The sequence below is a fragment of the Cajanus cajan genome, chromosome 1 (genome assembly GCF_000230855.2).
Source record: "Cajanus cajan strain Asha chromosome 1, NIPB_CcT2T_4, whole genome shotgun sequence".
In the NCBI taxonomy this organism is placed as follows: domain Eukaryota; kingdom Viridiplantae; phylum Streptophyta; class Magnoliopsida; order Fabales; family Fabaceae; genus Cajanus; species Cajanus cajan.
The window spans coordinates 4,155,961-4,215,588 of NC_138517.1; the positions used below are offsets into that span (position 1 = coordinate 4,155,961).

Consider the following 59,628-nt stretch of genomic DNA (forward strand, 5'->3'; position numbering starts at 1 on the left):
ATTAGTGTATTGATCATCAACTAAAATTGCGATCGAAATGAACCCGTTATGCGATGTATTCCAACTGTGGTAGCCAATTAATATATCCCATTAATTGTATGAACGTTTAATTTTTTGCACAAAAGGGGTTTTAAATTTGAGAATTTTTATGTAAAAGGGGCTTATATAAATTATGAGTCATAAAATGTAATCTAACTTCCTGCCAACTTGTGCTCTTAAATAAAATTTGTGTTTGTTGATCAAAAAAAAAAAAACAAACATGAACGTTTAATTTTTCTGTTCTGCAATCCGAGATAGACACCATTTCCGGAAGAAAAAAAATGTGGACCAAATCTAGAGAAATTACATCACATTTTCCAGTTTTATATATGCATGCCAAAACGAAGAAGATGATGATCAAGAATTAATAAATAAAGTTAGAAAAAAAAAAAAAAAAAACACTTTTCGACCATTTTTCTATTCCTAGGTCCTAGCTGTACGTATAGGTAGGTGTATTAAGATGAACCCTTACGAGGTAGCAAGTTGGGACATCATTTTATAAAGCCAATGGCTGAGGTTTTAAATTATTATTTGTCGTCTATTGGCTTCAAAGCCACAGCATTTCTGTAAATGAAAAAGTCATTTTCAAGAAAGGTTCATGTCATTGCCTTTCATATTCATAATTAATGTTATTACTACGAGTAAAATGGAAACAATGTACTGAAAGGTAACAAACTTGAGAGGTGAAATTTTACATTTGTAGACATAACTAGTTGAGATGTCCATAAGTAATGAAAAGCTTATATTGTTTGTTATCAATAAATTTGAAAAGAAGTTTAAACAAGAAAAAGAAATCAAGAAATTTGAAACAAGAATAAGTTGTATTAATTAACTAACTAATTGAGAATGGTAAAAGTTTTAGTTATATAGATCAAATCATCAAAGAGAAACAAGCTTTTCAATGATGAACAAAATGGTCAATCTATAATACGAAGAAAAAAAATTAGAAATCTATAAGATAAGAAAATTTAGCTTATTCGTATTGGAGAATTTGAATTAAAAAGATAAAATAACCTCATAAAGATGAATAATGATAAAATTGTTGGTTCTGTAATGATATTTAAGTTTGAAAATGTACAGGAAAAGGAATATTAATTATTTAGCCCATTTTTTTAATGAGATTTTTTTAATCTAAAAAATAGTCATAAGTGGAGGACAACGGGAAACAGTTTTTGGTTCCTACATATTGAAAATAATTAAATAATAGATATTCAAAATTGTCTATGCAGAAAAATAATAATAATGAAAATGACTGTGCAATAATGAAAAGAAGAAGAAGATGAAGAAATCTATAACTGTAATAATAATGAAAATAACATGTTAGAATTTTGTTCGAACCTATTATTTTTGTTGAGAATTACCCTAAGGTCGTGATGATATAATATGAAATGGTACAGTCCAAATTATTAGTATTTTATTTTTTGGGATATGCCAAAAAAATATTATTACTTCGAGTACAAGGCGTACTGCAAGTAATAATATTACTATTTGATAGTTCAATATTATTATCATTACTGTTGGCTTCTCATCCTATCACTATCAACTTGCAAGACAGAGGAATGGAGAACGACAATTGTTCTTCTAGGTTCGTGTATGGCAGAGAAGAAATAAGTAAGTGAGAATTAAAGGGAAAAAAAAGTGAATAGAAATAGTAAAAGATAAAATAAAATTTTGGTTAATTAAAGAAAAATTAACAATTAATAAACATAATATATATATATATAAGAAAAAAGAGAAAAATAAATAAATATAAATAAATAAGAAGATAAAATTCATTATCTTTTAATTTTTCATCTTCTTATTTTTTTTAACAATCAATTTCATTTATTTTTATTCTCTCTACTTTATTTCTTATCCATTTTTTTAATCAAACATGACATAAGAGTAACATATTGGACCCCTTTACCTTTACTAATACATTTTTAAAATATCGGCCCTAATAATAAATACTAGTATTAAGAAAGTTATAACATAACATCCATATTCCGTACAACTTTATTATATTGTCGTTAATGATATGGAATAAACATTTTATAATCATGACATAACTAAATTAATTATAATTAACTAATAGTAAAGTCTAAAAAAATGTCAAAGATTTTTAAAAATTTATAAATCTTTTGGAAACATATTTAAATCACGTTCAAGAAGTTTTTTAAATTACAATGCATAAATGTAAAAGTAATTCTATGATGAATTGACATTAGGTTGAATTGGACTCGGGGGACGATCCACAGCAGAATTAAGATGGGCGATTGCTCAAGATTCATTATTAGAGACATACCATTTTTTTAATTTATATAAATATAAAATTAAAATTTACATCATTAAATCATATAAGAAAAATATTATTATAAAAAAATAAATTAATTTAATAATAATTAATCAATTAATATGTGATGTTTCTATTTCTCAATAAAAATATATTTATAATTTTAAAAAAATAAATCGATAATATCAAATATAAAGAGGTAAGTGTAATACATAATATAATGTATAATTGGTTTATTTTCTTTAACTTCTTTTATTCTATAATTTTTTATTGTTAATAAATATGGATTGTCTTAAAATTTCTCTCTTTCCCTATATATACAACATATTGATTCTCTTTATATTCTTTTAATTATGATCTTTTATGCTCTACTAGAATCTTAAAATCAAATTAAAAATATATTTTTGTTAGTCACACCAAATTTCTTGGTAACATGTCACCATTGTTTTTTTTTTCTTCCATTACAACAAATTGAATGTTTTATGTGAATGTTTAAAAATAAGCACTTAAGTAGTATTGTTTTTATTTCATTGTCATTTACTCATTAAAAATTCACAATTTGAATTATGGATTATAATTTAGTTTTGTGTCTATACTTGTTTAATTATTTGAGTTTGAACATATTGCACAAAAACAATCTTTTGGTCATTTAGAACGAAATAGAAATAAATAGATTAAAAATGATATTGATTCTCAAAAGAGTGTTCTAAGAATTTTTTTTTGTTAAATATCCTATAATTTTTCTTTAAAAATGATGCAAATCTAGATTCCAAAGTTAAAAGTTTTGAGAATAAAAAATTATATATGAATAATGAAGAGCATGATGTTTTATTTGAAAATAGTGAAAATGAAGATGATTATCATGATAAAATTAAATATATTAATAATAAAAATTAAAATATTCATACTAGACAATCTAATCAATATAGTTCAATAGATATTTTTGATTTAATCAAATAAAATGATTTTATAAGTGATTTACAGGATGAATTACTAAAAGAATGTACTAAATGAGATATTTATATTACGAATGGCTCTAAGAAAAATCTTGATATCCTAATAATTTTTCAATAAAAAGTACAAGAATAATACTTAAATAATTTAGGACATCATGTTTTGATTCACTTAGGGCCTTAAAAAAACTCAAGGTCGACCCTAACTGGATTGGTTTGAAAACACAACCTAAAATAAGACAAAGTCACATTTTTCATAGACTTAAAAACATATTTAAATATTTTATCTTACCTTAAATATGTTTTTAGTCCATGTAAAATAAGTAAGTCTTGATTTTTTGTTCCTATAAAAAAATCCTTTATTTTTCATCATTCTAAAATTTGTAAACTTTTTTTTATCCTATAAAATGATTAAAAATTAATTTTCATCCCTTTAAAATATTTTTATTTGATTTTCATTCCTATAAAATCTAAAATCTCTATTTTTGTCCCTAATAATTATTTTAAGGCATATAAATGACATGTCTTAAGGATTTATAAAAAATTTAGAGATATCATATACTAACAAAGTACAACAATATTGTAAGTACCACCTAAAATATGGTCACCTGACTTTCTAATAAAAAAAATAAGTAATTAAAAATAATCATATAATAATAGATATTAAAAACATATTTTCAAATTTTAAAAGGATGAAAATTTAAGAAAAAAATTTATAAGAACCAAAATCAAAACTGACTCATCTTACATAAACTAAAACATATTTAAATCATTCATATTTTATGTATTCGTAAACATTATGGATCAATCTATTTAGCAAAAATACTCGTGTTCAATTCTTTCTGTGTGAATTTCTTTCGGATCAATGTCAATCACAATATAACAAATAGAAGTAGTCTTTCCTTTGATTAACTAGAAAATACTTGAGAGTAGTTGTAAGTAATGGGAAATGGGGCAATTGCCCCACAATAATTTTTATTTTTATTTTTTTGGATTTGATTTTGGAGATACACATGACGCGATAATAAAGAAGAAAGAAATTATATTATTCTCTTATAAGAGATAAAGGTATATTAGGTGCAAGAAAGTGGGAGACTCTCTGCCTTAACCATGTCGGACGTGAGCGAGACAAAGAGCCCTCTACCTTAATGGTGTCGGGCATCTAGTGAGTGGCGTTAGACGCTAGTTGCATGATAAAAGTTGATTGCTTAAGTTGTTTTAATAGTTGAATGATGAAGAATAATTAGAATGGAAGATGATGTACAATGATGAATTTATATGTTGTAAGTTGATTTATGAAAATGTTGAATAAGTTGTACACATTGTGAGATGTTATAGATGATCGAGTTGTAAAGCTACATAATGTTTATGTTGCTTAAGTTGTTAAGTTGTTAGGCATATGGCTAAGATATATGTCCTAATTATGATACATAAAATATTAGAGGAGAGTAAGTGATGACTTTGAAATTAAACTAAATATCTCATTATTTGGATATGAGATGTGGTGCTCTGAAAGTCCAAGTGTTGAAAATTTTTCAAAATGTGAGTTGACTTTTGAATGGTAAATTGTATGTTGTCTTCTCTAGGAATTATGTAATATCCATATGTGGGCAAGGTGGAGACATACATATATATATAAAGTGATCAACTGAGTAAAGTACAAAGTTAAGGACTTAATCCATATATGAGTATTGGAAAAATGTAATACTTAGAGGGTAATTGATGAATTAATCTCATAGGTGGCTTAATGATGCAAATTAATGTTGTGATAAACTCATCCAAATTATTCTACCTTAACAATAGTACTATACTTCTTAATTTAAGTGACAAACTTGATAAATCAAATTAAGTTGTTAGATGACCTAGTTGAGATAGGTCACACATTGTGATTCGGTAAAGTACCTAACAACTTAAATTATTTACGTCTATTGTAGAAGATCTTCATAGTTAATATGTGTGACAATGCATTAGATATAATTAAATGTGTTGTTGTGTTGAATGTGCTGAAGTTGATTAAGCTATTTATGTTGAGATTGTTACAGTGTTATGAGTTGTTGTGTTGTGGTTTGGTGATGTTTTTTATAAGTTGATTGTGTTGTATACCTGAGAGATACTTAATTTTGATTATATGTTGAATTCTTTTTGTAAGCTTACCTTGTGTTTTTCTTATGGTTGGAACTACAATGATCATATTTGATATGAGAGTAGGACAATATTAGCAGGATGAATTATGTAGAAGGTGATGAGTCACTACTGTTTGTGGCTAGGTTTTGTTGATGACTACTTTAATGTAGTTAAGTTTTCTTTATATAGATGTGTGACCGACAGCTTAAGGTCTATTTTGCAAACATGATATTTACTCTTTGTGTCTGTAGTGTACATGTACACGTTTGATTTATGCTTCTTTTCTCATTACTTATAATTGTATGCATGAGACTATTTACTTGTTATTGCATGATAATCCTAGACTAGATGTATGTTGTAGTTGTTTTTCATTGTGTTGTGGCTGAACCATGGTAATTGTGCAGTGACTTGTCAGGTCATTACAATAATAAATTAAGACAATTTTGTAATATTAGTAATAACATAATTGATAATGACATATTAAGACAATTTTATAGTATTAATTGATCTAATGAGATATTTTCACTCATAATGACATTAGTAAATTTTATGTAACAGATTAATTAATGACTTGAGCAAAGTGATTAAAATAATAACCTTTTATATTTTGGGGGTTGAAAAAACTTGTTTTAAATTTGAGTGACTAAAAAGATAAATTTTAAATTTGAGGGATCAAAATAATAATTCTTTTATTTAGGGATTAAGAAGATAAGTTTTAAATTTTAAGAATAAAAAAATACATACATCAAATTTGAAGAACTAAAAATATAATTAAGCAATAAATAAAGACAAGTTGTTACACAAACTTAAAACAAAAAATTTAAAAAACAAAAATGTTTTCAACTCAAACATAGCTCTATCAACTAAGTTGGACATGTAGATTTTGGGATTCACAAAAATTAAACTCAACATTAATAATTTACAATAACTCACTCGATCTCGATTGATCGATTTAGAAAGTCTAGTCAAACATCTATGTCAAAGCATCTTAGTAGAATTTTAATATGTTTAGTTATTTGATTTTTATTAGGGGTGTTTATGTATTAGATTTTTGAAAATTTTAAATTGAATTGAATATTTTTTTTATAAAAGTGAATTAATTAATTAATTAATTTTTTTATAAAATGAATCAATTCAAAAAAATTTAAAAAATATATAATTTTTTTAAAATTGAATCGATTTATTTATAGATCAATTTAGATTAGTTTAAAATTTTTACGCATCCCTAATTCTCATCCACTACTTTAGCTCGATCCAATAAGAAAGAAGAAGAAAAGAAATAATACTAGCTTTCAATGCTTATTATAATGCATTTCTTTCGAAAGAAAATAACACAGTTGAAGGAAGATGCTTTTTGACGTTATTTTTTAATTTCAAAGTAATTATACCAATGCTTACCAAAATAGAAAGGAAGCACACATGGGATGAAAAAACGTAACATAAAGTGAAATATGTGGTTGTGGTTATTGTATCTTATTGGATGAACTCAACCAATTAATGTTTCATCAGTTATACATCTTCCCTAAAGTTAATGTCAGTGGGATCCATGTTGATGTTTCTAGCAAGAACATTTTGAAAAAGATCGAATCTCTGTCTAATCTATGGTGACTATACGAAATATTAGGAGACATCTTTTTCATATTAAACTTTGGCCCCAGAACCTTGCTAATCATCGGTGGAAATTAATTATATCATGACTAAAAATCGTTACATTTATTTGAAGATAAAGAAAAAAATATATATAATATTACTTAATAAGGAAAATACTTTTAAAAAAAACGTATTTAAAATATTAAATAAACATCACAAATTAAAAACTAATTAAACTGATATATGCTATCATTATGCATGAATATTTCTAGAGTAATGATATATAACTAAACATCTATATGTAGGATGTGTTTGGTAAATTTAAATTATAAGATAACTTATAAGTTAATTAAAGACTTGTAAATTATAAATTAGAAATTTATAAATTAGTTGATTGAATTGATAAGATTAACTAATAATAAATATAAAATCACGTAAAATAATTTTTATAATGAGAGTGAGAAAATGACACAATAAGTAAAATAATTTCTAAATTAAAAAAGGTAATAATAAAAAGATTTCTGATAACTTAATGAAAAAAGAGATAAAAAAAACTAAAAATTTATAAGTTATAAATTATTAAACTGACTTATAAAAATAAGTTATAAACTTCTAAAATAAATTTATATAAACTCTAACTTATATTAAATAAATTTATTTTAATCAAACAACCTTATAATTAAGGTAATCAAAGGAGATTATAAATTCTTGTCAAATATACTTATAAAATTATTTATTAACATTTATCATTTATTTTTATCTCTTCTTCTTCTTATTTTATATATATATATTCTGTATATATCAATTAGTATCTAAGTATTTATGGATGAATTTTATTTTGCTGTTTGTTTTTATTAAGGTGCTTGTCCTTATTATGTGGCAATATATGAGTTGAGAGTTTATTTGAAAGAATTTGTACCTTTGGGGTGCGAAGTGTGGGTAGCATGCATCATGCATGGTAGGTGGACCATTGGCCATTATCATGTGCATGTGTCTTCAATGGTGGCCAAGTTCAGAAATTAAGTACACACGCCCTTCAAAACTCGTTACCATTTCTGTCATCTTCTTTAATTTTCTCAGAAACATGCATGCATGTACCACTGCTTCATCATCCCCATCATGGACTTCAATATCCCTAAGATCAGCTTTCTTTAATTCTTTCTATCTTTTAATGAATGCTTGTGTTAGCCCTAAATTATTTGTTTGGATTGTCACAGGTTTTTTCAATGTAATGGATCATAGATTAATTAATCTTATTTCTGATATTATGATCACTGTTGGTCCAACAAATTTTTATATTTGGCGAAAATCAATCATTGATCTGTTAAGTAGATCTTCTTCACAACAAATAAACAAAAATATTTAACTATTATGCAAGTCTATCAAGTTAAATTATTTATTTAGACTTAACACCACTAATTATAAAGAAGAAAAACTTATATTAATTTAAAAATAAAAAAGAAAACTTTCTATAACAATTATAAACTCAATATATATGCAAAGATATAAATTAAAAAAAATTAACTTGTTATGTCGTCTAAAGAACTAAAATAAGAAATGATTTTTATGTTTAAGATTTAATAAATCACTTTAAACTCAAAATCTTAAATTTTAAATAAAGCGTAAACCCTATAAACATTTTTTTTTGTTTCTCTCGCAGCCGACATATGTCAGTTTTGGTCATATATAATTAACATAGTTGATTAAACTTTTATGTCGGTTATGAAAGCATTTCTCTTAAATTAAGTTCATCACTTCTAATTTTTAGTCTAATTAAGAACTTTTTTTAGCATGGTTCATCAGTATGTGATGCAACCATATTATTCCCATCACCTTTGAGAAGATTTCCACAACAAAGCAAAGCTTAAGTTATACATATATTAGGAGCCCCTTCACTACATCACTAAATTAATATCCAAATCACTATTTTAGTTTCAAAAAATCGATTAAATAAGCAATGATTTAGAGAACATCTAAAATTAGTCACTAATCTAGTTATTACTATTAAAAAGTTGTCATAATGATTAATGACACATAGACACAATATTTATTATTAAAAATTATTTTTATCTATATTATAAATATAATATATGTTAATATATTGTTAAAAAATATAGATATAGATTATAAAGACATAAATATATATTATTAAATCTTATTTAAAATCAATATTAAAATTATATATAGTCAAATAGATTTATATTTATATATTTTTTTTTACCTATAATAATATATTTTGTATATATATGACTATATTTAACATTTATTCTTTTGTATTAATTAATTTATCAAGTGACCAATTTTATCACTTTAACGGCTGAAATATTAATCTCTTAAAATAGTATTTCTTGCCATGTTACATGCCACATAAACCACGAGCAACATAGGCGCATAATTAAGGGTTTTATTATGTTAAATATTTTATTCCAAATAGAGTGAAGAGTAGCATCAAATCTAACAAAAGAATAGTCAAGGAATTTGGTGTTGAAAATATTAAGGGATGAAACTTAACCTCATGTCTTAAAATTAATTAAGATCACCAATGGTGGAATCTTGACTTACGCCAAAGCACATAGTACGTATTTAGTCTTTAGAATTTTCAATAAAGCTGTTGCAAACAATTACTAAAAATTTATCGATCCCGAGGTATTATTGTTGTTGTTGTATAATATATACGATAATAATTTGCCAAAAATAAATAAAAGATGTGAGTTGAAATTCTCCCTAATATATTTGCTCCGGTGTTTATTATTGGGTACTTATATTCTGCCTATAAAGGGTTTGCCTCTAAAACACAAAAACAAAATGAACAAAATACTAATTTGCATTAAATGTGTCATTGATTAAATATGTATTGTACTCAATTATATCAAAGAAATTCATTCTATTACCTTGTATGGTTTAAATTAATTGATTCAAGTGAAACGATTTAACAACTAAATACAGATTTAAATAGGAACATAACTTTATCTAAAGTAAAATATTTCTGGATAAGGATTTGGGTTTATTTAAAAAAAATAGTGAGAAGATTAGTAGAGAATATACAAAATAATTATATATATATATATATATATATATATATATATATATATATATGTATGTATATATATGAGAGAGATCATTTTACTCCAAGAGTAAGTCTACATCAAATTTTAACGATCCAATCATTTAATTTAAAGTTCTTAATGTATACATCAAATCTGTAAATTTTTAAAAAATTTAAAAATCATTTTATACTTTGTTTCATTAATTCGAATCAATGTATAAAATAATTTTATGATTACCCGTCAATTTGAGTTAATGAAATGAAGTATCAAATAATTTTTAAATTTTCTAAAAATTTGCAGATTTGATCTATGCATTAAAATTTTTAAATTGAACGGTTGGATTGTTGAAATTTGATGTAGACATGAGTTATTGAACAGAGTAAGTCTAAGCAGACTTACTTCTAGAGTAAAAGGATCTCTTCTCTCTCTCTCTCTCTCTCTCTCTCTCTCTCTCTCTCTCTCTCTCTCTCTCTCTCTCTCTCTCTCTCTCTCTCTCTCTCTCTCTCTCTCTCTCTCTCTCTCTCTCTCTCTCTCTCTCTCTCTCTCTCTCTCTCTCTATATAATATATATATATATATATATATATATATATATATATATATATATATATAATAACTAACTTTTCTAGTAGTACTGATTTTGATAAGAAAAATTATTGTTAAATAAACTCTTAAAAAAGTTGTTTGAAATTTAACTCGGTCTTACAAAATCAATTTGTTAGGTGATAGTTGTTCTTCACTTATATACACTATTCTTTTATGACCTTATTTTTAGATGATGTGATATCTCCAACATACCTTTCTCATGTCAAGAACTGGACATCTCAAACATGAAATTTGTAAGATTGAACATTTAAAAGTGATTCAAAAATAGATGACATGATAGATCTAGCAACTACCGATAATTAATAGAATATAAACTTATACTATCTTAAAATAGTAAATTTGGACATAATTTAATTATACAAAAATAACTTGTAAAAAAAAGTTATTTTTCACTTAATTATATAAGTTATTATGATTTTATCTCTAATCAATGAAGAATCAAAGTTTGAAACTTTGGTGCATTTTTCTGGTTTGACATATTTTATGTGTCAACCATATTCTAGGGCAAGAAAAAACTTAAGAGATAAATTGACGTTTGATCAAGTTTCATAACAAGGACACAGAAGTCACTGTGCAATATGGCAAGTTATGATGATATGATGGTAAGGGTATCTAATATTTGGAATATACAATTGGCATATATAGACTTTATTTTCCCTAACAACCATGGAAATTGGCAATGGTACAGGATTCTACTGGTTTAACATCGCTTGGCCCCATTACACATTGACATGGTGATTAATATTGAAGCCAATCAAACAAAAGTAAAAAAGGGTTTTGGCTCTTCTCCAATCAAATTATTACCTCCTCAACCATTCACCCACATATATTATTCTTTATACTATCTTCTAGGGTGCAAAAGAAAATGTTCTGAAATGAAGTGCTTAGTTTCGACACATTAATTAAAAAAAATACTTATAATTTACACTTTTTAATATGCTATTTTAAATGTATTTTTAATTATTACTTAAATTTTATTAAAAATTAAAAATTCATGAGTGAGCCTCGTCAATAAAGTGAATTTTACACTTTTTTTTTATAATTTTTAATCGATAGTAGAGAATATTTCAAAAAATTATATTAACTAGAGAGGGTGTTTTTTTTTATTTTTCAATTAGAGAAACTAAATTAAAATAACTATTCCTACCATTCAATTTTGTTTAACGTATTAGAAAGAAAAAAAGTTATTTATTTTTTATTGTCATTTTACGATAGTAAGAAAATAATAAATATATTTTTTAAATTATCAACTATTTATTGTAGAGTACATGAGAAAATATTAATTATTAAAATAAAATGCTACTGTAGATAACATTTATAAGTTGTTTATGATAAATTGCATTGACTTAAATATTTTTTATTCTTTCAAAAATTTAGGATAAATTTATTTTTGTTCCTCAAATTGAAAATTGTTATTTTTAGTTTTAAAAATTTTGTTTTAGCCTCTCACTAATAATATATTTAAAAGTAATATATTAAGATAGTTATGCACTATTAACTAGGTTTAATGTAATATTTTCATTAATAAAAATATTATTAAGTACATTTTATGTGACAGTATTTAACAAATTTTTTCACAAAATTAGAGTAAAAATTAAAATAAATTTTTAAAATTACAAAAATTAAAAATAAATTTACTTTAAATTTAAGAGATTAAAAACGTATTTAAGTAAATTGCATAAAGATCATGGTTAGAATAATCCTATTGTCTCAATAATCTTTCCATAGCTCCTTTGGCAGCCACCACGACCACCGCCACTCCTCCAGTTGCTGTCGGAGTCAATCTTTCAATTCGTATGGGCAACATTGGTTCTAGCAATTGTTGCGATGCCAATCAACCTAATCTAGAGACCAGATCTCATTCTTAACCACACCAAACAAATCAAACATAACCTAAATGGTACTTGTTATTTATTCATATTTTGGTGAATAAATAGTTGTTATCATCCTCTTCCTTTTTGTTTCATATGACAAACTCATATTTCAGAATTTCACCAAAGGGTTAAGTTGTAGTAGATGTGGCAAATGCCAAGGCACGAAAGCAGGTCCAACTAACCAAAATTTTTATGCCATATAAATTTGCTAGCAAGCTAAATTTTTTTTTCACATAAATTTATATAAATTTCATACGAAAAAAACTTAAAAGAAAATATTGGCCAAAGTTAGGCCTATATGTTTCGGCTGACATTTAATGAGTCTGACTGGCCCATCAAGTCATACCAAATTGGCCCAACATCTTGGACCTAAATTCTAAGAGCCTGACACAAACTTATTTATGGACTATTCGAACCGGGCCATCCTATCGAGCCCAATTGGCTACCTCAAGTAATAGATCACTTCACCAGAGTACAAAGCCTGATGCTAAATTTGAATCGTGTTATTATTTAATTATTTAATAAAATTTAAGTCGAATTATTTGCATAGAAGAGTTCTCATACACATTCCTCACTAATACTATGTTGGCTATTTCTGTAAATTGACTAATGATAAACGGCTAATAATTAGCTTGCGTAGATATTTATAAAAAAAAAAGGTTGAAATGCATTTTTATTTCTATAACTTGCTTCAATTTTGATTTTAATCCCTCACCTAATAATTTTGAAAATAAATTCTAGTTCTGATTATCAACAATATGCCACCACATGTTCTGTCATATAATCATTTGGACTAATTTTTGGTATATTATTGAAACCTAACAAAAATATTACAATGGTCTTGTCTCACTAACACAACATTGATACCTAAATAGAACAAAAATATTAAAACAAAATATACTTGCAAGGATCAAAACCTAAACTAGTAATAAAACTACAAGGACCAAAAGCCGAACTTTAAAAATATATGAACCAATATCAAGGTTGAGACAATCTATATGGACCAAAAATGTATTTAAACATAAGAATAATTGATCAATAATAAATCTTCAGTAAATGCTAATAGTTTAGCTGCTAATATGCAAGAAACATTTCCCTTAACTTTATGTTAACAGACTACACATAACTCATCAAAATCTGGTTTTATTTTGCCGGTGAAACATATTCTCATGTACATATCAATGAAAATTGATGGCTTTTTTAGCTCAGGTTTATTTCTGCATCATAATTATTACATAAATAAACAAGGTACTAGAAATGTCCATTTTACAACCTTGTTATCAGCTAGCTGCGACTCAAGTTTTGAAGTGTCTAAGAACTTTTGTCAGCAGCTTTTCCTAGGGAGGTGAAGTTCAACCTGAAAATAAGGAGTCAACAAACAGAATTAAACACAACCAAAAGTCCAAAATAAGTTTCAAGTACAAGTGGGAATATGGAAACCATGACAAGTACAATATTAATAATTGATATTAAGCCTGTTTGCATACAAACTATAAGCGTTTTAAGAGTTTCTCTACTGAAAATAAATAGTACTTTCCCGTAGAGAAACTCTCAACAGCGTTTATAAGTTTATATCTAATAGACTTATTGTCTACCTGATAAGAGGCTTCTTTAGCGGGACTGGTGCTGGAGTCACACTTAACAATGGTGCTGTCAGCTCAGCAGGCTTTTGCAAAAAAGGAAATAGTTAAAACTGCTTCAATTTCTTCATATATATTGCATGGTAAAACAACTTTGAAATTATATATATATATATATATATATATATATATATAATAATAAAAATAAAATAAAAAAAACCGCTGAAATAAATAGGATTGGTCAAAAAATAAAATAAGTATGCATATTTGGGATGTGAGGAACAAATGCTAATTTGACTGTCTAAAAATTCATAAAGGAACCTGTTAGATTCATGTGATATATCATATAATCTATATGGACTCCAGATAACCTCATCATATATTTGTATATTAACATATTGCTGCTTTCTTACCATGCTTGTACTATACATGTCATTGAAGATAATTGCAACCAAATTCTCATTAAAATATAGTTATAAAAATAAAAAATAAAAAAAAATAAAGCAACCAACAGCAAGACTTTTAGCACAGGCATTGTGCATGCACATGTACTCCAGAAGGCGAAGATGGAAAACAAGTCCAACAAATTGCAGCTCCTATGCATACTGGACTGAGTTTTGAGACTTTAGCACATGCAATAGCAAGCAATTTATGGAAGTCTGATATCTACAATTTACAATTGCTGCAAAACATTTTATTGAAGAATCTAGCAATATTTTTTTTCCAAACCTAAGGTATAAAAAAGAGGCTAACCTCAAGCTCCTCCAAGCCCTCATTCGGGTGTAGATAAGCTGAACAAGTAGTTTCCTTAGACATAACTGGGACTTCTGCCACTGCAGGCTTTGAGTTTGAAGATTCCAGGTTGTTTTTCATGCTCTCTCCAGAATCTTTGACTAGGTTTCTATACTCAGTATCATCTTCAAGCTCTTCAGGTTCTTCCAGAAAGGCTTGATGTGCTTCATAAGGGCCAGACATAATCTTTTCAATGGCTAACTTTTCTTCTTCCTTAGAGTTACTAGTAGCTGCAAGTACGGGGTTCCCTTGTTGATTGTTTGTCACTGATCCATTGGTCCCAATATCGCCAGAAGGAATCTCCCCTGGAGATTTCAGACAAATTTTCTCGCTCTTCTGTCCAACCATACTATTGACTTCGGCTTCATCAAATTTCATAGAACAAGAACTTGAAGCACTAATAGGAGTTCTATCTTCATGAACTTCCCTGCTGGGCAGAGGTAGAGATATAGAGGGCTTGGAATTCTTTGAGTTATTATCCATGTCCTCTGATCTCTTTCTCTTCCTTGCATCATCTGCTTCGACTGCAACTGCTTTACCTCCTTGAGGTTTTTCGGCTTGACCATGGCCGGAGCTCCTAAATTTGGAACTTTGTTTATTCTCGTTAGCTACTTTTGACGGACAGGAAGGCCGCACACCGCCAGGGAATATGTAGTTAGGTATGTTGCGGCGTTTCACATGGGACACATAGATATCCATTCCAGGTTTCCATAGAGTGTAAGCATTGACAGAATGCTTAAACTCTTCGACAGTTAGCCTTATATCAAACTGCTCACCATCATTCACTGGAACTCCTTGCTTACGCTGCAGACCCATAAAGTAACAGTGGTGAAAAGGTCTAGATTTGTCCGAGAACTCACCAGGATGTGGATGACATTGAAGCATACCAAAAGTGTGCCTCTCGATCTAGAAGTTTAAAGGACAACCAAATTAGTTATATATGAATTAGAAACAGATAATACAAGTCGCATGCAACAGCTAAGTAGGAAATGATGAAAATGTGACAACAAACAATAAAAGATTAACTTTAAGTGCTATACCTTCAATGTCAACTGACGGAGTCGAGACTCAACCCAGCCTTTCCATTGTCTAAGGTCATCTGCATTCTCCGCTGTTATGTCTATCTGTAGATAGTTCTTGTAAGATTCAAAAAAGGGATAAGGCTCAAAAAGAGTATCCCAATCAGCCTTGCTAGCTTCCATGGCCTACAAATATAATGAACATAAAATTGAAGCAACCCAAATATCATAATAAAAAATACAAAAGGCAACTACTTAAAAATTTATAACAAACAAGAATTAAATCCAAAACATATCAAAATTCCCACAGGAAACTGTTGCTTCCCCAATAATGTTATTCAATTATTTCAATCTATTGAAAATTCAACCAACCAACATCCAAGCCTTATCTTATCTAACATAGATGAACAATTACACCTATAAAAACTTGCTGGTAAAAGCATATTATTTTGGTAGAAATATAAACCCATCTATTACCTATAATTACCAAAACTTGCTGTCATGGAACACATAAAAAACAGAGGAAGAACAGCGCATGTGAAAGAAGTAACTAAAAGGAAATTATCGTGTTGTCAAAAGATGGGCCAAACTAGCTAAACAAATAAATTTAATTAAACTTAAACATGTAGCATAACTTCAATACACTGCCCCACTTCCAAATCATCTGATCATGGGAAATCTAACTTGAAGGCCCCATGTCAAACTATGTTGGGACAATGATGCAATACCCTACAGTTAATGGGATGAAACAAGAGAAAAGGAGAACCTTGAACAAAAATTATTTCAATTTTCAAACTTCATATACACTGTACTAGACAACTTAAATTTGCCAAAATGAAAACAATTTTGAAATCATCAAATCATACCTCACATATGTCACTTCCCCTCTGAAACTCATCTGACATAACACGCAATGTACTTGCTGTCACATTGTAAGTAGAGTTCATGCAAGGATAAGCAGGAGTAATTATAGGCATTAGATGATATCTATCTTTGGGATTTCTTCTGGGATCCCAAATTGGTAGTCCAAGAGATCCTTCTTCAATAGCACAAAGCATGACCGGATTTGGCCATCGCCATTGAGTATATACCCTAAAGAATCGAGACACTAACATATTAGGTAGTGCATTAGGATATAACTGGCATATTCGAGCAACAAGCAATGCCAGGTTTATACCACCAAGAAAACCAGCAACCTGCCCATGAAATAGCAAGAAGATGCATTAGGAAGATTAGTACAACATATATAGAGTAATGGTGAACGAGTTCAGAACAACAAATAAGCCACATCCTGGCAGTTATGTCATACATTTGAATAAACACCACGGCGCTTTGCCCAAAACCTCATGCATCTCAATGTTGTGCGAAAGGTCTGCACTTCAGAAACAGAATACAATCAATGATCAGAATGCTATAGAAAAGCTAAACACAAAAATCTAACGGAGTATAAATTTCATATGCACATACACCACCTGAATATTTGGAACCAATCGCAGGACCTGATCAGTTACTCTACAACCATTAAGACTAAGAACAGTTTGTTCATCAACATTTTGTAATATAGATTCCTGTGATATATCCAAGTCCTGCCCAAAAAAACCATCATTACTAAATGATAAACAAAAGGTTAGGTACAATTTACACTTTAGATTCATAAAGCCTGAACAAAACACATGGAGGGAGGGAGATGCATGCATATCTGTAGAAGTTTCAATTTCAAAGGAACTAAGGGTCTGTTTATTTCCTGCTTTTGAAAAAAGTTTTCCATTTATCAAAACAAAAGAACATGATAAGAATAGTTTATTCAAAAATGTTCTCAAAACTAATATCACTTTTTCAGTTTTTAAAATTAAAAAACCAGAAGATCTCTAAGTTGTTTTGTTTTTACTTTCAGTTTTCTATAACTCATGTTCCTTGCAACCACACATCTTTTCTACTCTAAAAATTAGAATTTAAAATTTGTTTTATAAATTAATTTTTAAAATCTAAAATAAAAAAACACAATCAAATAGACCCTAAATGTTCTATGATCTAATTCAAAAACTAATGGTTGCTTCTCTAAAATACCAAGCACTGATGGAGAAAATATTAATCATTAATCCAGTAACATTTCAGGAAATAGAATACGATGCTACCAAAATGTCATTTAAAACACCCAAAAACAAATTTATTTTTGCATAAGATAGACAGGAACAAGAGAAACAAGAATTATACCCAAAACAAATTTATTTTTGCATAAAATATAAATCACTTACTTCAGGAATAACCCACAAAGCTAATCTTGCATACAGGAGATCAACAGAAACTCCATTAAACTTGAATTTCATCACAGGGACATGAGCATCAGGCACAGGGTGCAATTCTGTTACTTCCTGCATCTCAGATAGCATCTTCTGTAGCTCACCAAAGAAATCGTCCTGAGGCCAAATTAATAACTTTAGCTGATAGGAGATATGACCTGAAAAACCTATATCTACAATTTTACACAATAAAATCACAAGAATTATCATACATCTCTGGTTGCATGTCTAGGTCCCACACAGAGGGTATCTATATCAGCTCCAGGGCCATGCACCTACAAGATTTGGAGTGAAAACTTCAGAAGAATAATAAACAAAAAAATATTGTGATATATTGGATTGCATAACCAATGATCTCAGTTTTGGTCTTAATTTCATATTGTTTCTCAGCCCTTCACACTGCCTCTGAGAAGAATTGTATTTGTCCCACTCCCACAACCTCAGAAGACTCTCTATACCCAGTACCAAGGTTTTGAGAAACAGACGAAAAACACTCAATGGAACTGTCCAAGTGCAAAAGTGCCTGTTTGCTGGTGTTGGAATCTTTGGCTTGAATGTAATGCTAGAGACTTATTCTTGTTTTCTCACTTCATCATAGGTCAAAGCTAATGGTTTCTCACAGAAGTTTCTATACAACAGATGATCATACTTGTGAAATAAACAAAGGATTAATGAATGTATTGTTTTCTTCAAATCAGTGATTCACCATCCCAGTGCATTTGTAACAATAACAAAAAGAAAAGAAGATAGGCAGATCATCTGAACAAATTAAATTACCAAACTGAAATGGTAAACAGTCTTCACTCTTCAGGAAAAACACACCATAAAAAGACCAACAATTAATGCAACTTATTCTCTGGTCAAGCAACAAACTTAAAACATCAAATTATCAGCCCGTAAATTACATAAAAACCTAAAATGCATACAACCAAGTTCAAATAATACATGATTTGATTATATTACTCAACAGCATGTTCGGGAAAAAAATAATTAAAAAAAATCTATTTTGACATTATGAGGTTCTATCAGATGTAAACACAGCAAAGATGATATCATCTAAGGATGCCATATGAAGACAATGCAATCCTAACTCTCCATGACACATGCTTTCTCCAGCAGGCACTACATGGTCGGATACAATAAAAATAAAAGACAAAGATCCTAGTGTGTATATGCACAAATGAGGAAGATTTGAAGATGAGAATAGCACCATACCCCTAGTCGATAAGAACCAAAGGTGAAAATCTTGGCATTTGCCTCTTGCACCAGTTGTTCATTGAACCCCTTTGCACGGCTAATGTTCTTAACCCAAATCTTCACAATCTGATTCATATCACAACAGCACAATCAAAACAAAAATATTCATTGGGATGTCCGCTACATATCCAAGGGCTTTTTCTTTGGGTGGACAAAATGTTTAGGGTGAAGGGAGGCTCTCCTAGTCTACACTCTACAGCTACATTTCGAAGACCTTATGAAGCAAAATTTACTAAACATAAATAAATTCAACCTGATCCAGCCTGCCAAGCACTTCCTCCCTACCCACAGCCTCCTGCTGACTCTCATACAATCCAACACCTTGCAAATACTGCACAATCAGAATACAGATTCAGCATCAATTAATACTTGGAAAAGCTCCAAAGTATACACATATATGAATTCAAAATAAGTGCAAACAGAACCTTCTCAAGTTCACGAGTCTTGATCACATCATCCTCAGTTGGACCAGCCAATGAAATGGGCTCAGTTATGCCTAATCTTTGTTGCCCATTATTGTGATTGTTCAATCCAGGCATCCCCATGAACAAACAGTTGACACAGTTGTTTTTTCCTTTTTTTTTTTTTATTAAAATTTTTTGTTTCAACAATAGGCAGCAGCTGTGAGAGTTATCAGTTATTGATGATACTTTTCAATTTTTTTCCCAATAAAATCAAATAAAAACAAAATCATAGTCCAGAAAGAGGAAAAAAAAAAAAAAAAAAAAAAAAAAAAGAACACTATAGCAACGCCATGATAATTGTTGATTGTACACTATTTAGGGGAATCGGCCAAAGGTATGAACTTTGACCACAAAAACACAAAACAAGAAAAGGGAAAAATTACAAAGCCACCCAGAAGCATTTCATTGCAAAAGAGAACATAGAGAGAGTACAAAACTTCTATGGGGATTCTAAATATGAAACCCTAAAGTACTATATCAGCATCAAGCAATCACGAGACCCAGATGAATCGGAACTAAAAAAGCTTCAACTTGATGAATTGCTGAGGGTGCACACTCCCACCATAGTTGAATTGAACCTCAAAAGCTTCAATTGCAGAATATATATTCAGTTAATCATACACATATATGTTTAATTAAATAAATAAACATTCCGAAAGATAGAGAAAGAAAGATTACAGAAACGAAGAGAAAGACAGAGAGAGAAGAGTGCTTACGAAGAGAAAGAGAAAGCGGATGTGCTTTTGGTAACAGCTTGGTGAAACGCTCAAGACAACGATGAAGATACAGAGAATTATAAAACAATTTTCTATTGCATGTATTGTATCAGTTACATAATTTATAATGATAAAAAAAATATAAAATAAATTATTACTTTAAATATATATTTTTATATTTAAGATTTATAAAAACTCATGTGAATAAATAATATATTTAAGATTTTATTTAATAAATTTTTATATAATAAAAATTTATGTTTAAGTACTTAAAATTTAATAAAAAATTATTGTATTTAAATATACATATTAACAATTGTATAATTTTTCGTTTTAAAAAAAGTATTTTTACAATTTTAAAATATTTAAATATATCATTATTAAAATTATAAGATGCTATCTCATTTTAAAAATTAAAAAAAAAATTATAAATTAAATTTTGATAAAAAATAAAATAAAATCATAAAAATAAGTAAATAATTCTTAAAAATGAAATTATACATCACAATAATATTAAAAATTAAAAAAAAAGTTACTAATAAATATTTATCTAAATTAGTTAATAAAAAAATTATTAATAAAATATGAGAAATAAATTATATATAACTGTATTAAAAATTAAGAACCATTAATTTAAAAGATTAAAAATCAATTCTATATATTTTATAATCATGATTAAAAAATTATTATATAAATATAAACAACAATTTTTTTCCATGTGTATTAATTTAGAGAGAAAAAAAGTTACAAGATTTTTTTTTTATAATAGTAGAATGTGAAGGGAAGAGATAGAAAAAAAAATGGAATAGAAGAAAAAAATAAAGAAGAAAAAAAAAGGAAAAATTAAAAAAAAAATGAATGAAATAATGAAAAAAAAAACTATAAAATTGGTCTTTAGTGAAAGAATAGAAAAAATAAAAATAAAAATTATTTACGCTAATGATAAGATTCAAACTTAAGTATTTTTTTAATAAGTTTTCGTATAAGTTTAGTAATAAGATATAAGTTTAAAACATCTTATAAGTTAGTAATAAAATATTTTATAAGTTTGTGTAAATACTCTTTTAAACACTTATAAAATAAGATAGGTAAAATTAAGTTATTCATACATTTTTTTAAAATAAGGCCAAAATATAAAAAGAAGTCATATTTGTTTAATTTTTGTTTGACAAAAAAAAAATTAGCGTTCATTCTCTAAAATTTAAAATTATTGTGTTTAATAGTTGTAACATAATAAAATTTTGTTTTACTTTATGTAAAATATTTTTCTTTAATTTTTATCTTTTTTAAATGTGAAATATTATTTTTTTCTTGATATTCATTTTTAAAAAAATAGATAAATGATATTTTGTTTTAAATATTTATAAAAATAAATTAGAGATGTTACGTATTAATGTGAGAGATACTTGTGGGTGTCATCTAGGATGTCCAATTAATATTTTGATAAACACATAAGTAGTTTACAAAGATCACATAACAGTGTGATTAAAAACAATAATTTAAAATTTTAGAGAGATAAAAATAAAAGCAAAAAATATATGATCAAAAAAAAAAATTGTTCATTTTACAAAAATTAAAAATATATTTAAATCTTAATTATTTGTGTTAAAAAATATATTAATTTGTTATCAATAAAAAAAATATAATGATATTGATGATAATCAAACATAAGTCTACATACATCTACCCACCCCAACCATTACATGATCATAAATAATCAATAAGACATATTCACCTAAATCGGTCAAAGGTTGGCAATTAAGAAAATTTATTAATTAATATGAATAAAAAATAATAAAATCAATAAAGCCTTATATCTAGTATTTAAACTTTTTTAGTTATCTTAATAATTAAGATTTTATGATTCACATTTACCTTAGGTTATCACCATACATGTGATTGTACAGGATTATTTAAGTTCTTTTATCATATTTATTGTTTTTTTATCTCTATTTTTCTCTCCTTTTTTTTTTTCTACCGTTTCTTCAATTTAACCCAATCTGTGATGAACATTTATTGATGTTTTATATTTGATACTTTGAAATATATCAAAATCCTCTTTTACTTATTTCCTTTTCATCTTGTGTTGATAAGAATCTTTTTCTTTTTGAGAAAATTGTGTGAATCTTGTTTCTTTTTATAGTTTTTCAACACACAAACAACACTTACCTACTAAAATTGGCGATCACCAATATTTATAGCTCCCTCAATGTCAATTGAACACATCGACAACTCCACTAACATCATCGTAAAATGATGGTGTTAGGAAGCTCTATATGGCTACAAATACATTAATCACATAATTATTATAACCTCATTACTCAATCAATCTTCAAAATTGAAGGTCAATTTTGGGTTTGGGATGAGTTGCACAATGATATGTTTTTTCAAAGGGGGGGAAAGGTCAAGAATTCATGCATGTCACAACTTGACTCGATTAGCGATGAGTAATTTTTCCAAAGTTAAAGTTTGGGTTTGAGATTAGTCACAATACTTTAACAACTTTGATGACATTGACATAGCAACATGACTCTACCAAAGTATTATGTTGTGCACCAAAGGTTCACACATGTCTCCACGTTGATATGATATTATCCATTTTGGCTTAAATCCTTATGAATTTGCTTTTAGTTATCATCCAAAAGGCATCATACCAATGGTGACATTCATGTACTTATAACCTTATGTTCTTCCTCTTATTCTAAGAATGTAGGACTTTACTTATATCCCAACAATCTTCTTCTCAAACAAAGGATCATGGTTGAACCTCTCCTTATAGAGGAAATCATTTATTTTAGTTCACGAGTATTCAATAGTGACCCATAAAGCTTAGTCATGTTCTAGGTATTTGCATCATTGCTCTACCATTAGCTCATGATAAAGGGAAATGTTGCCTAACCTCCATGTTACCAAGAAGACTTTCCATATACATGAACCAACCATCAAGAAAATTTTTGACACTAAGGTTCCTATGTTTGAATCCATTGTTGATTCCATTATACTCTTATTAGTTTGTTACTTAGTTAAACCATCAAATCTGATACCATTTGTAGTGTACTGTGGGTCCATACATATGTCCTGACATTAGTACGATATTATCCATTTTGGACTCAAACCCTTATGAATTTGTTTATCATCACCAAAAGGTCTCATACCAATGGAGACATTTGTGCATTTTTAAACCTATGTTCTTTCTCTTGTTTTAATGATGTGTGACTTTGTTAATACTTCCAATAATCATCCTCTTATGTGTTAAATGTTTATTCTCTCTTCTTTTAGAATTTGATTGCTACTGCAAACATATTACAATTGCCATTTTTATCTCTTTATGATGACATTCTTACTTCTATGTTTACTATGTTGACAAAACCTATGATTATGACCATAGTTTAAAATCCAATTCGAATATGTTCGATTAGGACCTGAGCAATTAAACTTGGTAATGATGTCATTAAATTGGTAAAAACTTGTAAAAAAAATGGTTGGGACCACCATTTTTTGCTTTTGATTTTGAGACCATTGATCCATAGACACTAAGTATTTAATTATATTTTGAAGGAGAAATATAACAAAAGTGTGAATCAAGTGGGAGGCATACCATGGACACAATGTATTACAAGTGCTTTGAAGACTACTACACCAAATCAAACTATTAATTCATATTTGATATATATATATATATATATATATATATATATATATATATATATGTATATATACATATATATAGAAAGAGAGAGAGAGAGAATGAGAGAGACACACATATTTCCCATGTTTCCCAATTTTTGTTTGCCTTTTACACGCCATCAACACCACTCAATTTCAATGAAGTCCTACTAACCACTATGCCAACTTGTTGAATTGGTAAGTAAATAACTTACATTACTTTTATTATATATAAAATATGTTTAAATTTTGGGTTTTTTTCAAGGCAATATAAGATAGCGACCGGATCATGCGGTTCAATTATAGTAACCCATCGATTTAACTTTTGACCACTAACTCGATGTCTTAACTGGTTTGATAAGTGATTCGATTTTTAAAACATTAATTCTAATGACAATTTTAGTTCACGTCACATTCATAATGTCAAAAATGAGGATTTTGCTAGTTCTCGAGTCATTAATCATAATTGAATTGATAAATTTTAATTACGCTGCACATATGTATTAATAATTAATAATTTAATGTTCAAATATAAAAATGGTTTATTTTCTCTTTCAATTATGATAAAGCCTTTAACATTGAATCAATTTATCCATCATCATCATGACACATGTTATTAATATTGTATTATTAAATATTGAATGCAATATGGTCATGAATGGAAAGATAGGTAATAATTTTATTAGACATGTATATTTTGTTGAACATGACCTTCTACCTATTAGTTGTTTAATGAATTTTGATGAAGATAAAAAGTCACTAGAAGTTTAATGAAAACAAAAACAAAATTCAAGACGAAAACAAAATCAAGACAACAGCCTCTACGAAGACAAATAGTCAAAGTCTTAGGCGATTATATAATGTTTATCATTTCTAGCTAACTTTGACTAAAAGGGAAACTTTGAAAATGCATAAATGAATTTATAAGATAAAAAGAAAAGCAATTTCTATGAAAAAAAAACACTTTCAACTAACATTGTCTTAGGAATTAATTGCTCCTTCTTGGAATCAATTTCCATAAAAAGGAATATAGTGTTAACTATGAAAATTGATTTTTGAGTGTAAATTTTTTGCCGATTTCGTCTTTGTAAGAGTCAATTACTTAAGATAAAAATGATTATTGACGACTATTTAATATGCACTATCACTATTTCAATTATAAGAAAATATTTTATATAAAATATAATGGATATCTTTTGTTATCATATGTTATCATTAGGAATTATAAAAATCATTAATTATCTTAACAACTCCTATATAAAGAATGTTTTTCCATTGAACAAATGAAGAGAAATTAACTAAGAATTTGAGGCTATTTTGTGTAGAACAAAAAAAACAATAATGGAGGTTGAATTGAGTTTTAAGGAATTTTTGCAAATATGTTTTCACAAAAAGCTTATTGTCTTATCAAACAAACGATAGTTTCAAAGGTTAATGAAAACACCATCTTATCCTTTTTTTAGAAATCATGTAAAAGCTTTATCAAAACAAACTTGGTTTCAAAAAATATATAATCAAATCATAATGTAAATAAATAAGATATAGAAATACAAATCAAAAACAATTTTTTTTATATTGGTTCATTTCCAACAACTTAAGATTGTGCAATTCTTGACAATGACACTATGTTTCTACTAACTTAAATAAGATACAAGCATTTTTTACACAAATTTTTTCAAGCTCATCATTGAGTATTATTTAGTTTACTTTGTTGGAATTAGTTATAATGGTCAATTCTTGATTTGTATCATCACTTTAATGTGTAGACAACATCTAATTAACTACAAGGCAAACAATATAAGTCAACAACAAAACTCCTATCCGAAATTTTCAAAGGGCATTTAAGACAACATCAAAAATAGAAACTGGTCCACCAATTGACGTTTTCAAATCATCCTAGTTATCGCCTACAAGACAATAACTAAAGTGAAACTGTTCCTCCCTCACTATAGCTTTTCTGATTAACAGAAAAATAACTCAAAACACTCAACATCAAACATACAACTCTAGAATACACATAGAAACATGACAAGCACATAACACATTGGCTAGATGAATCCACCTACTCTAATACCACTAAATTAAATGTGACACCCTTCTACCCTAAATAAATAAATAAATATAATATAGAAATTTTGGAAAATAAATAAAATAATAATAATAATTTTCTCATCAATATTTTTTAAAAGGGTTCAAATACTTTATCCAACACTCTATTAAACAAAGAAAACATATAAAATATTGTTTGAATCAAAACAAAAATGACATCCTAATTCAATAAAGTTTTGATAATTAAATAGAAACTCAACCATTCAACAACTACTAAAACTAAAACTCTGTTCTAATGTTACACTATCATAGCAAAACTCATTTTTATGGTTCTCCCTCATCAAACACATCTTCTTGTACTTAGTATAGTCTTGCGAATGACATTCAGCCGAATCACAAACATACAAACATAGGAAATGAGAATACATCTCATCCATAAACAACATTTATAAGACATAAAGGTAGATACACACATTTACAATATCAATAACATCTCGCATACTCATAACCATTCTCACTTATATTAATAATAATAATTGTTATTCATTCATCCATCATTCATTATCATCCAATCACACAATATAACACAATCATAATTCAAGACTTGTGCAATGCATGTTTCTAACTATATATGCATGTGATATCAATCTCCCCATCATCATCATCGAGAGTACAAAACAGCCTAGGAGTAATGATACAAAACCACTCCATCAAATAGTGTAGGGACCATCTATTAATAGTGATCCCCTCAAACCACCTCAACTAGGAGATGTCTATCAGAATTCTATCAAAGTGCTACAATTGGCCATGCTAGTTTCACATTCCTATTAGAGGTCCCCACCATAACACCCCTCGGTGTAACAACTCATTTTTTAAATAAATAAATAATGAATGAATGAATTAGAATAATTAGAAGATAAAAGAGTAATATTTTATTAATAAATAAATATGAGGGGAGCTAATCAAAAAAATTTGGACTAGACTATAAGCCCAACTCGAAAACTAATTCAAAAGAAGAAAATAGAGAAGGGTTAGGTCATTATACGTATTCTAAAAACCTATAGCACTCACTAGAGGGACCTAGAGAAGAACACCAAGGGAGAGATAGATTTGTGATAGGACCTATTGGAGAAGCATTGTTTCACGAGAATCGTCACTCCAAGTAGGTGGAGTGAAATTATCAAGCCATTAGGCATATATGAGGGATAAGGATAGAGAGGCAATTCCTATACCTCTAGGTTGTTTGTTTGATGGGATTTTCTTGAGTATATGATTGGCTGAAACTATATTGTTGTTTTATACTAAGGTCTTAAGTGTTTTGAATTAATCAAATTCATATTGAGTTTATGCATTTTGAGGGTTAGGGCTATGTATATATGAATTAGGTTTGATTGGGATTAAATGAAATATGATGTATTGATGTTAATATGATGTTTATATAGGGTGATTCGATTAATTGACCAATTGGATTGTATGAATAAGTTGTTGTCGCATTGGTGTGGAATTTGGATGAGATGAAACGCACAAATCGTGAGTCTATGATGTAAGATTTTATGACCATGTTGAACGTGAGGATGGTCACATCGGGTGTAGGACATAGAGAGGTCCCAAACCTCTTGGGGCTGGACATGAGGTATTGCCCCTAATGCCATTTGATGTCATTTTTTATGAACATGATGATGTCGAGTGTGGCCTAGACCACACTAGGGGAGAATGAGACAAAGAGATCCCAAACCTCACCTCGCTTGGTGTAGGTGATCCCACGTCAGGCATGAGTTTGGTAGAGAGGTCATAACCTCTTTGAGTTGAGCATGAATTTGTTCTTACCGGATGCCACACCTTTTTACATTTTTTGATGTTATACTTTACTAATTAATTAATAAATAAGGAACTGTGAGGAAAGATTGAGATTAACAACTAAGAGAATTAATTAATGAGTAGTAATGTGTAAGGTGTGTGAATATTAACGATGTCATTGGTGAAATTACAAATAGATGGATGTAATAAAATGAGTAATAATAAAGGACAATACTATAATGTGTGATGATATTTAAGGTTCGATGATGATGATATTATGATTAAGATATGATGATAATGATGTTATAATGATAAATATTATAATATGTGATAAGAATGTATAATAATGATGATATGTATATGAGAAGGAATTGATGTGTGAGAATTATATTGATATATGATTGTTGAGTTGATATGAGTAATATATTGAGATGTGATGATACATTGAAATGTTAGAGTGTGATGATATGTACATATGATGAGTACTAAAATGAGATATGATAAATAAGTTCAATGTTGCGGACTGATACTCAAGGAGTTGAGAATGTATTTATGTGGTTAAATCGATTATTTTAAGTCCATGCAATTAATGCCTTGTTTGCGAGATAGTGTAAGTCTTTGCAAATGGAATATTATAGGTCATTTACCTGTGTCTCAAGAGATGTTATGGTGGAGAAACCTCTAATAGGAAAAAAAATATTATTTTAATTGTGATAGTTGAAAAAATTATAAAAAGATAAATTATATATATATATATATATTACATAAAATTGAAAACATCGGTTACTTCGGAAAAAAATTAAATGATAAAAATATAATCATTTTGTGAAGAGAAAAAAGTACTTTTGTGTTATTGGGTCTTGGAATTTTAAAAGATTAAAGAAAAAGAAGAGGATAAATTTTTGAAAAAATAACTTATCTAAAAGTCAAGATACAACCTAAATAATAACCAAATGAATTTCAATATTTCCATTCAATTAATTAACATATAACTAAGTGTGATGAAAGAATCTAAATCCATAGCAAACAATTTAGTCCATGTGCTTCAACGAGTCAAAAACATTGGCCAAAGTTGATAACGAAAAGTAATGACTCTGTTAAAGAGATTAATATGGCTCATTCTTCCTTTTCTTTTTGTTTTTTTGTTTCATAGATTGGGGAACAAACACTCTCTCTTTGTGTTGAAAAGAAAACATGCATGGACATACCATGTTTCCGGTAACCTTTCACTTTCAGGGCAATCAAGGATTCCTTCACCGACTTGTTTGCTGATAGTATACAATGTTTTGTTTGTTTATACATATTATAATTTTTTATTTTTGTTGTTTGTTTAATTAAGCAAAAATATAAATTAAAAAATATTGGGAGGGAATATTTGGATTGGGCTTAGACTATCCCTATCTGGAGTAAACCCATCAAGAGTTAAGAGATTAAAAATGATCACAAATATAAGAGTGGAGTGAAAGGTCTATTTGTTAAATTTTAGAGGTGTTAAATTGAGTGGATTCATAACCCTAAGTCCCAAGTGTGTGATTTAGTGGTAGGGATTGATCTACACTTAAGCAAGGTCAGGGATTCGAATCTTGTCTTGTATATGCAGCCGCATTATATCTTGTGACCAGTTATCCCACCCTGCTATCGGTCTTGGATCCTCTAGGGACGAAAATAAAAATAAAAATTGAGTGGGTTCACAATAATTAGTTTTAATTTGATTTCATTTACTTTTTTGTAAGTTAAAAAATATATATTCAGTTAAATTCACTGCATGTTGGTGTATTAAGTAAGTTGACTAACGAATTGACTTGTATAATTTTTATAAAAAATAATTCAAGTATAAGAAAAATATAAATACTACTCTAACAATTGCCAAAAACAATACTATTTTATAACAGAAAATTTAAAGAATAAGAAAATAGAATCAAAATGAAAACATCGAAGAAATTAATTTAAAACTAAAGAAGGAGAAAAATAAATTTTTAAAGAAAAAGGAATTGATACATGTTACACCGACCCACTCCGATTATCTCAGTTGAACTCGCAAGTTAAGTTAGTCAAATCAAATTGTCCCATGTATTGATCTGTTTTAGCATTTTCCACTTTTAGTTTAGTTAATTTATGTTGAGGACATTGATTAAGGCAATAAATAACAAGTTTTTATAAAAATAACTTTTTAGCAATATTAAAAAATGTTGTGAGGAATGAGGATTCACTAATATCATTTTCAATAATTTTATTTCATTCCTTAACTAGTGTAAAGAATGTGATGAAATAATATATAGATTAGCGTTGGTTTATGTTAAATGGCAGAGTCATGTTTTGTAACTTTATTCCTTATTCGAGATCAGATATGTCAGATTTTCAAATAAAGAAAGCGCCAACTTTACATTTGTCTTGGCAAAGATTCTGAGTAACATTGCCAATGTGCTATTTTGGATGGGTATGCATCTTTACCTTATCATCACAAAAAGTCATCCATTCAAACAAACGCATAAAAATGATCACTTCTACTAATCGTTAGATCTTTACCAACATTATGTATTTCCAAAATGGAATGTAATGAATGCTTGATAAACAAGCCAAACCTAACTCCACTCCCTACATCATCAAGATTGAGCAATTTGGAAATTCAACTGCTAGTAGTGCCATTTGGTGGTGGTACACCTTTTAAAAGCCTCATTTGATAGGCTAAATCTTCCAAATTTTTGCCACATATTATCCAAAGAACGATGCTTTATATATGTTTGATTTAAATGTTTTTATTCCTTTAAATTAAATTTCTTTTTTATCTTTCAAATTTAAAATCGATTATTCTATTTCTCGTCATTTATTTTTAAAAAATATTATTTTAATTCTTTAAGTTACTAGTAACATATTTAATATATTATTTAATATGATGCTTTTATTAATATATTTTACACAGAAAATATATGAAGAAAAAAACTATTCTTTCTAATACTATTTAAAACAGTATCAAATAAAAAGGTAAATAAATTTAATATTTTAGAAAGATAAAATATATTCAATATTTTCAGATGAAAACTAATAAAATATTTTGTAATGCGGTGTAAAAAATATATTATCGTCTTAAATAATGGAATTTGAAAAGCATCATAAAAGAAATCAATTCATGATACGTTGAACATGCACTCTCCACTAATGACTCCACCATGAAACTCACGATCAAGAAACTACTCGATCAATAAGCGAAATTTATATCTCTATAATTACACCATAATTACATAAGAAAAAGATAAAATTACAACATTGAGATTGAATGAATCAAATCACTTGTCACTTTTACAATCAATAAATTAAAATCGGATAAATAATTAGTACAATAATAGTACTAAATAAATAAAGTCTTGATGAAATGATGACTCACAAATTGTCACAAGACACATTTCTCTACCGAACCCAACATGTCTTTGTCTTTCCGCAAATTGAGGCAGCCAAACAGTCCCAAAAACGCGTCCATGTCACTGCCCTGTGAGCTGTATCCCCATTTTCAAAAGAACCCATTAATCATAAAATAATCTTTATTTATTTTTTTCTTACAAATAATTCTATTCCATGTGCATTCTTCCACTTCTTCTCTATCCCATGTATGAATCAATCATATGTGCAAGATTTCTTGAGGGAAATAGGAGCATTGAGCTTCTTGGGATCCAAAGTGATGGAACATTGAATGGTTTTGTAGTACTTTGGTTTCACCAATTTCCCAAGAACATAAGCCCTAGATCGTAGCACAAAATTAAGGTTCAATGGCACAGGCACTGTGGGCACACCCGTTGTGCTACTTAGGCTAGCACCACTCCCATATAGAGGGATCTTGTTACCCATCACTGCCACACTCACCAACCTTTGGCTCCTCCTAGATTGATAAAACTTCTTCATCTGCAACAACAACAACCAATTCCAACGTTACAAAAAGTGAAACATCAAACATGTTTGTTTGTGATGTTGATATTGAATCTTACGTTTCCCGAAGCAATTACGATCTCTGAGTAGGAAAGTTCCACGGGTGTGGCGGTGACATGGACCCCGAAAAATGTGCCCGTGTTGCGGTATGTGAATTTCAACGTGGAATTCATTGTGATCATATCAGTGGCCACCCCTGTTGAATCCGAACCAGCTTGGACCCTTACGTGATCGAACTTTATGCTCTGCAAAAGGCATAAAAATCTAAAACATCAAGACCCACTTCAGGTTTCATCCCCCAAAACACCAAATTGTTCAACAAGTTCATGTTTCTTTCTGAAAATGAAAAACCAATCTAGGCCCACTTCAGATTTCGTTTTTAAAACACGAAATTGATCGATACCCACTTCATATTTCACTTGAAAATTAAAGATTACCAAGACCCTGTTCGTATTCCATTGTCAATTAAAAGTACCATCTTGATCGATACCCAGTTCAGATTCCACCCTAAAATCCCCAAATCGATCAAGATCCACTTCACATTTCACTCTCAGAACGAAAAAACCAACCAAAACCCAGTTCACATTCCACGCCAAAAACACAAACTCAAACACGACCCATCTTATAAATTAGAAATAAGATTACTTTTTGAATTTCTCCACTTAAAAAAAAAAAAAGAAAAATCTAAATTTTGGCATGCAAACTCTCTTAAACTTTTATAAATTTATATTCTTAAAAAGAGATCGAGTATAACTTGACATTACAAAACTAATTAGTAAAGTCAAAATATCTTCCTACTTGTATAACTTAATATGATTATGATGTGATCTTCAATTACTCTTCATCTATACAAACTAATAGTATTAGTTAACTTGGATCTCCAATTTTCAGACTTATAGAGGTGAGATTTTGAAGACAAATTAATGATAAAAAGTGGAAAGAAAAGAAAAAAACCTTGATGGAGATCTTGGGTTTCATGGGTCTACTAGCCCCCCAGAGGATAAGAGAGAAGAGGGAGAAGAGAAGCAGAAAGCCAAGAAGGAAGGCGAGAAAGTAACAGCGGCGAGGGAGGGAGTGGCGGCGATCATCCCCTTGGAGAAGGCCTTCTTCTTCGATGACGTCGATTCGCTTCCAGGGCTTGAGGGTGTTGTGAGTGTGGTCCTTCTTGGAGGAGAAGCGCGTGGAGGAGGAGTGGCGAGAGTGCGGGGGAGAACCCACGGGGCTGAGAACGGGCGTGGAGTGAAACGACGTCGTGGCGGTCTTCTCGCCGTCGTGGGAGTCCCTGGAGGGGCTCTGCACGTAGTAGAGAGGCCGCCGCGGAGGGGAGCGCGTGGGGGACGACGCCGCCAGGCTTGTTACCTCGGAGTCTGTCTTGGCGTGCATCCTATTCCTATCACTCTCTGTCTCTGTCTCTGTCTCTGTTTGTGTTTGTGTTTGGTTGGATGCACATGTGTCTCAACTCAACTCTCAAGTGAATTATGAAGATCTTGGATTGGAGTTGGAGTCTCTTTTTATTTAATGATTTCTGGATGGAAGAATCTGAACAAGTGGGGATTTGAGTTTCATTTCTATGATTTAATTAATATTTATGACGCGTTTTCTCTTTTTCTTTCTAAAACTGCACCGCCATCACCTTATCAACCTTTCTTCTCTCATCACTCCTGCTTGCCTTGCATCTATGGAAAACAACATGTCAAAATTGGATTACTTTAACATTTAATTATTATTATTAAATAAATTTGCTCATAACTAATTTTAAGACATTTAATTACATTTAGATGCAATAAAAAATTAATTTTTATATAATAAATTAGTTAAGAAAAATTATTGAAAAATAATCATAAATTTTATATTTCTTGAAAACAGCTTATTTATTTTAAAAAAATATTTATAAATTTAAGTTGTTGTCTCAAATATATATTTCTCTTACAAATAGTTTTTTTTATCTAAAAATACAACAAAGATTTTCATACTAGAGTGGGATTTTAATTGCCACAATGAATAATAAACTCACGTCAAGGAGAACATAAGTTTAAATCATATTCAAGACTATTTATGCCGATTCATAACTACTAGTTTAATATAATTTATGATATGCATTACAATATTTACAAATTTTTGTTTGAATCATATATGAGTGAAAAGTTAATTCTTCAACACAATTGCATATTTTATGACTAGAACTCACCACTACTAATTTAATAGTAAAAAATTGTTTATTTTAGTGAAATTAAGTACAAATTTCTTAAATATCTAGCATTTTAGTATATACATTTTACAAGCTAGATGTTTAGTATATATATATATATAACTAAAATTTATAATAAATAATATATAAAATAAATATTATATTTGAATATATAAATTATATTTAAAATTTATATAAATAAATATTTTTAAACATAAATTATATTTTAAATTAAATAATTTATATTGTCTCATAAGATTATTTTTAATTATTAATAATTTATTTTAAAATATTAAAATTTAGTTCATATATAAATATCATAAATAAAAAAATAGGATAAGAAATTATAAGAATCTTAGAATTGCTTCCCATCAAAGAATAATTCATAAAAATACGTATTTAATAGATAGAAGTTGATTCTCGTGTTTGTGTCTTTATGATGAGAAAACTATAATTAAAAATATATTTTACTAAAGATTATAAGTCAAATTCTTAAATAAAAAAACTAATTATAAATAAAATCAATAATGCTTCATACCAATAACATACTGAAAAAAAAATGAAATAACTCACTTCAAATTGTAACTATATTTGTTATTTAGAAGTTATATAAATTAGCTACCCTAAAAAAAATCACTTTTTTTTATCTTACTCAAATAAATATTGTTTTTAAGGCATGAACAAATCAAAGATCTCATTGTAAATACATAATCGATTATCAAACTAAAGCTATACAGGGTAAACCCAATATACCCACAGCTCAAGCTGTACACCTGGTACCCATGGGAATTGTACTTACCAGTGGTGACCCCTCAGCCTTAAAATAGGTCGAAAACATATCGGACATTTTTATGACCAAAGATTAGTCTGTTATCAAAGATTGGTCCTCCGGCAAGAGAAGAGGCATAGCAAACCAAGTAAGCTTGTGAATGTAACCATTTAAGAACAAGAGCCAAGAAAGAAACAAGTATGGGTATTACTAACATAGTATCAACAATAAAATTCAAGAAAGTGTAAGCTTCAAGCAAATATTGTTTATTTTATAAGTTTAATTTTATGTTACTTGATTATAAAAAAATATACAATTTCAACCGATCAAAAATTATTATTAATATACATTTTAAGATAATTATTATAAAAATCATCAAACTTACTATGTATAATATTTTTTAATTAATAAGAGTGTAAAAGCATTTTATACTATCGATACTTAATTTTATTTTACACAAAATGTTGAAATTATAAATTTTAATATAAAAAGTTTGAATAACACTAAAAAAAATTATGAGTGAGTTTTTAAATTATTAAACAAATAAAGTTATAATAGTAATGTCATTTAAGATAATTATTATAAAATCAATAAATTTAACAAACCTTTTTATTAACAGAAATATATTTAACAAAATCATTTGACAATTGTATTTGAATGACAACATAAAAATATAATGTCGGTGATATATTTCACAATTAAAAAGTTAAATATTTTAGATAATTTAATAATACATTATAACCTAATACTATACCATGAAAGAGTGAAAATAAAAATCAACCAAACTTGAAACCCAGCATTAGTTTATAGTTTTTTTTTTTTACATAATTAGTTTTCAGTTTTAAAATTAAAGAACAATGTCAAAGATGATTCATGAATTTGCTCTTTTTTTTACCAAGTCATGTATCCCACCTTACATCCACGTGTTTGTACATTACACCTAGCTATATAAAGTGGGGGTTGGGGGAGTAATAAAGAAATGTGCGATAGTTATTATTACAAGATTGCATTGGTGGGGCTGAATGTTGGTCTTAAAAAACATTTATGCTTTATTAAATTGGGGGAGGAAATAAAAGACTTAGTAAATCAAAATTTTAACCCTAAGCATGTGGTTCAGCGGATCTGCTGTCGGCGGTAGAGACTCCAGGAATGAAACTAAAAAAAAAAATCAAAATTTGGTACTATTATTTTTAATGTAAAATGAAATAAAGAAAAAGGCACATGGGAAGAATAAAAAACGGAAATGGTTGAGGAGTGAAGAGGAAGAATGCAGGAAGGAAGTAATGAACCGACAGCCACAATACAGATGTTAACAAAAGTTCATTAGTTAATAATTCTACATAATAGTATTTTTTATCATCTTCTATGTAGAAGATAAATATAAATAATAATAATTCAAAAATATTATTAATATACTTTAAAGTTTAAAAACTATAGACTATTTCTCTCATCTCAAACTTCCTAAATCTTTTAATATTAAAAGAAACAAATGTGAAGAAATCTCAATTCATTTTTCCTACCCAACTTTTTAAATTAAGATAACAATAAAAAATTCTACCTCCTTTCCTCTCCTTAAACCAAAGACACGGAAATAAATTATTAAGATTAAGATAATTTTAATTGAGTGAAGAAAGGCTTTCCTCCCGCATATAAGTTTACCTTGCATATAAGTATTATCCTCGCTGAACTATGATAATATCCGAAAACACTCAATTGTTTCAACTTTTTTTTTAAGAAAAATTATTTTAAAGAATTTAGTTTATCTATTTAAACTTTAAAAATAAAAAAATTAAAACAATCGAATTCATAATCATTTTGAAAAAATAACACTTTTTTAGTTTCTAAAAATGCAATTACAATTGTTTTAAAATAAAATGTGTACCGAACAGGTTAAATGATTGATAAGAACCTTACAATTTATCCATGACTCACCCTCTCTCGTAAAAAATAAAAGCAGAAAATGAAGTAGTTACATATTGGAAAGGAGACTAGATGCTACAATAGCCAATGAACCTAAAGATTTCAGCAGATATTAATTACAGTCTAAATCTACATTTCTAGACATAATTATGCCGTTTTATAAACAAAATGGGGGGGGGGGGAATGGCCTATATGAGCATTTAACCAGCCTACATAACACAACCACCTCCCCCCTTCTTCAAAGACAATAAATAGGCATAACCAAGCTTATTCAAAGAAAAATATCTTAATACAGCATATAACTTGTACGGACACCTGGACCAGGAATCATAGGCTACTTGTTGACAAATGATTGCAGATACATCGGATTTTACAATCATCCACTGAGCAAAAACAGATTATGCAGTGGATTCTTCCTTCTTGAACAACTCCTGTTATATCATAAGATCAGAGTTATATTCTGCAACCTTATGCTATGCATTTCTAATTATACTGTGCAAGAACAAACTTAAGTCAAGAAAACTTCTATCAAGTGCATGAATAAAAACATAGAGATCAGAGTACTGCTAATTATTCTTGGGTAACGTGATAACATTTCAAAATAAACCAATTAAAAACCAAACTTTGAATTCATATAATCATATCTATTCATGTACCATAACAGACACATGATAACAGAGATCATGCTTGCATGATTTTGAGTTTATGAATATGAATTTTTATTCAGTTTTTCTTTTACACTCATATTTCAACACAAGTTTTACACAGTTCCTCTGTATTTCAAGTAATTCAAAAAAAATATTATTTCTTTGGTAGCAGGCTGGGAGCAATTTGAAATGTCTATACTGATCACACAAGGTTGGAAGGAAGCCAAGTGAATAAGCATGTGTTTATACAAACAACTTGTAACATCTTCCCAGAAAATTATGCACAAGCACGAAACATTCGGATTACATAAAGACTTACCAATCTGGTAGCAGCAATTGTGGTGCGTTGCCTTTCCTTTTTCTCGCGATTGCACTCGCCACACCAGCCGGAGAAATCTTTTTGGTACCGTTTCATCTCTCTAAAGACAGAACTACAATGACATAATACAAACACTTAATATACCGAGGGAAAAATTAACAGATAATAGTGACATGGGTGTGAATTCTGAAACTAGTGAGTATACCAGAACAATTTAGTATGAAGCAAACGCACAAAATCATTAGACAAACTGAAGTAGCGATGAAAGCAAGCAACAAATGAAATCACCTTCTGCACCACAGAAGCAGGTTGACCCGATGACCAGATGTTGTAGCTCTAGCACCATGGCGATGGCGACCCCGATGAAGCACAGCTCGTCCAGGGACATGACAATAATCAAAGATCTCCTGCTTTCAAATAATGGACTCCATCAAAAAAGTGTACAACCACCTATGAGAAATGGCAAGCACCAATGGTCCATAAATTTGGAACTGAATCCAAACCCATAATAAACAATCATTTGGATTTGCTTTCACTATTAGAAACAAATACATACATCTAAAGCTGTACTGGAAAATAGAAATACATACAGATACACCAATTCTAAGTCTTACTTGTATAAGACGCATGAAGAGCATTATTAATAATTCACAAGTAATTGTTGTAAGGGATCAAATTGTTAAGTAAACCAAGCCCACACTTCATCAGGATCAATATGTAATCTCCCATAAAATTTTAAATGAAATTATTTTTTCTCATGCATATATATAGGCCAATAAACTTATTAGTATTTAGCATACATATTTTAGAATATACATGTAGGCAGTATAGTAAAAGGTGCCAAAAGCTAAAACCTAAAGCACTGTGGTGAGGGAACCTTGTTAATTGAGGCACAGAGGTGTCACTGCTTCTTGTAGATTGAAGCATTACCACTTTAGAGAAAGTAGACCAAACAACATACACTTAACAGTGATTAAAAAAAAAAAGCATTTAATCTTTCCAACACCGATCTAATTTTATGTCATTCCACATCACCATGACTTACCTCTGAATGACTTCCAGTATTTACATGTTTCTCACATCGTACGCCCCGAAAAAACAATTCCCCTCCAGAAAATTGCTTACCCAAGCAAACATTTAAGGTTACTTCTGAGTCATCCACATGGAAACCTACAGATGCAAGACTCATAATTGTAAAATATCTGACATATTAACATCAGGAATGGAGCTATATTAACCAGCACATCATATGAATTCAGCATCATCAAAATATCTGTTACCGAGAATAAAGCATTTATGGCCTCTATCCAAGCTTAGTTTGATTTTGAGACTTCAGAAGTATTACGTTGCCCATTTTTTTATTAACCACAGAACTCTATAGGAATAATTATACCATGATGCAGGTTCACTGATTAAAATATTATGCACAGCCATGGTAGTAAGAATCGCACGATACGCGATACGTATCGTGCGATACGATACGATACGGAGCCTCCGCGATTCGAATCGCATGTGGAATCGTTTTTGATTACGAATCGTATGCGAATCGCTTGTATCGTGTTCGGAATCGGAAAATCGCGATTCATAGGAGAAATCGCACGATTCTGGACATTTGCGGGTCACCTCCGAAACCGGGTCGGGTCATGTATGATCCGGTTCTAAAAACCCTAAAAAAATGATTTTTTTTTTATAAAAAAAAACGAAATGAGACAGAAACTCCCGCTTAGACTCCCTGTACATGACCCACTTAGTGGGTTTCACTTTTTGTGGTCCATTTGCGTGATTCAACTTCTCTGCTTCGTTTGTTTGGGTTGCTTCGTTTGTTTGGGTTGCTGTTTGTGGTCCAAGGTAAGGGCTTCCTTCTTGTTGCTGCTTGGGTTGCTGTTCGTGGTCCAAGGTAAGGGCTTCCTTCTTGTTGCTGCTTGGGTTGCTGTTCGTGGTCCAAAGTAAGGGCTTCCTTCTTGTTGCTGCTTGGGTTGCTGTTCGTGGTCCAAGGTAAGGGCTTCCTTCTTGTTGCTGTTTGGGTTGCTGTTTGTGGTCCATTCCTTCACTTGTTCTCTATTTTTTTCTTTCTTATTCCCTCTACAACTTCCCTCTCTTGCTGCTGTCTAGGTTTCTATTTATTGGTACTTGGTAGGCCATTAAAAAATGGGTCATTCAAAAAGAGAGCCCGATATCACTTGGAATTATTGTGATAGTATCCCTCCAAATAGACTCAAAGTAAAATGTAAGTTTTGTTCTCATGTTTGTTGGGGTGGTATTTCAAGGATGAAACATCATCTTGCTGGAACAAAGGAAAATGTGATTGCTTGCACAAGTGTTCCGGATGATGTGAAGGAAATATTTGTCAAGCTCTTGGAAACTAAAGATAAAAAGAAAGAGGATTGCTTGAATATAGAGAATGGGACAGTAAAAGGAAAAGAGGGAACATCTAAAATTTTCCAACAAAAGACAATGAATGAAGTTTGTAAAGATAGGGAATTTGTGATTCAAGAAATTTGTAAATGCATTTATGGTAATGCATTACCATTTAATTTGGTAAAGAGTCCTCTTTTTATTCAAATGTTGAAGGTTGTTGGAGAATATGGGAGAGGTTTGAAGCCACCAACTTATCATGAGGTGAGGGTTTCTTTTTTGAAGAAAGTTGTTGACAACATCCAAAAAAGCTTAGAGAAATATAGAAGTGATTGGGAGAAATGGGGATGCACCTTGATGTGTGATGGTTGGACGGATGGGAAAGGAAGATCACTCACTAATTTTCTTGTTAACAGTCCAAGTGGGACTGTTTTTTTGAAATCTATTGATACTAGTGATGTGATAAAGGATGGGAAAAAAATGTTTGAATTGTTAGACAACATTGTTGAAGAAATTGGGGAGGAGCATGTAGTCCAAGTTGTGACGGATGGGGCTTCTAATCTTGTGGCTGCTGGACAAATGTTAATGGAGAAGAGAACCAAACTATTTTGGTCCCCATGTGCAGCCCATTGCCTTGATCTAATCCTTGAGGACATTGGAGAGCTTCCGGTATTCTATAATACCATTGCTAATGCAAAGAAGATTACTACCTACATATATAGGCATACATGGGTCCTTAATTTGTATAGACAATATTCCAATGGAGGGGAATTAGCAAGACCAGCTGTGACAAGATTTGCAACTTCTTATCTTACACTAAATTGCATTAAACAACAAAAGAATGCTCTTAGATCAATGTTTGCATCGGAGGAATGGGCTACTAGTCCACATGCTAGTAAAAGTGAGGCTAAGCAAGTCATGAACCTAGTGTTGAGTGATGATAGATTTTGGAGATCAATTACATATTGTCTAAAGTGCGTGATTCCACTTGTGAAAGTGTTAAGGCTTGTAGATGGTGATTCAAAGCCAGCCTCACCATATATTTATGAAGCAATGGATAGGGCTAAAGAGAAAATTGCTCAAAACTTTCAAATGCAAGAGTCAAGGTATAAAAAAGTGTGGAAGATTATTGACACTAGGTGGAATCTGCAGCTTCATAGGCCTCTTCATGCAGCTGCCTATTATCTCAATCCTAGGTAAATTATTTAAAAATAATTATCATTTTAAGAACTACTATTTTCTTTGTGCCTAGTAGCTAAGTTATTTCTTATTTGGTTAGGTATCATTATGACAAGAACTTCAATCCGGATAGTGAAGTGTTAATTGGTTTATATGAAACCTTTCAAAGAATGGTTCCGGATATAAGGACAAGAGTTATAATAGATCAACAACTTGAAAAGTTTAAGGGAGCTAAGGAGATCTTTGGAATGGACATGGCAATAGCTACTAGAGATAAGAAACAACCGGGTATCCCTTTAATTTTTACTCTTTATTAATATCATAAACATAATACATAATAATTAATAACTACATTTGTAAAATAAATACATTTTTTTTTGTAGCTCTTTGGTGGGAGAGTTACGGTGGAAGAGGTAAAGAGTTACAAAAGGTGGCCATGAGAATTTTGAGTCTTACATGTAGTGCCACGGGATGTGAGAGAAATTGGAGTACATTTGACCAAGTGCATACTAAGAGAAGAAATCGATTGCAGCAACAAAGATTAAATGCACTTGTATATGTCAAATATAATCTTCAACTTGAGATGAGGCAAAATAGTAGAGAAGAGAATGGAGATACCTATGATCCCATATGTTTGTCAGATATTGAATCCGATGATGAATGGATCACCGAAAAGGAGAATCCTTGCTTGCCTATTGATGCCCCATGGATGGATGTACATGAGTGCTTTGGTGTTGATGAGGGAGCTCCAAAGAAGAAAAGAAAGAGAGGTAATTATTTATATTTAAAAGTTAGTTTAGAACTTGGAAGTTGGAATTAGAACTAGACCTTATTATTTTCTTATTTCTTTTGATTACATAGGTCCAAGAAACTTGAATGCCAAGATTGGTAAGGGAAAATCAATAATAGAAGATGAGGATGAAATTGAAGATAATGAAGAAGAAGAACTTTTGATATTAGAAGATGAAGATGACTTGAGTGATGTAGATCTTGGGGTTGGGGATGATGAATGATCTTGGATAGGGGCATTTTGTATAGATTTTTTGAGGCTATATGACTGAATTTGTGTGGCAGTAGCACCACTTGTTGCTGAGTTTATGCTGCAACAACACTAATATTTTTTTTGGGTAGCTATATTGCTGAATTAGAGTAGCAAACAGTCCCTGGTATATGCATATATTTAGCAACAACAATGGTTTTTGTTGTAGGCTTTGTTGTTGAACTGTGCAGTCATTTCTTTTGGCTGAGACTGTTTTTATTTGTATAGTTGTATCTTTGTTTGTATTGAAGTTTATATGTTACTAATTACTATATATTTATGTATGACTTCATTTTTATATGTCTTGTATGCATAATATATACACTATGTTTTTATTGATCATGAATCTTACGATTCACGATACGATTCGATTCACGATTCAAAAAATAAGCCTTCCGATACATTATTTGTATCTCGATTCAACTACCATGTGCACAGCCTATGGAATGATAAAACAAGCACTCATAAAGCAGAAGTCGTACCCAAGTCAACATCTCTATCTTTACCATACTCTACAACAAAACCATGATGGGAATCCAGGGTTGACCCACCAACTTCTGCAAAGAAGACTGTATAACAAACAATTAAGTTACTGAATATGTCTTATGAGAATGAAAAAATAGCTAATAATTTCTAAAGAATAAATACATTCAGTCAAATCACCGAGATTATAACGAAATCTTCATTTACCTTTAGATAAGGGACGTATAAATCCTTCCATAAGCTTGTCAAGCATTGTTTCAAGCCCAAAGTCATCAAGTACAGCACCATATTTATTCATTGTATTGGGACGCATGATCCGAAATTTTGTTTCAGTCACCCACTTCTCAAAATTTTCAATCTAGGGAGACCACAAATAAATGTTAACATACACAACATAAAACATGCATCTGTTTACAACTTCTAATTCAAAAGATGAGATACTTCTTTATATCATAGGTAATGATAGTTAGATGATAAAGTACCTCAGATAGCAATAACTCGCAAAAGTCAGGCTGAAATATGTCAAATACAAAAATTCCTGGAGCGGGCTCAGACATGATACTTCTAAAGCTTTGCTCTGTATTATCATTAATTGCTTTCAGAAATGAGGGGACAAAGAATGTAGCAGGATTCACAGAGTACAACTCTCGATGTAGAGGCTGCAAAATTGTGTTAAAAAACCTATAAGTTTTGCAAAAAAAAATACAAGAAAGGAGGAGGGAGAAGAGACAAGGGACAGTGTGATATCATACTTCACATCTGAAAAGTAAACAATTTTTTAAAGATTATTATTCCTTATTTCCTTTCAATGGATATAGAGCACCTTCTCAACAGCAGCAGCATCACAAACAAAGGAGAGATCTAACTACCATTATATTTTTGTTGCATAAATTTGAATAGATCTCAAAAACTGAAGGATCCAACCTTTGTTCCATCAAAGTAGTGGCATGACATAGAAAGTGATAAGTAGTAATTAGATCATTCTGTGCTGACATTTTTGGTTTACTTTATTAGAAAAATCCTTATGTTCAAAAGAATGTATAGCATATCAATGCAAGCATATACAGCAGGACAGAGAAATGTTAACCTCTGAGTAGATAAAAAATAGAGGATTGAAATTTTAGTTGGTTCAGGGCCATGTTATCAATCCAAAATGGCCATGCAGAGCAGCTGGCCCCAAAAATATCATAGGGGATAGAAGAAAGGCCACCATTCCGAGCATTATAAATTCAATATACATAATTTATTTATACTATATACATATAAATAAATTAAATTTTAAAAACAAAATTAAACACATTCTCATAATTTAAAAAAATAATAAATAAATAAATAAACAACATTGGAGCAGAACAGAGGGTAAAACAAAGGAATAAGATTTGCAAGCTGTGACAGAGGGATGTTGACAGGGTAGAGAGTGAATGGTTGAGGTTGAGTAACAGTGATCAATGGCAACTAGTAGGTGACAGAAAAATGCTTGGGATGGCTGGAGATAATCAGTGGCAATCAGGGAGCTCAAGCTCGTGAAAGTGGACAATGCGAGTAAAGGCTTGCTTCAAAGTGAATAACAATTGGAGATGATCAAGGTAGAATTTACAATTTTCTGATGAAAAATATGTTGAGAAAGTGACAACCATTATAATTAGGGTTGGAAAAGGTCAAAAATGGGGGCAAAATGGTGCTTTATCCTTTACAAGGCAATAGTGGGTACACAGCAGTGAATGGACATGATTTTGGCTGTAAATCAAAATGCAATAGGCGTGACTTAAAAACGTTCCATGAACTGAGAACTATAGCAGCCTCCAGCCATGACTCAACACTAATGCACATGATTGATAACTATGGTTCAGGGTTCCATATTTTGTTTATTCAAGAGCTGCTCACATTAAAGGTTGTCTAAATCAGGAAGCAGGATACATCATTAGATTTAGCAATTACGGTTTATTATGTATACTTTTATATTTAAGAATATACTTTATGAGACTCATTCTATCCACCCCTCACGATCTTGCTCAAATTCTTTTAGGCTCAACATCAATTTCAAACCAAAAATGCAGCCAAGATGAACTGTAACCACATACCTGGTAATTTGCTATTATCTTCTGTCTGTATTCTTTATGCTTTTGAGCCTGCCAAAATAACACAGAAACTACCATATAATAATGGAAAATATTATTTTTTCAGAAATAATCATATATTTTTCAAAAGTTCTCTTAGACAGCTGGCAAAAATATGCAATTATTTTTTCAAAATAAGTTGAACCAAATATAAACTTGTTAACATAATTGGAAATTTTTTCAAAGGCACTTCAACATCCTATCCATAAATATAACAAAAGGGAAATTCAATAAACCACTATAGCATGCAAATTTTATTAAAACTTCTAATTCTCAGCATGAGTTGCACTTCCTCCCCATCATCCAAACCTCAATTTTCAGAATTTCACTTTATTTTTCACTAGCATATAAGCATCTAAAACATTGATATCATCCCCACATTGGAAGTTTGGCAGGTTTACACTTTGTAAAGCCATGTCCAGCCGAATAACCAAACAAGGGTCATTCATTGCCACTAAAATTACACACCACACAATCTGAAATTAGGTTAGTTTTTTAGGAGAAAAAATAATCATAATAGAAATAATAAAATATCATCATCTATACACAAATTATAACAAACCCAACTGTATTGGTATAAAAAATTTAAAATATAAAAGTAAAAATGAACTATAAAGCACAGCTACTAGCACTTTATGTGTGTCACAAGCAGTGTTATTAAAACTAGACTGGGTTATTGGATGGACCAACGAGTGACTAATAAAACCATATGAACCAATATAAATTAAAGTAACATAAATAATATTATAGTATATATAAAATAACTGTTTTATGCAAAACAAAACACAAAGCATGTTCAGAGTTGCCTGAGCCTAGTCACCAAGTTAACACTGGTTTTTACCGGTTCAAAGCCAAGTTGACCAGTTACTACCAGGTAACTGCACAGCCAATCTAAATACCAGACCAGACCAGCTATGGTTGGTCAAAACCAGTCCAGTTCATATAACACCGGCCACAACAATAGTTTGTGCTTCTTTGATTTTGTACAACACGGCACCTCTAACAAACATACTTGAAACAGGGATAAATGTGTCATTTTAAGTCAAATCAAATCACCTGCCAAAGAAATCATCTTACTTTTTTTCCCCCACATATATCCTCCTTCAAAAGCAATCCTCGCTCAAGACACTAAACTGGGAGTTGGAACCTCTCCCAGTGAGTATTCAACCCGTGCTAAGTTGCGAGAAATTAGCCCCTTCCACCCAACCTGCTGGGACCTCTCCAGCCAAGGATTCAAACCTCAATTTGATTCGTTGCGAGAGTGTAGCCCCCTTCCACCAGACTCAACCCAGTTGTTAAAAAACCATCCTACTGTTAACATAAACAACAACATTTTACCTATTCATGAAACTAAGCTAACTTGACACACAAGCTACACAATTAATCCATCTAAACCTAAAATCTCAACCCTCCTTTGACACACAAGTTACACAATTCACCCAACTTAAGCAAAAACATAAAATCAAAAATAAAATAATCCCCCTTCTCAATTTAACTCAATTGCCTTCCATTCTCTAAACAAACTAACATTAAAAAAAAAATTAAAAAAAAAAAAAAAAAAGTCAAAAACACAGTGGTAAAAAAATCCATGTTAAGGCAAAAATGAGAAGCATACCCTGTTGCGTTCTCCGAGGGGGAGATACTTGAGGAGAATATCGCGCATGAATTTGGCCTTGTCGACTCGTGCCACATTGAGCATGCTCGGAGGGAGGTACCTCTCCAAGGAGCTGAAAATGTTAGGGCTGAAATCCAGTTCCATGTCCTCGTAACCTTCAGGCTTGTGCTCCTTGTTAGGGTTCAGCCGCAGCCTCAGGCTCGCCGCCGCCACGGTGCCGTTTGCGCCGGCGCTTCCCATAGAAGGCTCGTCGCGACGGTCGTTACCGTGGAGCGACATTCTATGAGCGAGGGGAATTGAACTACGCCGTGGACATATGAGAGTGAAGGAGAATTAGGGTTTTGTGAGAGAACAAGGTGAGTGAAGAAGTTAAGTGAGAGTGATTGGGTTTTATAAATGTTATTGTGGATTTTATGGTAGTTTATGTCATGCCACCAATGTTTTTCAGCAGCACGTGACATGGTCCGAAATGAATAAAGAGAAAAAAACAAATAATGAATGTATTTGTTTATTATCTATTGTTAAGGAGACGCTTATTTTAATTTTTTTTTTAATATTTTATATTAATATAATTATATAATTTTTTTCAAATACTAAATTAAAAAATTATTAATTTAAAAAAATCATTTTAAAATTTGTTTTAGGTTTTATGATTAATTGGACTGACCTTGTTAGTGCAAAGTAAAATAAATAGGTTAATTTTTATAATAATTATTTTTAAAAATTATATTAATAAACTCTAAGAAAAATTTGTCCTCGCACTTTACAATTTATATTTTAGAAGTTTAATTATTTTTAATATGTGGTTATTTATTAGAGTATATTTTGCTTACATTTACATGAAGTTTTATAAAATTGTCTTCATTTTTTTTAAATGACCGTGAATAAAATTTAAAAAAAAATTATAATTTTAGAAACTACACTTTGACAACATCAACATAAAGAAGTAGTTTCAGGTCATTAAGAAGGAACTTTAATTCTGGATATGTAGAAGTAGAATTAAACACAAACTAGTCAAATAATTAACACACTTATTTTCTTATCTTAAAGTATATTACAACCTAGCATTCTAATCTTTTAACTAACAACTCTTGAATGTTCTGAATAATAGCAACACATAGTATCTGTTTATTATCACACTATTTCTACACTAGAGATGGCATATAGAAAGAGTTTGAGAGACACAAAATATTCAAACGATTAAGTCTTCAACCTAACCGTAACTCTTTACTTTTTTTTAATATGTACAATAATCTTTTTAAATTTTTAAAAAATATTACACAAAAATTCCTTAGACATTATATTAACTACTTAATTATTTAAAAAATATTACATGGAGATTCTTTAATATGAAAGTTATTGAAAACAAATTTCATGGAAATTTAGGAGTATCGGTAATATATACTTTAAGTAAAGATATATTAGACTTTAAATATACAGATTGAATCTATGCAATAATATTAAAGTTTAAATCATATATATTATCTATCATATATTTTTTTTATATAGAACTGATCTGATCTTTTTAAAAGTTTGGTTGACCTATTAGTTAATTATGTATTAACAAAGTAACTAGACCAATAAATTTAATTTTAAATAAAGTAACAATTATATTTTTATATACATGTACAAGTCTTTTTTTAATTTGCATGATAAAAAATAATTTATTTTATTATTATTATTATTCAAAATTAGAATTTAAAATAATAAAAAATTAAACTAAAGAACAATTCATGTATACCATGTACACTAACGTACTTTTATATAAAAGAAGATAATCTTATTAAAAAAAACATTTTTTATATTCTATTTGAAGTGTGTAAATAATCATGAGGATGAACGAAAATTCAGCTATTAAAATTTTTATTTTCGATTTATAATTTTGTACAAACAAAAAATGCAAAATATTTAAATATAATGAAAATATCAAAAAATATTAATAATTTAATTTTTTATTACAAAAATATTTATTTAATTATATTGTTAATAATGTGATATGCATATTATTTTTTATCACAACATGTAAATAAATAGCTAGTAACAAACTTTTTTAAATATCTAAACAAAACCTTTTTAAACAAATAGATTTTTTAAAAACTTAAATATGATATTTTTATTAAATAGGTTGAGTTAAACTTAAAATAAGTTATATGTACCTGTTAAAACTTTGACATATTCTCATTACTAACAATAAGATACAAAATTACTAAGATGATGTTTGATATAAGAAATATTTTATTTTTAATTAAATTGAATTTTTTTTATGTGAAATTTTAAGAAGAAAATAATGTTTGGTTATCATTTAATTTTCTTGAAGACAATATTAAAAGTTTTATCAAGAAAAATATATTCTTACTCACGAATTAACATTTTTAAAACTAAGTTTTTTTTATTATGAGAAATTGCTTGAAAGTTATATAGAAGTTTACCAAGGTAGAGATTTAATTGATGCTTGTCATGGACTCTTGATGATAAACCTAGGACTTTTTTTTATCATTCTTATTATGAGAGGATGAATGTTGAAATTTATAACATAGGAGGAAAAGTTTAATTGCACAATGTTATGAATTGTGTTCCTTGTCTAGACTAGGAGAATTTGGATGTGTTTTATGAACTATAGATTTATCAAAATTTATTTTACGATCATGGATGAATTTAGATGAAAGTTTGTTAATTAAGATGTGTGTACAGGGATTGACTTGAGGTAACTGATTATGGGACATGTTTGGTTTCACAACCATTGGTTCAATATCTACGAGGGTTCTCATCTTATTTGCTAAAGTTATGAGTTACATGCACATCATTGGTAATTTTCTAAAGAGGAAAAAGATGAAAGTATTTCCTTGATGACACGGAAGTATCAAACTCAAGTGAATGCTGCCCAAAATATGCTAACCCTAGTTTCAGACATGCAAATCATATTAATCATAGACATGAGAACATATATGGTGATTGATTAACAATTACAAAAGATGGAAAATCGAGAAGTATCCTGTGTCAATTAAAGGTGCAAAGCAAAAGGCAACAAAACATAATGAAAAAGAATAATACATTTTTAAAAACTATAGAACTGATATAAAGTGATAAAAAAAAATTAATAAAGAATGTTGTATCTCCCACAAATTTTGTTACTTAAATAAAAGGCCCCAGTTAATGGCACGCGGAAATATAACTATACCTATAACCATCATGAACAATCCATGCAACAACCTCAAACAATTGATATGGATCAAACATCTAATTTTTTCAGCATGAACATGACATGTGTATTACTATAAATATAAGATTTCTAAAATCCAATAAAACGATCCTCTTAAATAAGCCTAAATCCTAACCATCCTATAATGCTTTATTGGAGTTAACAAGAGAAGTGTGGATTTGTTTGCCTCAGCTTCCAACAAACATAAATAGAGTTCACATGAGGAGAAACCTCTCCAACAACTTAGAGGCACATCGGGTAATATTTAGTCATTTATTGTGTTTAAGTAGAGTTGATAATTTGAGTTAGATGGGATCATAAATAAAATCAGGTTTGATATTAAAAAGAATGACTTAATTAAAATTATGTTATTTTTCTAATCTGTTAAGTTTGATAAATTAAATGAGTTTAGATTTTGTAAATTGATCCATTAAACTAATAAACAGAATAATAGAATTATCGTTAATTAATATGTGATGTATTATAAAATAATATATAAAATATAATATGATAATAATAATAATAATTTTTCATGTATTCATTTATAAAATTGTAGTCACAAGGTTAAAGTTATAGCTAGTTATTATGAAGGTTTCACCACTCCCGTTGTGCCTTTGATTATATGATCACCTGACTCATTATCTTTATTTTGTTTGTCGAAAAATACAAAGACATATATAGTCACACTTGTTCCTATGCTTATAAAGTCACGATAAAAGTAAGAGTAAGAGTATTAACGATGAAGACTAAAATATTGAGAGAAAAAAAAGGTTAAGAAAACTAAGCTAATTATTAGGTGTTGTGAAATTATTATGAAAACGTTAATCTAGTTGATAGGGTGGATAAATATAAATGCAATAGTTGTGAAAAATTGTATACATGTTAAGTTATTAGGTGTTTCATGATACATATAATATATAATATTGATTAATCATATTATAATATTTTTCATTGTAAAAAAAAAGGTTAATTTTTTAAAATGTATTTTTTTAATTAAGACAATTTGATTTGATGGTCCGATTGTTTGACATAGGTCAAGTTAAGGCAAAAAATGACAACTTAAAAAAAATAGATCAAATAATCTAATTCAAAATAACATTTAACTCATATAGATCAGACTAAGCTATATAAACCTAATCTATTTAACATTTTTAATTAAAATTGTTAAGACTTAATAACTACGTATATAAATTTGAGTATCTTTTCTAGTTTACTAGTCAACAAATAATAATAATTACAATATCATTCTTCTAGAGTAACATTCTTCAAACTAATTATTCAATTTTGCAAATTCAAGCAAAATGTGTTGTCATAAACACAATTGCTAAAGAATAAATTGCACAAAAATAAATTATTGCTATTTTCATATTTTTCAAATATTCATAACAATAATGGTAAGAGTGGTTAGGGATTTGAATCCTTTGTGTTGGTCATTTTGCATTTTGACTTAAGAGTTAATATAATTTAAACATGATTTAGAAGTCCAGATTTCACTAATGTAGATTGAATACAATTCCTTGACATAAAATCAGTTTGATTCAACCCTGTGTTTTGCTTCCATTGCCCCCATTGAAATCAAACCAATCATTAAAATTGGAACTTATTAGAACACGTCTTACAAAATACTATTTCTAAAATCAACTTAAGATATTGTAATCACACTCAAATCAGTACACATGTACATTGATTCATCGTAATACACAAACTTAATATCAATCTTAATTAACAATGAGTAACTGCAACAACTACTAAAATTTTAAATTTACTGTCTCTTGAAGTTACTTTTTTTTCCTCCAATTTCATTTTACTTTTTCTTTAACAAAAAAAATGTATTGTTTATCTATGTTTTATTTCTCTTTTTTTTTTTCCATCACCATACAAGTAAAATGTGAGGAAAAAGAAGAAGTGTTTGTTATACCACTTTAGGTTTTATTATTTTTATCACATTACTTGTTTATATCATTAAATAAGTAAAAAAGAAATTCATAAAACTGTATTAAATAAACTTACCATTTTTTTTATTGAGTTTCCAAGAGTTAATTCGACTGTCACTTGATTATGTTGCAAGGAGACAATAAAGGATTACAATGACTTCTAAAAATAGACAATTTATTTTCGTGAGATAGATATAATTAATAATAAGTCATGTTTAATTTACTAAAAATTTAAAAGTGAATCGTATCCAAGATAAAAATATTATTTTATTCAATATTAAATGCACACATTAAATAGACCAATGAACATGTTGAACCTTGATTATTCAAAGTCACAAGAAGATATGCTGCACCAAAACAGAAACATATTTTTCTTACATGCATGAAAACTCATTTTTTGCTTAAGCTAAATTGATCCAATTTTTAAAAGCTTCCCGAGGACTCTTTTATATGTCACTGGTTGGTTCATCCGTGCTTTAGACGATATTTTATTTTATTTTTTACAATAAGCTTATTAATATTTTGATTATTTTTTTTACAACATTTAAAATTTTTTATATGATATAAGATGTTAAGTAATAGAATAAAGAAAAAAAGAGCAAATAAAATACAAATTATACAATATGATGGAGTGTGGAAAAAAATGAAACGTTAAAATAAATTGTTTTTCTAATGAAATATATATATATATATATATATATATATATATATATATATATCTAACATTGTAAAAAAATGAAACTGTGTCCGTAAGTAAAGCTTTTTAAGTGTTTTTTTTTAATTACATTTACTTTACTACATGAGAAACTCTTTAAATTAATACTCGGTAAATTAATAAATTCTCTAAAATAATAAATTTTTCCGGTCCCGACTTGGACTAATATAAAAAATTAAAAAACTCGATAAAATAATAAGATAATAATTTTTCGGGAGATCCCTTTATAATTTTCGGTCCCAAGAAAATCATAAATTAATAATTCATAGAAACTGAAAAAAATATATTACACTCTATTGAAATATGATTCAATAGTTGTCTGTTTTCCTTTAAAGTTCAAGTCTATTTGGAGCTCATCTCTAACTTTTCTTATTGCATCCAATAGCTCAGGTGTTGTATTTTTATATTTTTCTAAAAGGCATAGACTAATTTGCCTTTTTATTTGGTATGTACAGTATAATTACTTAAAAACTCTTTAAATTAATAATTATTAATTTATCGATAAATTAATAACTCTCTAAATTAATAAATTTTTCCAGTCCTGACATTATTAATTTGAAGAGTTTCTACTGTATATTGTTACATTTATTTTTTTATTATTAATTTTTATTTGAATTTTGAAGAAAATATATTTTTAAATAATATTTTATATTTTTTGTGAAAATTCTAAATTAACTGTTGTTGGAGAAAAAGATACACACTAAAAGGGAGGTTGAATAGTTATATCAAAAACTCGCTATTTTCACAGTAAAGTAGTAAAAATGCAAACGGATGAAGTACTATTGGATTATCAGACGAAGCACTCACATGTAGACGAAATGGTACGAGTGTTTTTATATCGGTTCGTCTCCAACCTAGAGACTACATCCAGTTCTCAATCCAACAAAATTGAGTTCCATTATCTTCAACAAGATATAAGTATTCTTTACAAGCCACTTCTAGCTAAACACCAAGTATTTTTTATAAGCCACTTTTGGCTAAGCACAAGTATTCTTTATAAGTCACTCCTGGTTAAACACCACATATTCTTTACAAGTCATTCCTGACTAAAATCCAAAGTATTCTTTCAACAAGTCTTTTTAGGCTTAATCATTACAAAAAAATAAATTTGACAATAATTACAAGAATAGTTTCATCTCTTCTAGACATGATGCTATAAATATATAGCACAACAAGACTACAAAAAACTAGATAAAAGATTTGCAAATGAGATATTCTCTATAGTGTTTCAGCTTGTTCTCAGAATATTTGATCAAGATGAACTACTCAGTTAATGTTGAAAGTTTATGTACAACACCTTTTCTTTTTATGTGTTCTTCGATTCTCTATTTGAAGAATGAAGGCTTGATCCTTATATAGTAGCTTCAAACAAGATGACCGTTGTAGCGACGTTCAAATTTAAATGTTCATATGTTACTTTGGTTGTCTTGCTAGTTAATCTTAAAGAGTATTGTTGATGCATTTAATGCGAGCATTAAATGCTTATCAGGATCAATGCACCTTTTATCTAATCCAAGAAGCTACTTATCATCATTTTCTCCCATTTTGAGTGTAGCAAAGAGTGTCGGCACAAAGCAATTGGGGCCAGTTCAGAGCAATACTTTTTAGTCTCTTTTCTGTGATATCCCGAATCTTGCTTTTTGGCTTTTCACGATTATTTTGTCTTTTTCCTCATTAATACTCTTAAAGACTTTCGAAACTCCTTTTTGCTTAATCTACTGATGAATATTACATTAAATGAAGTGTAGTGTCAGTTGTATAAAATAGTGTTCATTTAATGCCAGTCAGAAAAATTATATGCTTCGTCTGATTTTTATCATCTTATAAATGATATTTGTTATCTTAGCATTATGTTTTATCTTTGAAGAATGTTTTCATTTGCTAATGAAAAATCTTTTTATTTGTCAACATTAAAATTTAAGAGATTGTCTGTAGTCTTAAAACAAGATTTTGATTTAACACTTGTATTTTAAAATTGTCAAAAATTATTTTCATAAATTAAATTTATATTTTAAAATTACCCATAGCACAAATTTCTCAATCAATTTTTTTCTGTCAAATACTAAAAATAATAGAAATATTTTACGTGGATTTTAATGTAATAAACTAATAATTGATTTTAATCATGTCACTTCTTTTTTATTTATAATTACTTCAAAATTGTCATAATTAATGAAATTAATGTTCCATGATGTAGTTACAAACTTACGATCTCTCACATTAATGTGTTATAATAATAATAATAACATTTTTTATTTTTATTTTATATAATATGTTAAAAGTTAAATTATATTTTTAGTTTTTTTTTTTATTTTTGAATTCATAATTTTGGCTCCTCCTTTTTAAAATAGAGACATTTTGTCTCTTTATTTTTAAAAATATGGAAATTCAGTCATATTATCAATTTAGTAATGAAACATATGAATAAAATTAAAAAAATAATAACATATAAAAGATCTTCGTTTGTATTATTTTAATGAGTTATTTATATTTATTTTATTAATAAAAAATTTATTTGCATATTTTTTGTAACAACCGTCGTGATCCCTACATTTAATGGAATCGCACTAATTACACTAGTGAACTGAGAGAAGATATTAAACTGGGTAACTAAATACATACATGTATATAAAAGTAATAATAAACTATGTTTCTATGCACAAAATATAATACTATATATATATATATATATATATATATAGTCATCCAAAATAATAATACTCTCATGATGTTGGTCAAGTACAACCAAACAATTATCCAAGATGGTAACTCTGACACTATGACAAAACTCCACATCTTGTAGTGGTCATAGCAACCAACTCTAACCTAACCCTGACCTGCTCACATATACAGTATGATCATCGTTGTCCATCCACATGAAAATAAAAGGGAAAGCTAGAGTTCAATAATCAATCATGTAAGCATAAAAATAAACATTTATGTTACACCATCATCAAATCACCAATCATTCTCCTAGAGTCACACCATACACTCTATCATACACTATTCATGCCGTAAATGCAACTCTTGATAGATATCAATGCATATCAATAATTTAATGCGTCATTATGCATTCACCTAGGAGATCTCCCTAACAATAAAATAGTATAAGTGACATCCCATCCTACCAAAATCATCCCAACCGTTTTTACGTCCAATGCGCCCACTCGGTCATAGCAAACTAGGATATTAATCCCCACTCAGGTTTACTCGAATGATGTCACTTACACATTTGGAAGTCTGATTCCACCGTCAGGTATAATACAGTTGGGTACAGGCTTACCACAACCTTGACATACATTACCAAGTCACTTATAAAGTTCGCTCACCGACTATCCGCAAGGAACCATGCACCTTCCCTAGTACTTGGTTATGTAACACCCCAGATTCACATTTTATACCAAAAAGTATTTTAGAAATTATTTTGATATTTAATAAGTTTATAGTAGAGTTTTGGATATTATTTAATTAATTATATGAACTCTATTTTATTTATGAGACATGGTTTTTAATTATTATTTTGATTAGTAATACATTAATAATTTTACGAAATATATTTTATTAATGGATATGCTCATGTATTTATTAAAGGGAGAATTATGTTTTAATTATTAGTAATTATATTATGAGGAGAGAAAGGAAGGACCTTTTAGTAAAGTGTATTTTAATATTAATTATCTTATTATTTTAAGAAATGAGGTTATTAGGAGGAGTCAGTAAGTTACCAACCAAACCTAGTTTCACGCTTCTCACTTCTTTTCCTTCTTAGGCTTCTGAAGAACAAGGAGAGCTCCAAGAAGAGGACCAACCTAATTTCACTTGTGCTTCGTCTTCTACTCATCAAGGTAAGGGAGAAGTGAGAAATCTCACTTGGGGATGTGGAAATAATTGTTGGATAGCAAGATTGACCCTCAATCCTTTGCTTGATGTATGCCCATGGAAACAGACACTTTATGAATATTTTCTGTTTTGCTTTTTGATTGTTCTGTTGCATTCCTTATATGATTGTGAGTATGCATATGTGATCAAAGTGTTCATATTTTAATATATTTTAAAATATATATATTACGTCAATTTTGCTTTAGAAGAATGAAGTATCAAATCATCTTGAATTAATATAAAATTTTGTATATATGATTTAAGAATAAAAAACTTTCAATCTAATGGTTGGATTTACAAAATTCACATTTAATATAAAGTTATTAAGCTGTGTAATACCTAGTAAAAGTTACACCGATATTATTATAACCCTCCTTATATATATATATATATGAATAATCTTTGGAAGGAAAAATAGTTAATAAATAGTGATAATATTAAAATGGGGTTAGTAATAATATTCTTTTTTAATGAAAAAATTAATAATAATTATTAATTATTAATTTTTGTATTCTTTTGATTTCGTTGATTATATCCAAATATTAAAAAAAGAATGTCTTTTTTAAGTAATAATATTCAAATAGTATTTAATAATTATTTGTAATCATTTACATTATAAAATATTTATTAATTGTTAAGATGGAACCCATAAGACAATTTAGGAATTTGGAGAGAAGTTTTTAATGGAAGAAGTTGTTCGCTTTATATTTCTTTATTCTTTTAATTTCATTGATTTTATCCAAATATTAAAGAAAAAGGTTATTTTTCTTTAAATTAACAATATTCAAATGGGTATCTAATAATTATTTGTAGTCATTTTTATATATTTATTTGCTTTCAATTATTTTTAGCTTATTTTATAATAATATATTTATATATAAAAAAATTTAGAAGTTTTTAAGGGAAGAATTATTTGCTTTCAATCATGCTGCTCATTTTTCTCATTATTTTCTTGCCTTTTCTTCCTTGTATCACTTTTATTGCTTAAGATGAATTATATCCATGAGTTTGAGATACAGTGTATTGTGCTTATGGAAGAATATGGGTAAATATGATGAATTGAGTATGAATTGTGATGTTATGCTGAATGAATGGTGCGAATGGCATGCAATTGACAAATCATTGTAAATGGTAAATCGTTTGAGTATGTATATTAAAAGTATGATATAACATTGAATCTTGTATGACATGCATTATATGCATGCAAATTGACAAATTGATACACATATACATTGTATATATTTTGTGATTGGCGCCACATGTATGAAAATCGTAATTCATATCCATTGCATTTTGTGTATAAATGCATCATTTATTGAGTGATTGAGACAAATGAAACGTAGTTGTGAATGATTTATGGATACCTTATTTTGAATATTTAGTTATATATTTATGGATTATCAAGATATACTTGTTATCTTTTGTATGTTTGACTATCAAATCTTATTTCACGTCGTGATTTAAATGAAGATGTTTCTCACTTCCCTTGTTTCCATGTTGTCTTTTATGTATGTTGATGTAGGTGAGGTTCATGAGAATGTTGGTGACGAGACTTAGTCTTTTCGTGGGAGTCCTATGATAAGATATGTGACATTAAGGCATAGTTTTAGGATTATTCATTTTGTTGTCATTTACTTATAGTACATGATGTTAAGTTATTTAATTATGTGTTATCTTTGAAGGTTTTATTGGAGAAATTGTTCTGAGGAGTTTGTTATATGGTATCCTCTGTCGTATTGGATTTTATTTAGTTGATATTTATTCATGAACTTAGTTATTTGGCTCAAATTATTTCTATCTCATAGTTAATGTACATGTGGGGTTAAGAGTGTTACAAGATGAATGTTAGAAAAAAATTAATGAATGAATTTTGAAGGAGAGTAAGATATGCATGAAGTAAATTTGTATCACACATGTACAAGCTTTGTTAAGTTTTATAAATAACAAACGAAGAAGAAGTTCACACACATACACACATACACTCTCCTCATTGTTACCTTTTATTTTAGTTGGTTTTACTAAGAGAAAAAAAGAAGAAAAAGACTAGTATCATGTAAATTACTATAAAGAATGAAAATTTAACCCCAAGCGTGTGGTTCAGCGGTAGGGGTTGATCCACGCTTAAGCAAGGTCAGGGGTTCGAATCCTGCCTTGTGTATGCAGCCGCGTTAAATCTTGGGGCCAGCTATCCCACCCTTTGAGGTGCCTCCAACGTAGCGAGGAGATTAGTCACTGCTGTCGGCGGTGGATACTCCAGGAACGAACCTAAAAAAAAAATAAAGAATGAAAATTTTATTTACAAGTGAGAAGGTAGAGGAGGAGACATCTATTATGTTCTTAACTAAATATATATAACCATAGTTGTTTTGTAAGGTATCTCTAACCTCATCTTATTTGTTTTTTTTTTTTATGTTATCTAACTATTATTAATATATTATTTAACCAGTTTTATTTTCTTTATCATCTTATATGTGTTGTTTGTGTCTTATTTAATTCACTGTAGTATGTTAATTCTTGTTTGCAAATACTTTATTTAAACTTTGTTTCTTATTAAATAAAATAATGCTCAATACATTTAGATTGTTTCTTAAATCATATTATACTATATTGATTGTTTATGCATTTAAGATAAAAAAAAATGCTTGTACTTATAATATATAATTTTTCTTTTCATTATTTTTTAACGTATTAACTATATAATATAATAATAATAATAATAATAATAATAATAATAATAATAATTAAGATAATGGTTATTATAATAATAGATATTATTTTTAATTATGATAAGTAAATCATTGTTATCAGTTAACTAATACAAATATGTTATAAGTAATGGAAATTTTAATTCATGGATAAAAACATGAGTTTGTAGATGGATGTTTTGACTCTGTGGATTTAAATGAGTATATATTTGATTAAGTTGGTGATCCTTGTATTATTATACCAAGATAAAATTCATTTATCTAAACTAATCACTACAAAATTTGTCAAAATTCAATTTAAAATAAAAAGAAAAATTGGGTATATACTTATTAATTTATATATAAATATGGTATTAGAGTATGACTATATGATTGTATTTTTTTTATCAACCTATATGATATTTGTTTTTTACTCCTTTTATGTTTCTTGTTTTTTATTTGGAATAGAATGTATTACAAATTTAAATAGATGGACGTATCGAATTTGTCAGGACCTTTTTCTA

General features: G+C 28.9%; 4 protein-coding genes across 7 annotated transcripts; 1 reads left to right on the top strand and 3 right to left on the bottom strand.

The window, feature by feature from the left end:
* Nucleotides 1–13,627: 13,627 nt before the first annotated feature.
* LOC109800197 (nuclear poly(A) polymerase 1) lies at nt 13,628–20,762 on the bottom strand. Of its 2 annotated transcripts, none has more exons than XM_020360941.3 (13): nt 20,633–20,762; nt 19,878–20,502; nt 19,706–19,783; nt 19,411–19,518; nt 18,408–18,470; nt 18,151–18,312; nt 17,368–17,481; nt 17,205–17,267; nt 16,762–17,091; nt 15,917–16,081; nt 14,838–15,782; nt 14,100–14,170; nt 13,628–13,861 (listed from the first exon to the last, which is right to left on the bottom strand). In XM_020360941.3, exons 2-13 carry the CDS (start codon nt 19,995–19,997, stop codon nt 13,816–13,818), a joined length of 2,265 nt encoding a protein of 754 aa, XP_020216530.1. In that variant the 5' UTR covers nt 19,998–20,502; nt 20,633–20,762; the 3' UTR covers nt 13,628–13,815. The 2 variants fall into 2 exon arrangements, with proteins under 2 accessions (XP_020216530.1, XP_082929324.1); XM_083073198.1 differs by lacking the exon at nt 20,633–20,762 and adding an exon at nt 20,601–20,611.
* Nucleotides 20,763–31,333: 10,571 nt separating this feature from the next.
* LOC109800279 (uncharacterized) lies at nt 31,334–33,673 on the bottom strand. The gene is made up of 3 exons (XM_020361061.3): nt 33,017–33,673; nt 32,122–32,307; nt 31,334–32,038 (listed from the first exon to the last, which is right to left on the bottom strand). The coding sequence occupies exons 1-3, from the start codon at nt 33,443–33,445 to the stop codon at nt 31,754–31,756; spliced, it is 900 nt and encodes a 299-aa protein (XP_020216650.1). The 5' UTR covers nt 33,446–33,673; the 3' UTR covers nt 31,334–31,753.
* Nucleotides 33,674–37,027: 3,354 nt separating this feature from the next.
* LOC109800277 (2-oxoglutarate and iron-dependent oxygenase domain-containing protein CP2) lies at nt 37,028–47,083 on the bottom strand. Of its 3 annotated transcripts, XM_020361058.3 has the most exons (9): nt 46,694–47,079; nt 45,043–45,090; nt 43,444–43,620; nt 43,169–43,319; nt 42,961–43,047; nt 38,951–39,075; nt 38,194–38,312; nt 37,906–38,017; nt 37,028–37,370 (listed from the first exon to the last, which is right to left on the bottom strand). In XM_020361058.3, the coding sequence occupies exons 1-9, from the start codon at nt 46,970–46,972 to the stop codon at nt 37,338–37,340; spliced, it is 1,131 nt and encodes a 376-aa protein (XP_020216647.1). In that variant the 5' UTR covers nt 46,973–47,079; the 3' UTR covers nt 37,028–37,337. The 3 variants fall into 3 exon arrangements, 2 of the variants coding, with proteins under 2 accessions (XP_020216647.1, XP_020216648.1); XM_020361059.3 differs by lacking the exon at nt 42,961–43,047 and having other exon boundaries at nt 46,694–47,081; XR_003804248.2 differs by lacking the exon at nt 37,028–37,370 and having other exon boundaries at nt 37,984–38,017; nt 38,194–38,355; nt 46,694–47,083.
* Nucleotides 40,050–42,638, top strand: LOC109810853 (putative AC transposase). The gene is made up of 4 exons (XM_020374469.3): nt 40,050–41,456; nt 41,540–41,727; nt 41,823–42,209; nt 42,301–42,638. The coding sequence occupies exons 1-4, from the start codon at nt 40,054–40,056 to the stop codon at nt 42,450–42,452; spliced, it is 2,130 nt and encodes a 709-aa protein (XP_020230058.2). The 5' UTR covers nt 40,050–40,053; the 3' UTR covers nt 42,453–42,638.
* Nucleotides 47,084–59,628: the final 12,545 nt, after the last annotated feature.

What these genes read in the sequence shown, in the direction of transcription:
- LOC109810853 (XM_020374469.3), top strand. Translation starts at nt 40,054, where the DNA reads ATGGGTCATTCAAAAAGAGAGCCCGATATCACTTGGAATTATTGTGAT. An exon ending in GCCTATTATCTCAATCCTAG is followed by an intron (nt 41,457 to 41,539) that starts GTAAATTATTTA and finishes TTATTTGGTTAG; the next exon opens with GTATCATTATGACAAGAACT. An exon ending in TAGAGATAAGAAACAACCGG is followed by an intron (nt 41,728 to 41,822) that starts GTATCCCTTTAA and finishes TTTTTTTTGTAG; the next exon opens with CTCTTTGGTGGGAGAGTTAC.
- LOC109800277 (XM_020361058.3), bottom strand. Translation starts at nt 46,972, where the DNA reads ATGTCGCTCCACGGTAACGACCGTCGCGACGAGCCTTCTATGGGAAGC. An exon ending in ATACTGGAAGTCATTCAGAG is followed by an intron (nt 38,313 to 38,950) that starts GTAAGTCATGGT and finishes ATTTGAAAGCAG; the next exon opens with GAGATCTTTGATTATTGTCA. An exon ending in CAATTGCTGCTACCAGATTG is followed by an intron (nt 37,371 to 37,905) that starts GTAAGTCTTTAT and finishes ATGATATAACAG; the next exon opens with GAGTTGTTCAAGAAGGAAGA.
- LOC109800197 (XM_020360941.3), bottom strand. Translation starts at nt 19,997, where the DNA reads ATGGGGATGCCTGGATTGAACAATCACAATAATGGGCAACAAAGATTA. An exon ending in CTTTGTGGGTTATTCCTGAA is followed by an intron (nt 17,482 to 18,150) that starts GTAAGTGATTTA and finishes TTTTTTGGGCAG; the next exon opens with GACTTGGATATATCACAGGA. An exon ending in CTAAAGAAGCCTCTTATCAG is followed by an intron (nt 13,862 to 14,099) that starts GTAGACAATAAG and finishes CCTTATTTTCAG; the next exon opens with GTTGAACTTCACCTCCCTAG.
- LOC109800279 (XM_020361061.3), bottom strand. Translation starts at nt 33,445, where the DNA reads ATGCACGCCAAGACAGACTCCGAGGTAACAAGCCTGGCGGCGTCGTCC. An exon ending in AACCCAAGATCTCCATCAAG is followed by an intron (nt 32,308 to 33,016) that starts GTTTTTTTCTTT and finishes TGCCTTTTGCAG; the next exon opens with AGCATAAAGTTCGATCACGT. An exon ending in TCGTAATTGCTTCGGGAAAC is followed by an intron (nt 32,039 to 32,121) that starts GTAAGATTCAAT and finishes TTGTTGTTGCAG; the next exon opens with ATGAAGAAGTTTTATCAATC.